We start from the raw sequence: 72,089 nt of genomic DNA, 5'->3' as shown, positions 1-72,089 counted from the left end.
ACCCATTTTTCATTTATTTTATTTTAATTTATTTTATTTTCAAAAATAAATAAATAAATAAAAATATATTTTTTAATAATACTATTTCAATCTCTATTACACAACACCTCCCTTTCTCCATCATGGACTTAAGTGGAGGTGAACAGTCCAAAAGGACTCTGGGGTCATATGCTAACCCCTCGACTGCTTCATATGGGAGTAGTATATGTATACCTCCCATAAGAGCTAGTACCTTTAAGTTGAATCCTCAGCTCATTATCATGGTGCAGCAAAATTGCCAGTATTCCGGTCTTCCATAGGAAGAACCTATTGAGTTTCTGGCGCATTTCTTACAAATTGCTGACATAGTACATGATAAGGAAGTAGATCAGGATGTCTACAGATTGTTACTGTTCCCATTTGCTGTGAGAGATCAAGTTAAGAGGTGGTTAAATAACAAACCCAAGGCCAACATAAGGACATGGAAACAGCTGTCAAAAAAATTCCTGAATCAATATTTCCCTCCAAAAAGGATGACACAGCTGAGGCTGGCTATCCAAGGCTTCAAACAAGGAGATAATGAATCCTTTTATGATGCTTGGGAGAGGTACAGAGAGATGCTAAGGAAATGCCCCTCTGAAATGTTTTTAGAGTAGGTACAGTTAGACATCTTCTACTATGGGCTTACAGAGAAAGCTCAAATGTCTTTAGACCACTCAGGTGGTGGATCTATACGCATGAGAAAGACAATTGAAGAAGCTCAAGAGCTTATTGATGCAGTTGCTAGAAATCAGCATCTGTACTTAAGTAGTGAGTCTTCCAGAAAAGAAGAGGCTAAAACAGTAACTGCTGAACTCAGTCCAGCAAAACAAGTTACTGAATTCAATCAGCAATTAGATTTTCTAACAAAATAGCTAGCCAATTTCAAGGAGATGTTACAAGACACAAGAATTGCTAATGTGAATATGGAAGCACAATTGAATCAAACAAAACAGCAATTATCAAAACAGATAACAGAAGAGTGCCAAGCAGTTTAATTAAGAAGTGGGAGAACATTAAATACCTCACTTCAAAGCAGCAGGAAGCCAAGAAAAGAACAACTGACAAAAGATGAACAAATTGCTTTCCAAAATCCCTCTGAGGACAGTAAGAGACCAGAGAGGAATAATTCTGGCGTTCAAACGCCAGAAAAAGGTGAAATTTGGCGTTAAACGTCCAATGGGAGCTCAGTTCTGGCATTCAAACGCCAGAAACAGGTAGGAATTGGGCGTTAAATGCCAATTCAGCTTCTGATCCTGGCGTTCAAACGCCAGTGAGGGATCAAACACATACAAGTGCTGATAGCAACCCCTCTAAGAAGGCTTTCCCAACCACCTCTGTAGGAAATAAACCTACAGCAACTAAGGTTGAGGAACACAAAGCCAAGATGCCTTATCCTCAGAAACTCTGCCAAGCGGAGCAGGATAAGAAATTTTCCTGCTTTGCAGACTATCTCAGGACTCTTGAAATAAAGATTCTGTTTGCAGAGGCACTTGAGTAAATACCCTCTTATGCTAAGTTCATGAAAGAGATCTTGAGTCATAAGAAGGACTGGAGAGAAACTAAAAAAGTTTTTCTCACTGAAGAATGCAGTGCAGTCATTCTAAAAAGCTTACCATAAAAGCTTAAAGATCCCAGAAGCTTCATGATACCATGCACATTAGAGGGTACTTGTACTAAGAAAGCTCTATGTGATCTTGGAGCAAGTATCAACCTAATACCTGCATCCACTATCAAAAAGCTTGGTTTGACTGAAGAAGTCAAACCAACCCGGATACGTCTCCAACTTGCTGATGGCTCCATTAAATACCCATCAGGCGTGATTGAAGACATGATTGTCAAGGTTGGGCCAGTTGCCTTTCCCATTGACTTTGTGGTGCTGGAAATAGAGGAGCACAAGAGTGGAACTCTCATTCTAGGAAGACCTTTCCTAGCAACTGGACGAACCCTCATTGACATCCAAAAAGGAAAATTAACCCTGAGAGTCAATGAGGACGAGTTTAAGTTGAATGTTGTCAATGCTATGCAGCATCCAGACACCCCAAACGACTGCATGAGCACTGATATTATTGACTCTCTGGTGGAAGAGGTCAATATGACTGAGAGTCTCGAATCAGAGCTATAGGATATCTTTAAAGATGTTCAGCCTGATCTGGAGGAACCAGAGAGAATAATAGAACCTCTAAAAATCCCTCAGGAAGAGGAGAAACCTCCTAAACCCAAGCTCAAACCATTACCACCATCCCTGAAATATGAATTTCTGGGAGAAGGTGACACTTTTCCTGTAATCATAAGCTCTACCTTAGAGCCACAGGAAGAGGAAGCACTAATTCAAGTGCTGAGGACACACAAAATTGTCATTGGGCACAAAATTTTGAACAATGGAATAGAGGTGGATCAAGCTAAGGTAGAGGTAATTGAAAAATTACCACCACCTGCCAATGTTAAGGCAATCAGAAGCTCTCTGGGGCATGCAGGATTCTATAGGAGGTTTATTAAGGATTTTTCAAAAATCACAAAACCTCTGAGCAATCTGTTGGTTGCTGATACACCATTTGTCTTTGACAAAGAGTGTTTGCAGGCCTTTGAGACACTGAAAGCTAAGTTGGTCACAACACCAAGTATTTCTGCACCAAACTGGGCATTACCATTCGAACTAATTTGTGATGCTAGTGACCATGCCATTGGTGTAGTATTGGGACAAAGGCATGATAAGCTTTTGCACGTCATTTATTATGGCAGCCATATTCTAAATAATGCGCAGAAGAACTACACAACCACAGAAAAGGAATTGCTTGCAGTGGTTTATGCCATTGACAAATTCAGATCTTGTTTAGTAGGATCAAAAGTGATTGTATACACTGACCATGCTGCTCTTAAATATGTACTCACAAAGCAGGATTTAAAATCCAGGCTCATAAGATGGGTGTTGCTTCTGCAAGAGTTTGATATAGAAATAAGAGACAGAAAAGGGACAGAAAATCAAGTAGCTGATCACCTGTCCCGGATAGAACCAGTAGCAGGAGCGTCCCTCCCTCCTACTGAGATCTCTGAAACCTTTCTGGATGAGCAATTGTTTACTATTCAGGAGGCTCCGTGGATCGCATACTAGATTAAAAGCTCAGTAATAGTCCAGCTAAAGACAGTAAAGAAGTGCTTGCTGGAAGGGAACCCAGTCATAAGTTTATTTTATTTGTAAATTTAATTCTAAATTAGATAATACATTTCAGTGAATGATACAGAGAAATAAAGGTTCAGGACATAAAGTAGAGGAATCATAGAGAAAAGGACATCACTAGCACAAAAATGCCAGTAAGGAAGGTTTCTGGCGTTTAACGCCAGAAAGAAGCAGCAAGTGGGCGTGAAACGCCCAAAATAAGCAACTACTGGGCATTTAACACCCAAAATAAGCAAGGACTGGGCGTTAAACGCCCAAAGGAAGCATCTCTTGGGCGTTTAACGCCAGGATTATGGGAAGGAGGTAAATTTCGTTTCACTTCAATTTTTTTTTTCAATTTTCATGTTTCAATTCATGATTTCTTGCATGAACATGTTACAAATTCTCATCTTTCAACTTCAAAATGCAAAAAAAAATCTTAGTCCTAAAAATATTTCTTCATTCTTCTTCAATCTCTTTTCAAATCTTTTTCAAAACTCATCTATCTTTTTCAAATCCTTTTTCAAATCTTTTTAATTTCTTTTCAAATCTTTTTCAACTCATCATATCATCTTTTCAAAATTAGATTTATCTTTTTCAAATCCTCATCATATCTTTTGAATTTTAAATTTGCATCTCTTGCATATCATATTTATCTTTTGCAAATCATATCTTTTTCAAAATTTTCGAACTCACCCACCTCTCCTCCACAATTCGAAATCGCCTCTCCTTCTATTCATCTCTCTTCCTTTTTTTGCTTGAGGACAAGCAAACCTATAAGTTTGGTGTGTTCTTCCGTGATCAATGAGCTAAAACTCATCAAGATCATGGCACCTAAGGGAAAACAAACCACTTCAAGAGGCAAGAAAGAGAATATTCTAAAACCACTTTGGAATCAAGAGATGTTCTTAACCAAAGAACATGCAGACCATTACCACAAAATAATGGGTCTGAGATCAGTGAACCCGGAAGTTAAATTCGATCTGAAAGAAGACGAATATCCGGAGATCCAAGAGTAGCAGAATCAAGAAAACATGATTTGCAAACTGCTTAAAGAACAAGAGAAGGAAGGGCGTGAGCTACAGGAGCTGAAGTGCCAGAAGCTGTCTCTTGAAGGACCAGACACCCTACAGGTTGAAGGAGCACCCATCATCTCCCAAACTAAAGGTTGTTGAGTCCTAATCTTAACTTTAAATCTGTGATAACTTTTATTATTAGGAACCTATTTTTTTTAGAGTTACATGACTATTAGTAATTAGGATCTTTATTTTTATTTCCAAATAATCTATAATTTATTTCTCTCATCATCATTAAACATGAATAAAATAGTAGATTTTTTAGAATAAAGGAGGCAATTTTTATTTTTTTGAGTTCTTAATAAGATAAATTCAAATTATTTATATGTGGTGGCAATACTTTTTTGTCTTCTGAATGAATGCTTGAACAGTGCATATTTTTGATAGTGACGTTTATGAATGTTAAAATTGTTGGATCTTGAAAGAATGATGAAAAAGGAGAAATGTTATTGATAATCTAAAAAAAATTTTGAAATTGATTCTTGAAGCAAGAAAAAGCAGTGAATAACAAAGCTTGCCAAAAAAAAGGGCGAAAAGAAAAACAAAAGAAAAAGAAAAAGCAAGCAGAAAAAGCCAATAAACCCTTAAAACCAAAAGGCAAGGGTAAAAAGGGATCCAAGGCTTTGAGCATCAGTGGATAGGAGGGCCAAAGGAATAAAATCCTGGCCTAAGCTGCTAAATCAAGCTGTCCCTAACCATGTGCTTGTAGCATGCAGGTCCAAGTAAAAATCTTGAGACTGAGTGGTTAAAGTCGTGATCCAAAGCAAAAAGAGTGTGCTTAAGAACTCTGGACACCTCTAATCGGGGACTTTAGCAAAGCTGAGTCACAATCTGAAAAGGTTCACCCGGTTATGTGTCTGTGGCATTTATGTATCTGGTGGTAAAACTGGAAAACAAAGTGCTTAGGGCCACGGCCAAGACTCAAAAAAGTAGCTGTGTTAAAGAGTCAACATACTAAACTAGGAGAATCAATAACACTATCCAAATTCTAAGTTTCCATAGATGCCAATCATTCTAAACTTCAAAGAATAAATTGAGATGCCAAAACTGTTCAGAAGCAAAAAGCTATTAGTCCCGCTCATCTAATTAGAATTTATGCTTCATACAGAAACTCTGAGATGATTTTGCCTCTTGATTTTCTTTCTATCCTATTTTATTTATCTAGTTGCTTGAGGACAAACAACAGTTTAAGTTTGGTGTTGTGATGAGCAGATATTTTATATGCCTTTTGGGGGTAATATCGTGTTATTTTTAGTATGTTTTAGTTAGTTTTAGTATATTTCTATTAGTTTTTAGGAAAAATTCATATTTCTAGACTTTACTATGAGTTTGTGTATTTTTTTGTGATTTCAGGTATTTTCTGGCTGAAATTGAAGGATCTGAGCAAAAATCTAATTCAGGCTGAAAAAGGACTGCTGATGTTGTTAGATTCTGACCTCCCTGCACTCAAAATAGATTTTCTGGAGCTACAAGAGTCCAATTGGGGGAACTCTTAATTGCGTTGGAAAGTAGACATCCAGAGCTTTCCAGCAATATATAATAGTCTATACTTTGCTCAAAGATAGATGACGTGAACTGGCATTCAACGCTTGTTTCATGTCCCATTCTGGCGTAAAACGCCAGAAACACGTTACGAGTTGGAGTAAAATGCCAGAAACAGGTTACAACCTGGCGTTTAACTCCAGAAACAGCCTAGGCACGGCAAAAGCTCAAGTCTTAGCCCCAGCACACACCAAGTGGGCCCCGGAAGTGGATTTCTGCACTATCTATCTCAGTTCACTCATTTTCTGTAAACCTAGGTTACTAGTTTAGTATTTAAACAAATTTTAGAGGTTTACTGGGTACCTCATGAAATTTTTAGATCTAAACTTTGTACTCTTTGACGGCATGAGTCTCTAAACTCTATTGTTGGGGGTGAGCAGCTCTGCTGTGTCTCGATGAATTAATGCAATTATTTCTGTTTTTTTATTCAAACACACTTGTTTCTCTCTAAGATATTCATTCGCACTTCAATATGATGAATGTGATGATCCGTGATACTCATCACCATTCTCAACCTATGAACGCGTGCTTGACAGCCACCTCTGTTCTACATTAGATTGAATGAGTATCTCTTGGATTCCTTAATCAGAGTCTTCGTGGTATAAGCTAGAATCCATTGGCAGCATTCTTGAGAATCTGGAAAGTCTAAATCTTGTCTGTGGTATTCCGAGTAGGATTCAGGGATTGAATGACTGTGACGAGCTTCAAACTCACAAGGGTTGGGCGTAGTGACAGACACAAAAGGATCAATGGATCCTACTCCAGCATGAGTGAGAACCGACAAATGATTAGCCATGCGGTGACAGCGCAGCTGGACCATTTTCACTGAGAGGACAGATGGTAGCCATTGACAACATTGATCCACCAACACACAGCTTGCCATAGGAGGAACCTTGCGTGCGTGAAGAAGAAGACAGGGGGAAAGTAAAGATTCAAAAGACAAAGCATCTCCAAAACTCCAACATATTCTCCATTACTGCATAACAAGTATTATTTAATCCATGCTTTTTATTTACTACCAATCAAAACTGAGAATTATTATTATCCTGACTAAGAGTTACAAGATAACCATAGCTTGCTTCAAGCCAACAATCTCCGTGGGATTCGACCCTTACTTACGTAAGGTATTACTTGGACGACCCAATGCACTTGCTGGTTAGTGGTACGAGTTGTGAAAAGCGTGATTTACAATTTTGTGCACCAACAGGCACTCACAAACAAGCATGTTATGCAATATCAAACAGATAACCTAATAGCATCAAAGAAAAGACACACAGAGTATGCAATGGAGCATAATCGGACCATTCCGCATGCTCACGAGGACGAACTGCTCTGATACCACTAAATGTAACACCCTAATTAGCCTAAGCTTTACCTCGCATCGTAAAGCAAAGGTTAATCAAAGGTTACGATAGTTCTAGGCACATACATATAATATATAGAAAGAATTAATATAATCTAAAAGCCCGATGAAGAATATAGCTCAAAATCAGGATTTGAAAAGCGCAAAACATATTAGCAAAGCTACTAACTTAAAGCACAAGAAGCAGATATAATATAACAAAAATAAGTATATAATATCATAAGAAACTAGCCACAGCTCGCGAAGTTTGAGCCGGCTAGCCATATACAGACCATACATGAAACTAGATAGTAAAAACAGCTTATACAAGTTTGGTTTTCTCAAATACAAGCCTCTAGGCAAAACAAAATACAAAACTGAGAGATGTATGAACAAAATAGACGAAAAAGACTCCAAAAGTAATAGGATCCTACACTTTTGTCACCATCTAAGCAACTTACCGAGGTGGATTGTGACCTGCGTCTGAAAAACACAACAGAAATATAGTATGAGAATCAGAGGTTCTCAGTATGGTAACAGCATCAGCAGTCCTTTGTCAGCCTTTGAATAAGATTTTTGTTCAGGTCCCTCAATTTCAGCCAGAAAATACCTGAAATCATAGAAAAACACACAAACTCATAGTAAAGTCCAGAAATGTGAATTTTTCTTAAAAACTAATAAAAATATACTAAAAACTAACTAAATCATACTAAAAACTATGTAAAAACAATGCCAAAAAGCGTATAAATTATCCGCTCATCACAACACCAAACTTAAATTGTTGCTTGTCCCCAAGTAACTAAAAATCAAATAGGATAAAAAGAAGAGAATATACAATGAATCTCACAATATCAATGAACTTAGTCCCAATTAGATGAGCGGGGCTTGTAGCTTTTTGCCTCTGAACAGTTTTTGGCATCTCACTTTATCCTTTGAAATTCAGAATGATTGACATCTATAGGAACTCAGAATTTCAGATAGTGTTATTGATTCTCCTTGTTAAGTATGTTGATTCTTGAACACAGCCACTTTATGAGTCTTGGCCGTGGCCCTAAGCACTTTGTTTTCCAGTATTACCACCGAATACATAAATGCAATAGACACATAACTCGGTGAACCTTTTCAGATTGTGACTCAGCTTTGCTAAAGTTCCCAGTTAGAGGTGTCCAGAGTTCTTAAGCACACTCTTTTTGCTTTGGATCACGACTTTAACCACTCAGTCTCAAGTTTTTCACTTGGACCTTCATGCCACAAGCACATGGTTAGGGACAGCTTAATTTAGCCGCTTAGGCCTGGATTTTATTTCCTTGGGCCCTCCTATCCGTTAATGCTCAAAGCCTTGGATCCTTTTTACCCTTGCCTTTTGGTTTAAAGGGCTATTGGCTTTTTCTGCTTGCTTTTTCTTTTGCTTTTTTTTGCCATATTTTTTTCACTACTTTTTTCTTTTTCACTGCTTTTTCTTACTTCAAGAATCAATTTCATGATTTTTCAGATTATCAATAACATTTCTCTTTGTTCATCATTCTTTCAAGAGCCAACAATTTTAACATCCATAAATTTCACTATAAAAAATATGCACTGTTCAAGCATTTATTCAGAAAACAAAAAGTATTGCCACCACATCAAAATAATTAAACTAATTTCAAGATAAAATTTGAAATCCAAGTACTTCTTGTTCTTTTGTATTTAAGCACATTTTTCATTTAAGAGAGGTGAAGGGTTTATGGAATTATTCATAGCTTTAAGACATAGACACTAGACACTGATGATCATGTAATGAAGACACAAACATAGGCAAACATGAAGCTCAAAAACTAAAAACAGAAAAATAAATAGACAAGGAGATTAAGGAATGAGTCCATCTTAGTGAGGGTGGCGTCTTTCTCTTGAAAATCCTATGGAGTGCTTGAGCTCCTCAATGTCTCTTCCTTGCCTTTGTTGCTCCATCCCTAGTGCTTTTGGTGCTCCTATCCTTAGTTTCTCCCAATAGTTTTGTGGAAGAAAATGTATCCCTTGAGGCATCTCAGGGATTTCTTGATGAGGGAATTCCTCATGCTCTTGTTGAGGTCTATGAGTGGGCTCTCTTATTGTGCAATCAAATGCTCTACTACTGAGCTATGGACCCTTAAGATGAATATCTCCATCTCCCATGACTCGGAGGTGGAAGCTTTTGTCTTCCATTTCCTCTTTCTAGAGGTTTCTCCGGCCTTAGGTGACATAAATGGTTATGGAAAAACAAAAAGCAATGCTTTTACCACACCAAACTTAAAAGGTTTGCTTGTCCTCGAGCAAAAGAAGAAGGAAAGAAGGGGAAGAAGAAGAGAATGGAGGAGATGGAGGGAGAGAGTGAGAGGTGGGGTAGGTGGGGATCATGTGGTGTCCACAGATCCTGAGGGATCAAGGATGTATCATCCCTGCTCTTATTAGGCGTACAAGACACCCTTGCTATGCAATCCTGGCATTTAACGCCAGACTACTGCTTGTTTCTGGCGTTAAACGCCAGCTTTTATTCCTTTCTTGGCGTTAAACGCTAGGCTGCAACCTGTTTCTGGCGTTTAACGCCAGATTGTTGCTTCTTTCTGGCATTTAACGCCAGTCTGGTGCTTGTTTTTGGCGTTTAACACCCAAAATGGTGCCAGACTGGGCGTTAAACACCCATTCTGCTACCCTTACTGGCATTTAAATGCCAGTAAGTTCCTCCTCCAGGGTGTGCTATTTTTAATGCTATTTTTTATTTTTCTTGAATTTTTACAATTTTTTTTGTGACTCCACATGATCATCAACCTAAAAGAAAGAAAATAACTTGGATAAATAAAATTGGGTTGCTTCCCAATAAGCGCTTCTTTAATGTCAATAGCTTGACAGTGAGCTCTTATGGAGCTTCACAGATGTTCAGAGCATTGTTGGGGCCTCCCAACACCAAACTTAGAGTTTGAATGTGGGGGTTCAACACCAAACTTAAAGTTTGGTTGTGGCCTCCCAACACCAAACTTAGAGTTTGACTGTGGGGGCTCTGGTTCACTCTACATTGAGAGAAGCTTTTCTTGCTTCCTCTCTATGGTTACTGATGAGCGGATAATTTATACGCATTTTGGCATTGTTTTTAGTATGTTTTAGTTAGTTTTTAGTATATTTTTATTAGTTTTTAGTTAAAATTCACTTTTCTGGACTTTACTATGAGTTTGTGTGTTTTTCTGTGATTTCAGGTATTTTCTGGCTAAAATTGAGGGACCTGAGCAAAAATCTGATTCAGAGACTAAAAAGGACTGCGGATGCTGTTGGATTCTGACCTCCATGCACTCGAAGTGACCTTTCTGGAGCTACAGAAGCCCAATTGGCGCAATCTCAACGGCGTTGGAAAGTAGACATCCTGGGATTTCCAGCAATATATAATAGTCCATACTTTGCCCGAGATTTGATGGCCCAAATTGGCGTTCCAAATCAGCTCAAAACTGCCCGGCGTTAAACGCCGGAACTGGCACAAGAATGGGAGTTAAACGCCCAAACGGGCACAAAAGCTGGCGTTTAACTCCAAGAGAAGTCTCTACAAGAAAATGCTTCAATGCTCAGCCCAAGCACACACCAAGTGGGCCCGGGAGTGGATTTTTATGTAATTTACTCATTTTTGTAAACCCTAGGCTACTAGTTCTCTATAAATAGGACCTTTTGCTATTGTATTTTCATCTTTGGATCATTTTAGATCTCTAGATCATCTTTGGACGTCTAGTTCTTAGATCATTGGGAGGCTGGCCTCTCGGCCATGCCTAGACCTTGTTCTTATGTATTTTCAACGGTAGAGTTTCTACACACCATAGATTAAGGTGTGGGGCTCTGCTATACCTCGAATATTAATGCAATTACTATTGTTCTTCTATTCAATTCGGCTTATTCTTTGTCTAAGATATTCATTTGCACCCAAGAACATGATGAATGTGATGATTATGTGACACTCATCATCATTCTCACTTATGAATGAGTGTCTGACAACCACTTCTGTTCTACATGCAAACAAGGCTTGAATGTTTATCTCTTGGATCCCTTAATCAGAATCTTCGTGGTATAAGCTAGATGATGGCGGCATTCAAGAGAATCCGGAAGGTCTAAACCTTGTCTGTGGTATTCTGAGTAGGATTCAATGATTGAATAACTGTGACGAGCTTCAAACTCGCGATTGTGGGGCGTTAGTGACAGACGCAAAAGAATCACTGGATTCTATTCCGACATGATCGAGAACCGACAGTTGAATAGCCGTGCCGTGACAGGGTGCGTTGAACATTTTCACTGAGAGGATGGGAGGTAGCCACTGACAACGGTGAAACCCTACATACAGCTTGCCATGGAAAGGAGTAAGAAGGATTGGATGAAGACAGTAGGAAAGTAGAGAGACGGAAGGGACAAAGCATCTCCATACGCTTATCTGAAATTCTCACCAATGAACTACATAAGTATCTCTATCTTTATCTTTATGTTTTATTCATACATCATCCATAACCATTTGAGTTTTCCTGACTAAGATTTACAAGGTGACCATAGCTTGCTTCATACCAACAATCTCTGTTGGATCGACCCTTACTCGCGTAAGGTTTATTACTTGGACGACCCAGTACACTTGCTGGTTAGTTATGCGAAGATGTGATAAGGAGTTGAGATTGCAATTGAGCGTACCATGTTGATGGCGCCATTGATGATCACAATTTCGTGGACCAAATTTTTGGCGCCGTTGCCGGGGATTGTTGAGTTTGGACAACTGACGGTTCATCTTGTTGCTTAGATTGGGTATTTTTTTTTCAGAGTTCTTAAGAATGAATTCTAGTGTTTCAAGGTGATGCTCTTATCATCACAAAGCTGATTGATCTTCATCAATTTAGCTCTTGAATGCAATGTCCTGCTGAAGCTTAGCTAGCCATGTCTAATTCCTTTAGACTGAAGCTTTAGACTAACATTGCATGATTCCTGGAATTCTCATTAAGAATTTTGATATCTTTATTTTCTTTTTCCACTTAATTTTCGAAAAATCCAAAAAAAAAATTACAAAATCATAAAAACCAAAAATATTGTATATTTCTTGTTGAGTCTAGAGTCTCATTTTAAGTTTGGTGTCAATTGCATATTTTTGTTCTTCTTGCATTTTTCATGTGTCTTCAGTGATCTTCAAGTTGTTCTTGATGATTTACTTGCTCTGATCTTTAAATTCTCTTATCTTGAGTGTTTTGTTGTTTATCATATGCACTCTCAACTTTTTAGTGTCAGTAGTATACAAACTGCTAAGTTTGGTGTCTTGCATGCATTGTTATTTGATTTTAGTTGCATCTTGATTATTCTTCATCATTAAAAATCCAAAAATATTTTTTATTTGTGTCTTTTAAAGTCAATAATACAGAGAATTGAAGATTCAGAACATACAGCAGAGGAATTACACAGAAAAAGCTGGGCGTTCAAAACGCCCAGTGAAGAAGACAAACTGGCGTTTGAACGCCAGCCAGCGTACCTGGTTGGGCCTTTAACGCCCAAAAGGGTAGTGCTTTGGGCGTTAAATGCCAGAATGTGCACCATTCTGGGCGTTTAACGCCAGGATGGCACAAGAGGGAAGATTCTGTTTTCAATTCAAATTTTTTTTCAGGTTTTCAAAATTTTTTAAAATCAAATCTTTTTCAAATCATATCTTCCCAATCACATCTTTTTAAAACCATAACTTTTCAAATCATATATTTTAATCACATCTTTTTCAAAATAGTTTTTAATCATATCTTTTTAATTTCTAATTTCAAAATCTTTTTCAAAAATCACTTGATTTCTTTTCCACCCTTGGTTTTCGAAAATCAATTATGTTTTTCAAAATGTTTTTAAATCTTTTACTTAAATTTCGAAAATTTCTTCCCATCTTCTCACATCCTTCTGTTTATGGACTAACACTACTCCCTAATGCACAATTCGAACTCCATCTTTCATTGATAAGTTCGAAATTTTCTACTTCTTCCTTCTATTTTTCTTTTCCTCTGACACCTCAAGGAATCTCTATACTGTGACATAGAGGATTCCATATTTTCTTGTTCTCTTCTCTTTCATATGAGCAGGAGCAAAGACAAAAGCATTCTTGTTGAGGCTGACCCTGAACCTGAAAGGACCTTGAAGCGAAAACTAAGAGAAGCTAAGGCACAACTCTTTGTAGAGGACTTAACAGAAATCTTCAAAGGAGAAGAAGACATGGCAGCCGAAAACAACAACAATGCCAACAATGCAAGGAAGGTGCTGGGTGACTTTACTGCACCTACTCTCGACTTCTATGGGAGAAGCATCTCTATCCCTGCCATTGGAGCAAACAACTTTGAGCTTACGCCTCAATTAGTTTCTCTAATGCAACAGAATTGCAAGTTTCATGGACTTCCATTGGAAGATCCTCATCAGTTTTTAGCTGAATTCTTGCAAATCTGTGACACTATCAAGACCAATGGGGTTGACCCTGAGGTCTACAGACTTATGCTATTCCCTTTTGCTGTAAGAGACAGAGCTAGGACATGGTTGGACTCACAACCTAAAGAAAGCCTGAACTCTTGGGAAAAGCTAGTCAATGCCTTCTTGGCAAAGTTCTTTCCATCTCAAAAATTGAGTAAGTTTAGAGTGGAAGTCCAAACCTTCAGACAGAAGGAAGGAGAATCCCTCTATGAAACTTGGGAAAGATACAAACAATTAATCAGAAAGTGTCCCTCTGATATGCTTTTTGAATGGAGCATCATAGGCATTTTCTATGATGGTCTGTCTGAACTGTCCAAGATGTCATTGGATAGCTCTGCTGGAGGATCTCTTCATCTGAAGAAGACACCTGCAGAAGCTCAAGAACTAATTGAAATGGTTGCAAATAACCAATTCCTGTACACTTCTGAAAGGAATCCTGTGAACAATGGGACAAATCAGAAGAAAGGGGTTCTTGAGATTGATACTCTGAATGCCATATTGGCTCAGAATAAAATATTGACTCAGCAAGTCAATTTGATTTCCCAAGGTCTGTCTAGAGTGCAGGCTGCACCAGGCAGTACTAAGGACGCTTCATCTGAAGAAGAAGCTTATAATCCTGAGAACCCTTCAATGGAAGAGGTGAATTACATGGGAGAACCCTATGGAAACACCTATAATCCTTCATGGAGAAATCATCCAAATCTTTCATGGAAGGATCAACAGAGACCTCAACAAGGTATCAACAATAATAATGGTGGAAGAAACAGGTTTAGCAATGGCAAGTCTTTTCCATCATCTTCTCAGCAACAGACAGAGAATTCTAAGCAGAACCACTCTGACTTAGCAACCATGGTCTTTGATCTAATCAAAACCACTCAAAGTTTCATGATTGAAACACGATCCTCCATTAGAAATTTGGAGGCACAAGTGGGTCAGCTGAGCAAGAAAATTACTGAACTCCCTCCTAGTACTCTTCCAAGCAATACAGAAGAAAATCCAAAAGGAGAATGCAAGGCCATCAACATGGCCGAATTTGGAGAGAAGGGAGAGGCAGTGAACGCCACTGAGAAAGACATCAATGGACGTCCACTGGCCTCCAATGAGTTCCCCAATGAGGAACCATGGGAATATGAGGCTCACACTGAGACCATAGAGATTCCATTGGATTTACTTCTGCCATTCATGAGCTCTGATGAGTATTCTTCCTCTGAAGAGGATGAGTATGTCACTGAAGAGCAAGTTGCTAAATACCTTGGAGCAATCATGAAGCTAAATGACAAGTTATTTGGTAATGAGACTTGAGAGGATGAACCCCCTTTGCTCACAAAAGAACTGGATCACTTGTCTAGGCAGAAACTACCTCAAAAGAGACAAGATACTGGGAAGTTCTCAATACCTTGTGCCATAGGCACCATGACCTTCAAGAAGGCCTTGTGTGACCTAGGGTCAAGCATAAACCTCATGCCTCTCTCTGTAATAGAGAAGCTAGGGATCTTTGAGGTACAAGCTGCAAGAATCTCACTAGAGATGGCAGACAATTCAAGAAAACAAGCTTATGGACTTGTAGAGGATGTTCTGGTAAAAATTGAAGACCATTACATCCCTGCTGATTTCATAGTCCTAGAGACTGGGAAGTGCATGGATGAATCCATCATCCTTGGCAGACCCTTCCTAGCCACAGCAAAGGCGGTGATTGATGTTGATAGAGGAGAATTGATCATTCAAGTGAATGAAGAATCCTTTGTGTTTAAGGCTCAAGGATATCCCTCTGTCACCATGGAGAGGAAGCATGAAGAGCTTCTCTCAAAACAGAGTCAAACAGAGCCCTCACAGTCAAACTCTAAGTTTGGTGTTGGGAGGCCACAACCAAATTCTAAATTTGGTGTTGAACCCCCACATTCAAACTCTAAGTTTGGTGTTGGGAGGTTCCAACATTGCTCTGAGTATCTTTGAGGCTCCATGAGAGCCCACTGTCAAGCTACTGACATTAAAGAAGCGCTTGTTGGGAGGCAACCCAATGTTATATTTTATCTATTTTCTTTTGTTATTTTTATGTTTTATGTAGGTTGATGATCATGAGAAGTCACAAAATCAATTGAAAAAGAAAAAATAGAATGAAAAATAGAAAGAAAAATAGCACACCCTGGAGGAGAACCTGCTGGCGTTTAAACGCCAGTGAAGCTAGCAATTGGGCGTTTAACGCCCAGTCTGGCACCATTCTAGGTGTTTAACGCCAGAAAAGGGCACCAGACTGGCGTTAAACGCCAGGAAAGGGCAAGAAGTTGGCGTTAAACGCCAGAAATGGGCACCAGCCCGGCGTTTAACGCCAGAATTGGCATGAAGAGAAATTTTGCTCACCACTTAGAGTAGGGATGACTTTTCCTTGACACCTTAGGATCTGTGGACCCCACAGGATCCCCACCTACCCCACCACCCTCTCTCTTCTTCTTCACCTATTCACCAATCACCTCAACACCTCTTCCCCAAAACCCCTCACCTATCAAATCCCACTATTCTCTTCACCACTCACATCCATCCTTCATAAAACCTCACCTACCTCACCATTCAAATTCAAACCATTTTCCCTCCCAAACCCACCCTCCCATAGCCGAACCCTACCCCTCTCTCCACTCCTATATAAACCCATCTTCACCCCTTCATTTTCACACAACCTAAACATTACTTCTCCCCCTTTGGCCGAACCACAAAGCCATCTCCATCTCCTTCATTTCTTCTTTTTCTATTCTCTTCTTTCTTCTTTTGCTCGAGGACGAGCAAACCTTTTAAGTTTGGTGTGGTAAAAGCATTGCTTTTTATTTTTCCATAACTATTTATGGCATCCAAGGCCGGAGAAACCTCTAGAAAGAGGAAAGGGAAGGCAAAAGCTTCCACCTCCGAGTCATGGGAGATGGAGAGATTCATCTCAAGGGTGCATCAAGACCACTTCTATGAAGTTGTGGCCTTGAAGAAGGTGATCCCTGAGGTCCCTTTTAAACTCAAAAAGAGTGAATATTCGGAGATCCGACATGAGATTCGAAGAAGAGGTTGGGAAGTTCTTACCAACCCCATTCAACAAGTCAGAATCTTAATGGTTCAAGAGTTCTATGCCAATGCATGGATCACCAAGAACCATGATCAAAGTGTGAACCCGAACCCAAAGAATTGGCTTACAATGGTTCGGGGGAAATACTTAGATTTTAGTCCGGAAAATGTAAGGTTGGCATTCAACTTGCCCATGATGCAAGGAGATGAACACCCTTACACTAGAAGGGTCAACTTTGATCAAAGGTTGGACCAAGTCCTCATAGACATCTGTGAAGAGGGTGCCCAATGGAAGAGAGATTCAAGAGGGAAGCCGGTTCAACTGAGAAGGCATGACCTCAAGCCCGTGGCTAGGGGATGGTTGGAGTTTATCCAACGCTCAATCATTCCCACTAGCAACCGGTCCGAAGTTACTATAGACCGGGCCATCATGATTCATAGCATCATGATTATAAGGTGGCAGACAAGTCCTCTACCTTGGCAAGGTTAGCCTTTCCTCATCTCAGTTGTCATCTCTGTTATTCAGTTGGGATTGACATAGTGGGAGACATCCCCATTGATGAGGACAAGCCCATCACTAAGAAAAGGATGGAGCAAACAAGAGATACCACTCATCATGAAATCCTGAGATGCCTCAAGGGATGCACTTTCCTCTACAAAACTATTGGGAGCAACTGAACACCTCCCTAGGAGAATTGAGTTCCAACATGGGACAACTAAGGGTGGAGCACCAAGAACATTCCATTCTCCTCCATGAAATTAGAGAAGATCAAAGAATCATGAGAGAGGAGCAACAAAGGCAAGGAAGAGACATTGAGGAGCTCAAGCACTCCATAAGATCTTCAAGAGGAAGAACAAGCCGCCATCACTAAGGTGGACCCGTTCTTTAATTTCCTTGTTCTTTACTTTTCTGTTTTTTGAAAAAATCATGCTTATGTTTATCTATGTTTGTGTCTTGTGATCATTAGTGTCTTAGTGTCTATGCCTTAAAGTTATGAATGTCTTATGAATCCATCACCTCTCTTAAATGAAAAATGTTCTTAATTGAAAAAGAGAAGAATTGCATGAATTTTAAATCTTATAACAGATTAATTATTTTGATGTGGTGGCAATACTTTTGTTTTCTGAATGTATGCTTAAACAGTGCATATGTCTTTTGAATTTATTGTTCATGAATGTTGGCTCTTGAAAGAATGATGAAAAAGGTTGACATGTTACTGAGGATCTGAAAAATCATAAAAATGATTCTTGAAGTAAGAAAAAACAGTGAATACAAAAAAAAAGAAAGAAAAAAATAAAGTTGTGATCCAAGGCAAAAAGAATGTGCTTAAGAACCCTGGACACCTCTAATTGGGGACTCTAGCAAAGCTGAGTCACAATCTGAAAAGGTTCACCCAATTATGTGTCTGTGGCATGTATGTATCCGGTGGTAATACTGGAAGACAGAGTGCTTTGGGCCACGGCCAAGACTCATAAAGTGGCTGTGTTCAAGAATCATCATACTTAACTAGGAGAATCAATGATACTATCTGGATTCTGAGTTCCTAAAGAAGCCAATCATTCTGAATTTCAAAGGATAGAGTGAGATGCCAAAACTGTTCAGAGGCAAAAAGCTAAAAGCCCCGCTCATCTAATTAATACTGATCTTCATAGATGTTTTTGGAATTCATTGTATATTTTCTTCTTTTTATCTTATTTGATTTTCAGTTGCTTGAGGACAAGCAACAATTTAAGTTTGGTGTTGTGATGAGCGGATAATTTATACGCTTTTTGGCATTGTTTTTAGTATGTTTTTAGTATGTTTTAGTTAGTTTTTAGTATATTTTATTAGTTTTTAGTTAAAATTCACTTTTCTGGACTTTACTATGAGTTTGTGTGTTTTTCTGTGATTTTAGGTATTTTCTGGCTGAAATTGAGGGACCTGAGCAAAAATCTGATTCAGAGACTAAAAAGGACTGCGGATGCTGTTGGATTCTGACCTCCCTGCACTCGAAGTGGATTTTCTGGAGCTACAGAAGCTCAATTGGCGCGCTCTGAAAAGCGTTGGAAAGTAGACATCCTGAGCTTTCCAGCAATATATAATAGTTTATACTTTGCCCGAGATTTGATGGCCCAAACCGGCGTTCCAAATCAGCTCAAAACTGCCCGGCGTTAAACGCTGGAACTGGCACAAGAATGGGAGTTAAACGCCCAAACGGGCACAAAAGCTGGCGTTTAACTCCAAGAGAAGTCTCTACACGAAAATGCTTCAATGCTCAGCCCAAGCACACACCAAGTGGGCCGGGAGTGGATTTTTATGTAATTTACTCATTTCTGTAAACCCTAGGCTACTAGTTCTCTATAAATAGGACCTTTTGCTATTGTATTTTCATCTTTGGATCATTTTAGATCTCTAGATCATCTTTGGACGTCTAGTTCTTAGATCATTGGGAGGCTGGCCTCTCGGCCATGCCTAGACCTTGTTCTTATGTATTTTCAACGGTGGAGTTTCTACACACCATAGATTAAGGTGTGGGGCTCTGCTGTACCTCGAGTATTAATGCAATTACTATTGTTCTTTTATTCAATTCGGCTTATTCTTTGTCTAAGATATTCATTTGCACCCAAGAACATGATGAATGTGATGATTATGTGACACTCATCATCATTCTCACTTCTGAACGAGTGCCTGACAACCACTTCTGTTCTACAAGCAAACAAGGCTTAAATGTTTATCTCTTGGATCCCTTAATCGGAATCTTCGTGGTATAAGCTAGATGATGGCGGCATTCAAGAGAATCCGGAAGGTCTAAACCTTGTCTGTGGTATTCTGAGTAGGATTCAATGATTGAATGACTGTGACGAGCTTCAAACTCGTGATTGTGGGGCGTTAGTGACAGACGCAAAAGAATCACTGGATTCTATTCCGACATGATCGAGAACCGACAGCTGAATAGCCGTGCCATGACAGGGTGCGTTGAACATTTTCACTGAGAGGATGGGAGGTAGCCACTGACAACGGTGAAACCCTACATACAGCTTGCCATGGAAAGGAGTAAGAAGGATTGGATGAAGACAGTAGGAAAGCAGAGAGACGGAAAGGACAAAGTATCTCCATACGCTTATCTGAAATTCTCACCAATGAACTACATAAGAATCTCTATCTTTATCTTTATGTTTTATTCATACATCATCCATAACCATTTGAGTTTGCCTGACTAAGATTTACAAGGTGACCATAGCTTGTTTCATACCAACAATCTCTGTTGGATCGACCCTTACTCGCATAAGGTTTATTACTTGGACGACCCAGTACACTTGCTGGTTAGTTGTGCGAAGATGTGATAAAAAGTTGAGATTGCAATTGAGCGTACCATGTTGATGGCGCCATTGATGATCACAATTTCGTGCACCAGTTAGAGAGGGAGAGCCTTGAGTTTTAAACACAAGGTAGTCCTCATTCAGTTGAAGGACCAACTCTCCTCTGTTCACATTAATCAAAGCTTTTGCTGTGGCTAGTGATGTGTGGAAAACGATCCAACACAAAACTCACCGGCAAGTGTACCGGGTCGCATCAAGTAGTAATAACTCACAAGAGTGAGGTCAATCCCACAGGGATTGATGGATCAAGCAACTTTAGTGGGTGATTAGCTTAGTCAAGCAAACATTGAAGTGATTTGTGTGAAATTGTAGCCAACAAAAAGTAAATGGCAGTGAATTTAAAGTTACAGAATGTAAATTGGCAAGTAACTTAAAGAGCAAGAAATGTAAGTTGCAGAAATTTAAATGACAAGAAATGTAAATTGCATCAAATGTAAAGGGGGTTGGGTGCTGGAAATTAAAGAGACAATGAAACAAGCAATCAAGGAGATCTTGAGAACAAGTAACAGAAAGCTTAAAGTGCAGGAAAATTTAAATCAAGCTCACAGCAACTCAAATGTAAATTTCAGAAAGGGAAACTTGCAGGAAATTAAAATCACACGAAAGTAAATTGAAAGCAATGACAACAGAAAGCAATGGGAACCAAAGATCAAAAGCAAACTCAATGTAGATTGAATTTTAACTTGCAGCAAAAGGAGATTATAGCAAATCTTAAACAGGAAAGTAAAATTACTTGAAGAATTAAAAACAGAAAATGACTGGTGCTAAATTGCAGCAATTAAAAGAATGTTGAAGATCTCAGGGGTGGAGGAGACTAGAAAACAAGTCTAGATCTCAAGTCCTTCCTTGATCCAACAAGAGAAAAGTTGCAGAGAATTAAAATAGAGATTGCCGAAGAAGTAAAGAGAGCCTTGAGTCAAATCACAATTCACTGGAATTATGCAGACAAGCAAAACAAAGAGAAATCTCAAAGGGAGAATGAAACAGAATTCCTTCAATTCTCCACCCAAGATTCAAAATAGAAAATGAAAACTAAGAGAGAGAGCTTTCTAATGGAGCTGCACTCCAATATTCTCTAATGGGGGCTCCCTACAAAGATGAAAATGATGCCTTTATATAGGCTTTACAAAGTGAAAATGAAATTAAAACAAATTACAATTAAAATGAAAATCCTAATCTAATTGATCCTTGTGCCTTTGAGTGATGATAATGGGCTTAGATGCTTTGGATTTGAGGAAAAGTGGGTCTAGATGGCCTTGGTTCAATTGGTGAATAGTTGAGATCAAAAGGAATTTTAATTAAATTTTGGCCCATGGGTGTTGCTCCCAGGAGGATGCTCAGCTCACAAGTTGAGCTGAGCATTGAGGCCTTGTGCGCACGTCTTGCGCGCGTCTTGCTTCCCTGGACTGTGTCTTGTGTTTGAGTGCTACACCAAGTATAGCGCTCTGCTCACTAAGTGAGCTGAGCATTGGCTCTTCCAAGGGAAGGTCCTTGGTTCGAAACCCATGGGAAACATGCACTACCCATTTCTTTGGTTGCCTTGCTTCCTTGCTTCCTCAAGGTGTGGGGTTCGAACCTTGGGGGATGCATTTGGGGAGCAATTTTTCTTGCATTTTCTTGAAGAGAGCACGACAATGCTCACCAAGTGAGCGCTGTGCTCTCCAAGTGAGCGCTATTAGAAGCGCCTCTTTGCCTTGGAGTGAGGCTCCCTCTTCGAATCTTGGTGGTTGCACTTTGGTCTATTTTTGCTTGTTTTTGGCCCTTAAAGACGCTATTCACTCGTGCCTCAATTTCATGCCAAATATGGATTGCCATACATCGTTGGAAAGCTCTGAATGTCAGCTTTCCAACGCAACTGGAAGCACATCAATCGGACATCTGTAGCTCACGTTATAGCCCTTGGAAGGAGGCTTGGTCATGCTGTAAGCGCCCAGATTTTAACTTTGCCAAAATTTTGCTTCCAAGTTGAAAATGCATCAGGATGATGCTCAGCTCACTAAGTGAGCGCAGCATTGTATGCTGATTGCCTTTTTTTTCTTTAATTTGGTCATGGGCTACGCTTTTAAAAGCGTGGCCTAAGCCTCCAAAGTGTGCTCCAACCTCAAAGTGTTTTCCAAAGCTCTTTTTTTCTCCTTTTTAGCTTAATTTGTGCTTCTTTGCTTCTTTTTCTTCTTATTTCCTACAAGATTTATAAAATTAAAAGATCAAGAAAATATACCATTTAAGCACAAAAGCATTCAATATTTAAGCACAAATCATCTATTTCTTGTATGAAAAAGCATAGAAAAACATGACATGGTGACATGTCATCACAACACCAAACTTAAACCTTGCTTGTCCTCAAGCAAGAAAAGAATCATGCATTAAAGATCGACAATCCAAGGTAAGAAGAATAGCAACTCAATGTTCATGGTTAGCTAGTTTTCTAAGCATGCTACAATCACAAAAGAGATGTAAATGATTGATGCTTCTATCTAGCTCATTTTATGAAATCTTTTTCTTGTATTCCTTCCTTGAAACAAACTTTTGATTTTCTTATTAGCTTCTCCTTTTGGGTGCTTTGCCCCATGAGTTGATAACAAAGCTACGACTTCTAAATGCTTTGTTTTCAAGTATTACCACTTGATACATAAGCACCACAAGCATTTGATTTGAGGACTTCATTAAGCACATTTTTCTTTTCTTTTCTTGACTCTCTAATCATTGATGCTCAGAGCCTTGAGCTTTGAGGGAGTGCTTTTGCACTTGAGCCTAACCTTGACTTCTAAGTGTTTTGTTTTCAAGCATTTGGCTTGATACATAAACACCACAAGTACTTAACATATTGTCATTGGTACTCAGAGCCTTCAGCTTTCTCATTCTTTCCCTTTTTCTTTTCTTGCTTTAATTGTATTTGCTTTTTCAAGGTTTTCATGATTTTCAAAAGATTTCACAAAATGTCCTAGATGAAAACTTCAATTAAATAAAATCCAATGCAATTGAGCAATAATTAATCATACTAGCATTCCAATACTTGTATGCACATGCTAAACTCTTCTTTAATTCCTTGTTTGTTTATGATCATGATACTTTACTGCATTTAAGCTTTACAAAACTCAAGTTGGTAGTCATAATGCATGGTAACATGTTACAAATCAATATTCAAGCTATGCTTATTCATACTACACATGCATACAGAGAATATAAAGACAATCATGCAAAGTAAAGTGTTGGAAACAAAGGAGAGGAAAAGGAACTTTACAACCTTGTAGTCCATGTTCTCTATTGTTGTCATTTTCCTCTTACTCTTCCCTTTCCCTTGCTAAACTCAGAATGTTTGCTCATCCTCAAGCAACAATCAGAACAATGGCTATGGGGCTAAGATGGATCATGAATGTCTTATACAATGAAATGTTAGTAGCACATGTGTTTTAAGCAAGCAAAATTAAAGATAACAATCAAGGCATAAGAGACAGAGACATTTTAATTGCATATATAAGGAGGTGTGCACAATACATTGCATAAAAGATAAGTGGCACACCAAACTTAGTGTGACACTTTCACTTGGAATCAATGCAAGTGTCTAGTAAAGATTGGAAGCAAATTTTGTTGCATAGCAACACCAAACTTAGAATGCAATCATATGTCAATTTTATTTAAAACAGAACTAAATGAAACTGTTGTATGTTAAAGACAATCACCAAACCAAGAATCTTGTCATGAATAAAGCTCTCTTGGTGATGTATTAACAAATACAGTTAATAAAAGAAAGCATTAAAAACACGTAAATGAATAAAGAGGAAACTAAATTGTTAAACTAAAAGAGAAAAATAAAATTGCAGAGGCATTATGATTATGCAGACAAGTAGTGTTGCTTAAATGAATTTCCTAGAAAATAAGTGGCACACCAAACTTAGAATCTTAGTGTGACACTTTCATTTTTGAATTGATGCAATCATCCAAAAAGATTAAAAACAATTTGTTGCAAGGCAACACCAAACTTAGAATGTAACCACATGCCTATTTATTGAATTTAAACAAAGCAAAGGGAGGAGATATTACCTACGGTTGGGTTACCTCCGAACAAGGGCTCTTTTAGTGTCATTAGCTTGACATGTTGTTCTTTACTTTCTTCCTCTTCTTCCAGTTTGTTAAGAGGAATGACCTCAAGGGAGAAGAGGTTTCAACTATTGTCCCCTTTCTTGGTTTCCTCTCAGCAAGCTTCCTTGTGAAATTGGCTTGATTGATCTTGCTTGCTGGATCAGGGGGAGGATTGTTTGCAGTTGACATTCTCTTGAATGTTGTCCTTGGTATCTTGGTCACAATCCTCTTCTTGGTGCTTCTGTTAATTGCCTTCACTTCTTAGATGTCAAGACATGGTTGCTGTGTGATTATTGGAGTGATTTCTTCATTAAGAGCCTCTTGAATTGGTGGTTCCATGAGCTCTTCCTTCATGTGCCTCTCTGTTTCCCTTGAGTTTGGACGTTCTTGATTGTCCTCCTCACTAGTTTGTTCTTCCACTTCCTCTTTTACACTCAACATTTGCTTTAATAGCTCTTTCATGGAGGAGGTTTGTTGATCTTCCCAAGCTTTCTTCATCTCCTCTTCATATCTTTCAATTAGTGTTGAGCATCTTTGGTCCAGGGGATTTTGAGGAGGTTGTAAGTGTTCAGGTTCTCTTGTCATCTCAAGTGCAGTTTCAGGTTCAAATATTTCCACCATCTCTTTTTTCATTGAAATTTCACTTGACACAGAGGCTTCCTCATCTTGCTTTTCCACTTCCTCACCCACAAATTTGTCTTCATCCTCACTGTTTGATGGTTCTAAGATTCCCTTTGTTTGCTCTAAGGGCCCATTCATCTTCTTGAGGATGATTTCTTTCCAGGATTGGGGTTGTGTGTATTTTTCCACGAGTTTTCTATGTATTTCAATGGCTTGAAGGTAATCCTCATCTGTTGGTTCAAGAGATGAAGGTTGAGAGAGATTTTGGTGACATGGATGTGTTGTGGTAAAGTTGTATTGAGGGGTGTAGAATGAGTTGTGTGATTGATGGGGTGACTTGTATGAATTTTGGAGGAAACTTTGTGTTGAGGCATAATCAAGTGATGAAGAGCTTTCAAATGAGAAACTGGGAAGTGAGGGTGGATGCTCTTTCATTCTTTGGTGATACTCCCAGCCATCATTAGAATAATAACTTGAGTCATTTTGTGGTGGTGGGAAGTATCCCATATGATTCTCTTGCTCATCTTGTGTCTATGAAGCAAATCTCCATGAATTAGAGTGCTCAGAATTGGTATTTTCTTGGTGATATTCCCAGCCATCATTAGAGATTGGTGATGGTGGGTAATATCCCATTAAAATTTGTTTAATCATAAGATGAGTTGAACTCCATTTGAATTTTGGAAAACACAACACCAAGGAAAATTGAAATTACTCATATCAGAGATGAGAATTTCTTAGTGAGGCAAAAACACAAACACTTTGGTTTCAACTTTAAAACAGAGAACAAAAAAAGAAAATGCTTGATCTAGACTTCTCACTCACTTAATCATTGTTGATCTAATCAATCCCCGGCAACGGCGCCAAAAACTTGATGTGTGGAAAACGATCCAACACAAAACTCACCGGAAAGTGTACCGGGTCGCATCAAGTAGTAATAACTCACAAGAGTGAGGTCGATCCCACAGGGATTGATGGATCAAGCAACTTTAGTGGGTGATTAGCTTAGTCAAGCAAACATTGAAGTGATTTGTGTGAAATTGTAGCCAACAGAAAGTAAATGGCAGTGAATTTAAAGTTGCAGAATGTAATTTGGCAAGTAACTTAAAGAGCAAGAAATGTAAGTTGCAGAAACTTAAATGACAAGAAATGTAAATTGCATCAAATGTAAAGGGGGTTGGGTGCTGGAAATTAAAGAGACAATGAAACAAGCAATCAAGGAGATCTTGAGAACAAGTAACAGGAAGCTTAAAGTGCAGGAAAATTTAAATCAAGCTCACAGCAACTCAAATGTAAATTTCAGAAAGGGAAACTTGCAGGAAATTAAAATCACACGAAAGTAAATTGAAAGCAATGACAACAGAAAGCAATGGGAACCAAAGATCAAAAGCAAACTCAATGTAGATTGAATTTTAACTTGCAGCAAAAGGAAATTATAGCAAATCTCAAACAGGAAAGTAAAATTACTTGAAGAATTAAAAACAAAAAATGACTGGTGCTAAATTGCAACAATTAAAAGAATGTTGAAGATCTCAGGGGTGGAGGAGACTAGAAAACAAGTCTAGATCTCAAGTCCTTCCTTGATCCAACAAGAGAAAAGTTGCAGAGAATTAAAATAGAGATTGCCGAAGAAGTAAAGAGAGCCTTGAGTCAAATCACAATTCACTGGAATTATGCAAACAAGCAGAACAAAGAGAAATCTCAAAGGGAGAATGAAACAGAATTCCTTCAATTCTCCACCCAAGATTCAAAATAGAAAATGAAAACTAAGAGAGAGAGCTTTCTAATGGAGCTGCCCTCCAATATTCTCTAATGGGGGCTCCCTACAAAGATGAAAATGATGCATTTATATAGGCTTTACAAAGTGAAAATGAAATTAAAACAAATTACAATTAAAATGAAAATCCTAATCTAATTGATCCTTGTGCCTTTGAGTGATGATAATGGGCTTAGCTTGCTTTGGATTTGAGGAAGAGTGGTCTAGATGGCCTTGGTTCAATTGGTGAAGAGTTGAGATCAAAAGGAATTTTAATTAAATTTTGGCCCATGGGTGTTGCTCCCAAGAGGATGCTCAGCTCACAAATTGAGCTGAGCATTGAGGCCTTGTGCGCACGTCTTGCGCGCGTCTTGCTTCCCTGGACCGTGTCTTGTGTTTGAGTGCTACACCAAGTATAGCGCTCTGCTCACTAAGTGAGCTGAGCATTGGCTCTTCCAAGGGAAGGTCCTTGGTTCGAAACCCATGGGAAACATGCACTACCCATTTCTTTGGTTGCCTTGCTTCCTTGCTTCCTCAAGGTGTGGGGTTCGAACCTTGGGGGATGCATTTGGGGAGCAATTTTTCTTGCATTTTCTTGAAGAGAGCACAACAATGCTCACCAAGTGAGCGCTGTGCTCTCCAAGTGAGCGCTATTAGAAGCGCCTCTTTGCCTTGGAGTGAGGCTCCCTCTTCGAATCTTGGTGGTTGCACTTTGGTCTATTTTTTCTTGTTTTTGGCCCATAAAGATGCATTTCACTCGTGCCTCAATTTCATGCCAAATATGGATTGCCATACATCGTTGGAAAGCTCTGAATGTCAGCTTTCCAACGCAACTGGAAGCACATCAATCGGACATCTGTAGCTCAAGTTATAGCCCTTGGAAGGAGGCATGGTCATGTTGTAAGCGCCTAGATTTTAACTTAGCCAAAATTTTGCTTCCAAGTTGAAAATGCATCAGGATGATGCTCAGCTCACTAAGTGAGCGCAGCATTGTATGCTGATTGCCTTTTTTTTCTTTAATTTGGTCATGGGCTACGCTTTTAAAAGCGTGGCCTAAGCCTCCAAAGTGTGCTCCAACTTCAAAGTGTTTTCCAAAGCTCTTTTTTTCTCCTTTTTAGCTTAATTTGTGCTTCTTTGCTTCTTTTTCTTCTTATTTCCTACAAGATTTATAAAATTAAAAGATCAAAAAAATATACCATTTAAGCACAAAAGCATTCAATATTTAAGCACAAATCATCTATTTCTTGTATGAAAAAGCATAGAAAAACATGACATGGTGACATGTCATCAGCTAGGAAGGGTCTTCCAAGGATGATGGATTCATCCTTATCCTTCCCAGTGTCTAGGATTATGAAATCAGCAGGGATGTAAAGGCCTTTGACCTTTACTAGCACGTCCTCTGCCTGTCCATAAGCCTTTTTCATAGATTTATCTACCATCTCTAACGAGAATTTGGCAGCCTGTACTTCAAAGATTCCCAATTTCTCCATTACAGAGAGTGACATTAAGTTTATGCCTGATCCCAGGTCACATAGAGCCTTCTCAAAGGTCATGGTGCCTATGTTACAGGGAATTAGGAATTTACGAGGATCCTATTTCTTTTGAGATAATGTCTGTCTAACCAAGTGATTCAGTTCATTAGTGAGCAAGGGGGTTCATCCATCCAAGTCTCATTACCAAATAACTTGGCATTCAGCTTCATGATTGCTCCAAGGTACTTAGAAACTTGCTCTTCAGTAATATCTTCATCCTCTTCAGAGGAGGAATATTCATTAGAGCTCATGAATGGCAGAAGTAGGTTCATTGGAATCTCTATGGTCTCTAGACGAGCCTCAGATTCCTTAGGTTCCTCAAATGGGAACTTCTTTTTGTCTAGAGGATGTCCCAGGAGGTCTTCCTCACTGGGATTCACATCCTCCTTCCCATCTCTAGGTTCGGCCACACCAAGCAAGGTTATGGCCTTTCACTCTCTTTTTGGATTCTCTTCTGTATTGCTTGGGAGAGTACTAGGAGGAGTTTCAGTGACTCTTTTACTCAGCTGGCCCACTTGATCCTCCAAATTTCTAATGGAGGACCTTGTTTCATTCATGAAACTGAGAGTGGCCTTAGATAGATCAGAGACTATATTTGCTAAGCTAGAAGGGCTCTGCTCAGAATTCTCTGTCTATTGCTGAGAGGATGATGGAAAAGGCTTGCTATTGTTGAACCTATTTCCTCCACCATTATTAAAGCCTTGTGGCTTTTGTTAATCCTTCCATGAGAAATTTGGATGATTTCTCCATGAGGGATTATAGGTGTTTCCATAGGCTTCACCCATGTAATTCACCTTTGCCATTGCAGGGTTCTCAGGATCATAAGCTTCTTCCTCAAAAGATGCTTCTTTAGTACTGTTGGATGCATTTTACAAACCATTCAGACTCTAAGAAATCAAATTGACTTGTTGAGTCAATATTTTGTTCTGAGCCAATATGGCATTCAGAGCATCAATTTCAAGAACCCCCTTCCTCTGAGGCGTCTCATTACTCATAGGATTCCTTTCAGAAGTGTACATGAAATGGTTATTTGCAACCTTGTCAATGAGTTCCTGAGCTTCTGTAGGTATTTTCTTTAGGTGAATGGATTCACCTGCAAAATGGTCCAATGACATCTTAGACAATTCAGATAGACCATCATAGAATATATCCAGGATGGTCCATTCTGAAAGCATGTCAGAAGGACACTTTTTGGTTAGTTGCTTGTATCTCTCCCAAGCTTCATAGAAGGATTCACCTTCTTTCTATCTGAAGGTTTGAACATCCACTCTAAGCTTGCTAAGCTTTTGAGGAGGAAAAAACTTGGCTAAGAAGGCCGTGACCAGCTTATCCCAAGAGTTCAGGCTATCTCTAGGTTGAGAGTACAACCATACTCTAACTTTGTCTCTTACAGCAAAAGGGAAAAGCATAAGCCTGTAGACCTCGAGATCAAATCCATTGGTCTTAACAGTATCACAGATCTGCAAGAATTTAGTTAAGAACTGAAAAGGATCTTCTGATGGAAGTCCATGAAACTTGCAATTTTGTTGCATTAGAGAAACTAATTGAGGCTTTAGCTGAAAGTTGTTTGCTCCAATGGTAGGAATTGAGATACTTCTTCCATGGAAGTTGGAATTTGGTGCAGTAAAGTCACCAAGCATATTCCTTGCACCTCCACCATTGTTATTGGGTTCGCCCATCTCTACTTCTTTTTCAAAAATTTCAGTAAAGTCCTCTTCAGAGTGTTGTGTTTTAGCTTCTCTTAGCTTCTTCTTCAGAGTTTTTTCAGGTTCAGGATATGCTTCAACAAGAATGTCATTGTCCTTGCTCCTGCTCATATGAAAAAGAAGAGAACAGAAAAGAAAAGGAATCCTCGATGTCATAGTATATAGATTCATTTATGTAAGTAGAAGAAGAAAAGAATAGAAGAAGGAGAAGAGAAAAATTCGAACACAGAGAGGAAGAGAGGGTTCGAATTTTAATATGAAGAAAAGTGTTAGTAAATGAATAAATAAATAGAAGGAGATGAGAGAGAGAGAGAGAGAGAGAGAGAGAGAGAGAGAAAATTCAAATTTTAATTAAGAGAAAAGAAAAATATTTTTGTTTTTATTTTAATTATTAGTTAAAATTCGAAAATTAAGAGAAGAGGTAAAATAAAATTAAAATTTGAAACAATTAGTTAATTAAAAAAAGAATTTTTGAAAAAGAGGAAGGTGATTTCCGAAAATTAGAGAGAGAAAAATAGTTAGGTGGTTTTGAAAAAGATAGGAAATAGTAAAACAAACAAAAAGTCAATTAGTTAGTTGAAAAAGATTTGAAATTCAATTTTGAAAAGATTTTTGAAATCAATTTTGAAAAAGATATGATTTGAAAAATATATGTTTAAAAAGATATGATTGAGAAGATATGGTTGAAAAATATTTGAAAAGGAAATTAAAAAGATTTGATTTTTAAAATTAAAATTGATTACTTGACTAACAAGAAACTAAAAAATATGATTCTAGGATTTAAAGATTGAACCTTTCTTAACAAGAAAATAACAAACTTCAAATTTTTGAATCAATCACATTAATTGTTAGTAAAATTTTCGAAAATTATGAAGTAAAATTAAGAAAAAGATTTTGAAAATCAATTTTTAAAATTTTTGAAAATAATAAAAAAATGAAAAAGATTTGATTTTTCAAAAAGATTTTGAAAAGATAAATTTTTAAAATTGAAATCTTGACTTGACTAATAAGAAACAACTTATTTTAAAAAAATTTTACTAAGTCATCCTAAAGATTTCAAAATTTATGAGTAAAATAAGGAAAATATATTTTTTTATTTTTGAATTTTAATGAGGAAAGAGAAAAACAACTAAATGACTCAAGACATAAAAATTTTGGATTAAAACAATTGATACATGCAAGAACACTATGAATGCCAAGATGAACACCAAGAACACTTTGAAGATCATGATGAACATCAAGAACTTATTTTTGAAAGATTTTTAAGAAAAGAAAACACGCAAGACACCAAATTTAGAGATTTTTCATGTTTAGACACTATGAATTAAAAAATGCATATGAAAGACAACAAAAGACATAAAACAAGAAAATATGAAGATCAAACAAGAAGACTTATCAAGAATAACTTAAAGATCATGAAGAACACATGCATGAATTTTTTTCGAAATTCTTTTTTGAAAATTAAAAAGATGCAATTGACACCAAACTTAAAAATTGACACTAGACTCAAACAAGAAACACAAATTATTTTTTATTTTATGAATTTTTTTATTTTTTTTGGATTATTATTTTTAGAAAAACAAAAAAGAAGAAAAATTTTTTTGAAATATTTTTGAAAACTTTTTTGAAAATAAAATAGAGATTGAAACAAAAAGAAAATTACCTAATCTGAGCAACAAGATGAACCGTCAGTTGTCCAAACTCGAACAATCCCCGGCAACGGCGCTAAAAACTTGGTGCACGAAATTGTGATACACAATGGCGCCAACTACTTGGTACGCACAATTGTAATCTCAACTCTTTTTCACAACTTCGCACAACTAACCAGCAAGTGCACTGGGTCGTCCAAGTAATAAACCTTACGTTAGTTAGGGTCGATCCCACGAAGATTGTCGGCTTGAAGCAAGCTATGGTCACTGGTGCACAAAATTGCAATCACACTTTTGCAATCCCGCACAACTAACCAGCAAGTGCACTGGGTCATCCAAGTAATACCTTACGTGAGTAAGGGTCGATCCCACGGAGATTGTCGGCTTGAAGCAAGCTATGGTTATCTTGTAACTCTTAGTCATGATATCAATAATTCTCAGGTTTAATTGTGAAAAGTGGAACAACATGAAATAAGTACTTGTTTTGCAGTAATGGAGTACAGGTTGAGGTTTTGGAGATGCTCTATCTTCTGGATCTCTGCTTTCCTACTGTCTTCTTCTTCAAGTACGCAGGGCTCCTTCCATGGCAAGCTGTATGTAGGGTTTCACCGTTGTCAATGGCTACCTCCCATCCTCTCAGTGAAAATGTTCAACGCGCTCTGTCACAGCACCGCTAATCATCTGTCGGTCCTTAATCAGGTCGGAATAGAATCCAGTGATTCTTTTGCGTCTATCACTAACGCCCAGCCTTCAGGAGTTTGAAGCTCGTCACAGTCATTCAATCCTTGAATCCTACTCAAAATACCACAGACAAGGTTTAGACTTTCCGGATTCTCTTGAATGCTGCCATCCATTCTAGCTTATACCACGAAGATTCTGATTAAGGAATCCAAGAGATATCTACTCAATCTAAGGTAGAACGGAGGTGGTTGTCAGGCACACATTCATAGGTGAGAATGATGATGAGTGTCACAGATCATCACATTCATCATGTTTAGGAACAAGTGATATCTTAGAATAAAAGCAAGCGTGATTGAGTGAAAAATAGTAGTAATTGCATTAATCCATCAACACACAGCAGAGCTCCTCACCCCCAACCATGGGGTTTAGAGACTCATGCTGTAGAAGATACAATGAAAAACGTGTAATGTGTCATGAGGTGTAGATACAATGTCAAAAGATCCTATTAATAGTGAACTAGTAAGCTAGGGTATACATAAATGAGTAAATGACGTAAAAATCCACTTCCGGGGTCCACTTAGTGTGTGCTTGGGCTGAGCATTGAAACTTTCATGTGTAGAGACTTTTTCTGGAGTTAAACGCCAGCTTTTATGCCAGTTTGGGCGTTTAACTCCAGTTTTTATGCCAGTTCTGGCGTTAAACGCTGGGAATTCTGAAGCTGATTTGCAATGCCGGTTTGAGCCATCAAATCTCGGGCAAAGTATGGATTATTATACGTTTCTAGAAAGCCCAGGATGTCTACTTTCCAACGCCGTTGAGAGCACTCCAATTGGACTTCTGTAGCTCCAGAAAATCCACTTCGAGTGCAGGGAGGTCAGAATCCAACAGCATCTGTAGTCCTTTTCAGCCTCTGAATCAGATTTTTGCTCAGGACCCTCAATTTCAGTCAGAAAATACCTGAAATCTCAGAAAAAAACACAAACTCATAGTAAAGTCCAGAAAAGTGAATTTTAACTAAAAACTAATAAAAATATAATAAAAACTAACTAAAAGTGAAATTTCTCCCATCTTTGCCTTATCCACCTCTATTCCCTTGCTTGAAATTTTGTGCCCAAGGACAATTCCTTCAATTACCATAAAGTGACATTTCTCCCAGTTTAAAACCAGGTTAGTCTCTTGGCACTTTTTCAGGACAAGTGCTAGGTGGTTAAGGCAGGAGCTGAATGAGTCTCCATATACTGAGAAGTCATCCATGAAGACTTCCAAGAATTTCTCCACCATATCGGAGAAGATGGATAGCATGCATCTCTAAAAGGTTGCAGGAGCATTACACAGACCAAAAGGTATCCTCCTGTAGGCAAACACGCCAGAAGGGCAAGTAAATGCTATTTTCTCTTGGTCTTGAGGATCTACTGCAATTTGGTTGTAACCTGAATAGCCATCCAAAAAGCAGTAATAATCATGACCAGCTAGTCTTTCTAGCATTTGGTCTATGAATGGTAAAGGAAAATGATCCTTTCTGGTGGCTGTATTAAGCCTTTTGTAGTCAATACACATACGCCACCCTATGACTGTTCTTGTAGGAACCAGTTCATTTTTTTCATTATGCACTACTGGTGGCTGAACATCTTTAAAGATGTCCTCTAGCTCTGATTCGAGACTCTCAGTCATATTGATCTCTTCCACCAAAGAGTCAATAATGTCAGCGCCCATGCAGTCATTTGATGTGTCTGGATGCTGCATAGCTTTTACAGCATTCAACTTGAACTCATCCTCATTGACTCTCAGGGTTACTTCCCCTTTTTGTACATCAATGAGAGTTCGTCCAGTTGCTAGGAAAGGTCTTCCTAGAATGAGAGTTGCACTCTTGTGCTCCTCCATTTCCAGTACTACAAAGTCAGTTGGAAAGGCGAATGGCCCAACCTTGACAATCATGTCCTCAATTATGCCTGATGGATATTTAATGGAGCCATCAGCAAGTTGGAGGCATATCCGGGTTGGTTTGACTTCTTCAGTTAACCCAAGCTTTCTGATAGTGGATGCAGGTATTAGATTGATGCTTGCTCCAAGGTCAAACAGGGCTGTCTTGGTGCAAGCACCTTCTAATGTGCATGGTATCATAAAGCTTCCTGGATCTTGAAGCTTTTCTGGTAAGCTTTTCAGAATGACTGCACTGCATTCTTCAGTGAGAAATACTTTTTCAGTTTCTCTCCAATCCTTCTTATGACTTAAGATCTCTTTCATGAACTTAGCATAAGAAGGTATTTGCTCAAGTTCCTCTGCAAATGGAATCTTTATTTCAAGCTGTATGTAGGGTTTCACTGTTGTCAATGGCTACCTCCCATCCTCTCAGTGAAAATGTTCAACGCGCTCTGTCACAGCACGGCTAATCATCTGTCGGTCCTTAATCAGGTCGGAATAGAATCCAGTGATTCTTTTGCGTCTGTCACTAACGCCCAGGCTTCAGGAGTTTGAAGCTCGTCACAGTCATTCAATCCTTGAATCCTACTCAAAATACCACAGACAAGGTTTAGACTTTCCGGATTCTCTTGAATGCTGCCATCCATTTTAGCTTATACCACGAAGATTCTGATTAAGGAATCCAAGCGATATCTACTCAATCTAAGGTAGAACGGAGGTGGTTGTCAGGCACACGTTCATAGGTGAGAATGATGATGAGTGTCACAGATCATCACATTCATCAGGTTTAGGAACAAGTGATATCTTAGAATAAAAACAAGCGTGATTGAGTGAAAAACAGTAGTAATTGCATTAATCCATCAAGACACAGTAGAGCTCCTCACCCCCAACCATGGGGTTTAGAGACTCATGCTGTAGAAGTTACAATGAGAAACGTGTAATGTGTCATGAGGTGTAGATACAATGTCAAAAGATCCTATTAATAGTGAACTAGTAACCTAGGGTATACATAAATGAGTAAATGACGTAAAAATCCACTTCCGGAGTCCACTTCGTGTGTGCTTGGGCTGAGCATTGAAGCTTTCATGTGTAGAGACTTTTTCTGGAGTTAAACGCCAGCTTTTATGCCAGTTTGGGCGTTTAACTCCAGTTTTTATGCCAGTTCCGGCGTTAAACGCTGGGAATTCTGAAGCTGATTTGCAACGCCAGTTTGGGCCATCAAATCTCGGGTAAAGTATGAACTATTATATATTGCTGGAAAGCCCAGGATGTCTACTTTCCAACGCCGTTGAGAGCGAGCCAATTGGGCTTCTCTAACTCCAGAAAATATACTTCGAGTGCAGGGAGGTCACAATCCAACAGCATCTGCAGTCCTTTTTAGCCTCTAAATCAGATTTTTGCTCAGGACCCTCAATTTCAGTCAGAAAATACCTGAAATCTCAGAAAAATACACAAACTCATAGTAAAGTTCAGAAAAGTGAATTTTAACTAAAAACTAATAAAAATATAATAAAAACTAACTAAAATATACTAAAAACATACTAAAAACAATGCCAAAAAGCGTATAAATTATCCGCTCATCAGTCACCTTGTAAATCTCAGTCAAGTGGATTAAAATGGTTATGGAGTTTTGATAATTAAAATATAAATAAACAGAAAATAAAGATAGAGATACTTATGTAATTCATTGGTAGGAATTTCAGATAAGCATATGGAGATGCGTTGTTCCTTCTGAATCTCTGCTTTCCTACTGCCTTCATCCAATCCTTCATACTCCTTTCTATGGCAAGCTGTATGTTGGGTGTCACTATTGTCAATGGCTACTTCCCATCCTCTCAGTGAAAATGGTCCTCTACGATTTCTGTACGGCTAATCAACTGTCAGATTACTCGTCTCGGATGAAAAATACCATGCACAGATATCGGATGGCTAATCAGCTGTTGGTTCTCGATCGTGTATGAATAGGATTTACTATCCTTTTGCGTTTGTCACCATGCCATACAGTCGCGAGTTTGAAGCTCGTCACACTCATCCCTTCCCAGATCCTACTCGGAATACCACAGACAAATTTTAGATTTTCCGGATCTCAAGAATGCTGCCAATGGATTCTAGTCTATACCACGAAGACTATAATCTCGGATTGAAATGCCCCATTGTCAGAGGGGAGTCGATGTGAATTGTTGATTAGAAATCCAAGAGATATATATTCTAGCTTGTCTTCATGTAGAACGTAAGTGGTTGTCAATCACGCATTCATAAGTGAGAATGGTGATGAGTGTCACATAATCATCACATTCATCATGTTCTTGTGTGCGAATGAATATCTTAGAATAAGAATAAGCATGAATTGAATAGAAAACAGTAGTACTTTGCATTAATACTCAAGGAATAGCAGAGCTCCACACCTTAATCTATGGTGTGTAGAAACTCCACCGTTGAAAATACATAAGTGATAATGGTCCAGGCATGGCCGAGAGGCCAGCCTCCAAAATGTGATCAAAGGATCAAAAGGCAATACAAAGATGATCCAGAGATATCTAATACACTAGTAAAACGTTTTATTTATACTAAACTAGTTACTTGGGTTACAAAAATGAGTAAATGATGCAGAAATCCACTTCCGGGCCCACTTGGTGTGTGCTTGGGCTAAGCATTGAAGCTTTCATGTGTAGAGGTCTCCCTTGGAGTTAAACACCAGTTTATAACTTGTTTTTGGCGTTTAATTCTGCTTTGCAACTTGTTTCTGGCGTTTAACGCAAGAATAGGGCAAAAAGCTGGCGTTAAATGCCAGTTTGCATCATCTAAACTCGGGCAAAGTATGGACTATTATATATTTCTGGAAAGTCCTGCATGTCTACTTTCCAACGCCGTTAAGAGCGCGCCATTTGAACTTCTATAGCTCCAAAAATTCCATTTCGAGTGCAGGGAGGTCAGAATCCAACAGCATCAGCAGTCCTTTGTCAGCCTCTGAATCAGATTTTTGCTCAGGTCCCTCAATTTCAGCCAGAAAATAACTGAAATCACAGAAAAACACACAAACTCATAGTAAAGTCCAGAAATGTGAATTTTGCTTAAAAAATGATAAATCACTATTTTATGGTTTATCTTATGCTCAATTGAATGGTTTTTATCAACTCTTTACTCACTTATTCATACACTTCGCATGTTTTACATTTTCCTTCCTGATTTTGTGCTATGATTGAAAACATGCTTCTTTGATCTTATATTTGATTATTATTAATCGTCTCTTATTTCCATTAGATGCCTTGATATGTGTGTTAAGTGTTTTCAGATATTATAGGGCAGGAATGGCTTGGAGGATGGAAAGGAAGCATGCAAAAGTGGAAGGAATACAAGAAGTTGAAGAAGTTGTTAAGCTGTCCAGCCTGACCTCTTCGCACTCAAATGGCTATAACTTTAGCTATAGAGGTCCAAACGACGCGGTTTCAGTTGCGTTGGAAAGCTAACGTCCGGCGCTTCGATTTGATATATATTTTATCATAGTTTCCCTAACGCTAGGCAACGCGAATGCGTGATCTACGTGGCTGCATCGTATCTGGGAATTTCAATCCGCGCGGCCGCATGGGTGACGCCTCCGCGTCACTTGCCCACGACCTGAACGTACCAGAATACGCAGGGGGCAATTTCTGGGCTATTTTTGACCCAGTTTTCGGCCCGAAAAACACAGATTAGAGGCTATAAAGTGGGGGAATGCATCCATTCATCATCATGCTTTGATAATTCATAATTTTAGGATTAGAACCTCTCTCTCTCTTAGGATTTAGGATTAGGATTTCAACTTCTTCATCATAGGTTCAATGTTCCTTTAATTTATTTTCTACTTTTATTTATCACTTTAGTTGATTATTTGATGTTTCCCAATTGGCTTATGAACTTTTCATGTTAGGATTATACATTATTGAGATATTTTCAGATCTATGATTTGTTTCTCTTACTTATGATATAAATAATTTAGATTTTTCTACCTTTTGGCTTTGGTTGATTAATTGGTGACTCTTGAGTTATCAAACTCATTATTGATTGAAAATTGGAATTCTTCAAGAATTGATTCGAGATCCAATAACTCTAACTTTTCCCAAGGAAAGACTGGGACTTGAGGATTCGAATTAATTCATTCACTTGACTTACCTTCATAGTTAGAGGTTGACAAAGTGGGAGGAAAAGGGGGAAGTGATCCTGACAAAGCTATGCAGTATCCAGACACACCAAAAGACTGCATGAAAGTGGATCTTATTGACACTCTGGTAGAAGAAGTCAATATGACTGAAAGTCTCGAATCAGAGCTAGAGGACATATTTAAAGATGTTCATCCTGATCTGGAAGGGCCAGAGGAACTAGAAGAACCTCTGAAAACTCCTCAATTAGAAGAAAAGTCCCCCAAACCAGAGCTCAAACCACTGCCACCATCCCTGAAATATGCATTTTTGGGAGAAGACAACACTTTTCCTATGATCATAAGCTCCACCTTAAAGCCACAGGAAGAGGAAGCGCTGATTCAAGTGCTAAGGACACACAAGATAGCTCTTAGATGGTCCATAAGTGATCTTAAGGGCATTAGCTCAGCCAGATGCATGCACAAGATTCCAAGAAGGGAGGTATGACAGTGGTTTATAATGAGAAAAATGAACTGGTTCCCACAAGAACAATTACAGGGTGGCGCATGTATATTGACTACAGAAGATTCAATACAGCCACCAGAAAAGATCATTTTCCTTTACCATTCATAGACCAGATGCTAGAAAGATTAGCAGGTCATGATTATTATTGCTTTTTGGAAGGCTATTCAGGCTACAACCAAATTGTAGTAGATCCCCAGGATCAAGAGAAAACAGCATTCACATACCCATCTGGAGTATTTGCCTACAGAAGGAAGCCATTTGGGCTGTGTAATGCACCTGCAACCTTTCAGAGATGCATGCTCTCTATTTTCTCTGATATGATAGAGAAATTTCTAGAAGTCTTCATGGATGACTTCTCAATATATGGAGACTCATTCAGCTCCTGTCTTGATCACCTGACACTTGTTCTAAAAAGGTGCCAAGAGACTAACCTGGTTTTGATCTGGGAAAAATGTCACTTTATGGTGACTGAAGGGATCGTCCTTGGGCACAAGATCTCAAACAGAGGAATAGAGGTGGATCAAGCTAAGGTAGAGGTAATTGAAAAATTACTACCACCTGCCAATGTTAAGGCAATCAGAAGCTTTCTGGGGCATGCAGGATTCTATAGGAGGTTTATAAAGGATTTTTCAAAAATCGCAAAACCTCTAAGTAATCTGCTAGCTGTTGACATGCCATTTATATTTGACACAGAGTGTCTGCAGGCGTTTAAGACCCTGAAAGCCAATCTGGTTACAGCACCAGTCATTTCTTTACCAAACTGGACATTACCATTCGAACTGATGTGTGATGCCAGTGATCATGCCATTGGTGCAGTATTGGGACAGAGGCATGACAAACTTCTGCATGTCATTTACTCTGCCAGCCGTGTCCTAAGTGATGCACAGAAGAATTACACAACCACAGAAAAGGAATTGCTTGTAGTGATTTATGCCATTGACAAGTTCAGATCCTATTTGGTAGGATCAAAGGTGATTGTGTACACTGACCATGCTGCTCTTAAATATCTACTCACAAAGCAGGATTCAAAACCCAGGCTCATAAGGTGTGTGCTGCTTCTGCAAGAGTTTGATATAGAAATAAGAGATAGAAAAGGGACAGAAAACCAAGTGGCAGATCACCTGTCCCGGATAGAACCAGTAGAAGGGGTGTCTCTCCCCATCACTGAGATCTCTGAAACCTTTCTGGATGAGCAACTCTTTGCCATTCAGGAAGTACCATGGTTTGCAGACATTGAAAACTATAAGGCTGCCAAATTCTCATTAGAGATGGCAGATAAATCTATGAAAAAGGCTTATGGACTAGTAGAGGACGTGCTAGTGAAGGTGGAAGGCCTTTACTTCCCTGCTGATTTCATAATCCTAGACACTAGGAGGGATGAAGATGAATCCATCATCCTTGGAAGGCCCTTCCTAGCCACAGCAAGAGCTGTGATTGATGTTGACAGAGGAGAGTTGATCCTTCATGTGAATGAAGAATGCCTTGTAGTAAAGACTCAAGGTTCTCCATCTGTAACCATGGAGAGTAAGAATGAAGAGCTTCTCCCAATACAGAGTCAAACAGAGCCCCTACATTCAAACTCTAAGTTTGGTGTTGGGAGGCCACAACCAAACTTTAAGTTTGGAGTTGAGAGATCTCAACCATACTCTAATTATCTGTAAGGCTCCATGAGAGCTCACTGTCAAGCTATTGACATTAAAGAAGTGCTTATTGGGAGGCAACCCAATTTTATTTTAATTTTATCTATATTATTTTGTTTTCTTTTAGGTTGATGATCATGTGAAGTCATAAAAATAATTACAAAAATAAAGAAGAAAATCCAAAACAGCATTGAAAACAGCACACCTTGGAGGAAGGACTTACTGGCATTTAAACGCTAGTAAGGGTAGCAAAATGGGCGTTTAAACGCCCAATCTGGCACCTTTTTGGGCGTTTAAACGCCAGAATAGGGCACCACACTGATGTTTAAACGCCAGAACAGGGCAACAAACTGGCGTTTAGATGCCAGAACAGGAAGGAAAGCTGGCGTTTAAACGCTAGAACAGGGCAGCAAACTGGCATTTAAACGCCAGAATTGCACTCTAAGGCGTTGTGAACGCCCAATTGGAGAAGGGATAAAGAATTCCTTGACCCTTCAGAATCTGTGGACCCCACAGGATCCCCACCAACCTCAACTCACTCACTCTCTTCTTCACACCTTTCTACAACACTCTTCCCCAAATACCCTTCACCAATCACCTCCATATATCCTCCCCAAATACCCTCCATCTCCTCCATTTTCTTCTTCCCCTTCTTTCTTTCTTCTTTTGCTCGAGGATGAGCAAACCTTTTAAGTTTGGTGTGGTAAAAGCATTGCTTTTTTTTTGTTTTTCCATAACCATTTATGGCACTTAAGGCCGGAGAAACCTCTAGAAAGAGGAAAGGGAAGACAAAAGCTTCCACCTCCGAGTCATGGGAGATGGAGAGATTCATCTCAAGGGCCCATAGCTCAGTAGTATAGCATTTGACTGCACAACAAGAGAGCCCACTCATGGACCTCAACAAGAGCATGAGGAATTCCCTTATCAAGAAATCCCTGAGATACCTCAAGAGATACATTTTCCTCCACACAACTATTGGAACCAATTAAGGGTGGAACACCAAGAGCACTCCATCATTCTCCATGAGATTAGAGAATATCAAAGAGCTGTGAGGGAGGAGCAACATAGGCAAGGAAGAGACATAAAGGAGCTCAAAATCACCATCGGTTCTTCAAGAGGAGGAAGACGCCACCCTCACTAAGGTGGACTCATTCCTTAATCTCTTTGTCTAATTATTTTTCTATTTTTCGGCTTTATGTTGTATGTTCTATCTATGTTTGTGTCTTCACTACATGATCATTAGTGTCTAGTGTCTGTGTCTTAAAGCTATGAATAATTCCAGGAATCTTTCACCTTTCTTAAATGAAAAATGTGCATAATTAAAAAAGAACAAGAAGTACTTGGATTTCAAAACTTATCTTGAAACTAGTTTAATTATTTTGATGTGGTCGCAATACTTTTTGCTCTCTGAATGAATGCTTGAACAGTGCATATTTTTTTATCTTGTTGTTTATGAATGTTAAAATTGTTGGCTCTTGAAAGAATGATGAACAAAGAGAAAAGTAAAAGTAACATTCAACTGGCTGAAGAAGAATTCATAGGCATAGAAGAAGGGACGTTCCCTCTCAATGGAAGTCGGAAAACAAACTCTCTCATCAGAATCAGGGGCAACAAGCTCGTAATCCTCCTCACGAGCATTGTTACCACAAATCCTATGGCGTTTCCTCAGCTCTGTGCAAAATTCAACATCCACGACAGAAACACATAACAAAACAAGGGAGTCCAGCCAATCGGACATCCCCTCAGGAACTCTGGAAGACATCTCTACAATGTTATTGCGAGAAGACATGAGGCCAACTAATCCTACAAGGAAGAAAAAAAGATAGGGGTTACTACAAACATCTCAGACAAAGGGAGAAAACAACTCGGTCAATACTTCTCAAACGAGGAAACAACGAAAAGGAAAACCCCAAGACTCAAACCAAAGTCCTGGGGCATCCTTTGGAGGCAGTAACAAAGCAAGGTTTCAAGAAATATTCTACAGCTTGCATCCCAACATTTCTCAAAAAGAATTCAAAAACAACAAACGCTTTTCATCAAAGGAAAACACAGCAAATCATCACAAGCCTACCAAGCAAAAAGCATTCTCAAACATCAAACACGCCAAGCAGAGACCATTAAAGATGCAACCTTTTTTAAGAGCAGATAAAAGCAACCTTCAAATAAACGAGGAACAGAGACGGACAAGCAGTATCAAGAATAGAAACAACAAAAACATGCAAAACCCTAAAGGCACCCCGCAAAAGCAAAAAGGATCATGCAGAAGATAGAGAAACTCTCAGAAAGCACATTTTAACAAATCTAGGGCTCAAGGAAAATAGAAAGATCCAAACTTTTTCAAAAAGAGAGGATCAAAACCAAAACCTCATCACAAAACTAAAATCAAAGAGAAAGCATGAAAGGGGACTAACCTGGAGACGGAAGAAACTTCGAAAATGGGCAGAAACGAAAGTTGCCTAGGAAACCGCCGAGCGACACCACTAACGCCAGGAAGCAGAAGCGCAAGCGAAAGACAGAGAGCGAAGAGAGAAGAGGAAAAAGTTACGAAGAGGTTACAAGGAAAATAAAAGGAGAGAAACCGTTTTCTGGGTTTTTCAAAATCAAAAGTAAAGAGCCCAGGGGAAACGGGGCAATTAATGTTCAAATTAAAGAAGGCATTAAACCCTCGCACGTTCCCAAAAAAGCGCCGATAGAAAAGCGCGCACTTTTTAGAGGAAACGTTCTACATTCAAAAGCTGCTACAAAGGAATCGACAAAATGCTCGAGTTCAGCTTCACCAAAAAAGGACCGAAGTCAAGGACTCGACCTCAAAAAGAAGACCGAGCTCAAGCTGGGGCACTGTTCATACCCTGGGTCGACCTGTCCGACCCGGGATGTTTGACAGACAAAGCGACCGACCTCTTCAGGTCAGGACAACCCAACCTCTTCCCAAAGAGCTCGGTCAAGTCCCCAGAAAGCCCAAAGAAGGGCCCAGATAGAGGAACACGCCCCAAATTCTAAGGCGGCCCAAGCCTACAGAGAGAAGGGCGGTTCCCTTAAAGATAAAGATGACCTCACTTAGAGATAAGATAAAGATAAGATAAGATAACTAACTTATCTTATCCACAGAAGGCCACATCTCACTATTATAAATACACTGGAGCGCCCAGGTATAACTCATACTCTGATTCTACTCAATACCTGCTTAATACCCTTGCTAACTTAAGCATCGGAGTCCCTTGCAGGTACCCCCACCCTCCGGGGATGAAGGATCAGTAGCACTTTCAGTTCCACAAGTCGGACACACCAGCTCCGGCGGCTATATACCTGCCAGACGCATCGGCTCTGACCAACACAAAAGATCTCGACCGAGATCGATCTATAGTTTCAGGTGACCCTCGGAACAACTACCAAATTAGATAAAGATTGAAAGCTTTCTAGTAAAATCAAGAGAAAAGATAGAAGAAGAAGAATGAAAACTAATATTGATCCATCAAATTGTAGCAGAGCTCCCTAACCCAATGAAATGGGTTTAGTTGTTCATAGCCCTGGAAAATGAAGACAAAGATGGAGAATACAACATGAAAGTAAAACTAGAAGTTGCAGAGAAAGTAAAATACAGAGAGTAGTTCTATGCCCAAGGCTCCTAAAGTTTCCAACCCCAAAACTAATTCAAAGCTACTCCTATATATACTACTCTTTTGATCTTCTAGTTGGCTCTTCAAATCTTGGGTGTGGGCCTCTGAATCTTGAGTTTGAAGCAGGTATCCTCTTTATTGGGCTTAGCTTTGCTTGCAGAGAGAAAATGTGAAGTAGGCAGGGACTTTGGCTCAGGACGTTAGTGGTGTCAACGTTAAGTGAAAGTGTGGGTTCGAGAACGTTAGTGACAATCACCTTTTTCACTAACGTTCCTAACCCAAATATGATCACGTTGACTTCAATGTTAGTGGCACTAAAGTGACCACTAACGTTGCCTCTTGGTCCTTCGCATATGTTATTGGGACTTACCTTTCCCAATAACGTGGTGAGTCACCCCTTCTCCTTACGTTAGAGTCCACGTTATCTAGGTTAACGTGGCTTCTAACGTAGCAATGCCAATTCTTCGAGAACATTAGTGACACTTACCTTTGTCACTAACGTTCCAAACTTCCCCGGTTAGAGTCCACGTTAACTAAGTGAACGTGGCTTCTAACGTAGTCATGCTGGCCATCTCCAACGTTAGTGACAAAGGTGAGTGTCACTAACGTTGGCTCATCATCTCTTTATCCACGTTAGCTTCCACGTTAACAAAGTTAACGTGAAAGTTAACGTTGCTCATGGTGGCTCTTGGTGGTTCACCCCAACGTTAGTGACAAAGGTAAGTGTCACTAACGTTGGAGATCAATTGCTCTCTCCATGTTAGCTTCCACATTAACTAAGTTAACGTGGGAGTTAACGTGGCTCATGGAGGCTTGGCCAACGTTAGTGACAAAGGTGAATGTCACTAACGTTGGCTTCTCTTTTATACCTTTAACGTTAGAGTCCATGTTAACTAAGTTAACGTGGCAACTAACGTGGCCAATTATGAGCTTGGTCCAATGTTAGTGACAAAGGAGAGTGTCACTAACGTTGGCCTTGTTGTCTTCTTCCACGTTAGAGTTCACGTTAACTTAGTTAACGTGACTCTGAACGTGGGCTGTGATGGCTTCGAGGGCGTTATTGGCGATTACCTTTCTTACTAACTTTGCAAGCTAGGTCCCATTCCACGTTAGAGGTCACGTTAGTTGAACTAACGTGAATGCTAACGTGGTTGTTTTTTGCTTCCTTTGTCCTGAAATCAAGCAGCAAAGTGCATCAAAGTTCTAATCCAAGTCATGAGACATGCATCATCCAATTTGTCATATAATTCATGCAAAATTCTCATGAAATCATGTAAAGTGCACAATGTATGCTTGAAACAATATGTAAGTGAATATCTACCCAAAACTAGCTTATTTCTGAAGAAAATGCATGAAACTACCCTAAAACAGTAAAGAAAGGTCAGTGAAACTGGCCAAAATGCCCTGGCATCAGTGATCAAGGTCCAGGCAAGGCCGAATGGCCAGCCCCCAAAGTCTAAGAACTAAATGTCCGAAGATACATACCAAGATGTGGTCAAAAGACTAGATAACTAGTACAATAGTAAAAAGTTCTATTTATACTAAACTAGCTACTAGGGTTTACAGAAATAAGGCTTAGTGCAGAAATCCACTTACGGGGCCCACTTTGGTGTGAGCTTGGGCTGAGCTTGAGCTTTACACCTTCAGAGGCTTCTCTTGGGATTAAACGCCAATTTGTAACGTGTTTTGGTGTTTAACTCTGGTTTGTGACGTGTTTCTGGCGTTTTACTCCAGAATACAGCATGGAACTGGTTTTGAATGCTAGTTTGCGTCGTCTAAGCTCGAACAAAGTATAGACCATTATATATTGATGGAAAGCCCTGAATGTCTACTTTCCAACGCAGTTAAGAGTGCGCCATTTGGAGTTCTGTAGCTATAGAAAATCCATTTCGAGTGTAGGGAGGTCAGAATCCAATAACATTTGTAATCCTTTTTCAGCCTGAATCAGATTTTTGCTCAGGTCCCTCAATTTTAGCCAAAAAATACCTGAAATCACAGAAAAACACACAAACTCATAGTAAAGTCCAGAAATGTGAATTTTGCATAAAAACTAATAAAAACATCCCTAAAAGTAGCTAGAAACTACTAAAAACTACCTAAAAACAATGCCAAAAAGCGTATAAATTATCCGCTCATCACAACACCAAACTTAAATTGTTGCTTGTCCCCAAGCAACTGAAAATCAAATAGGATAAAAAGAAGAGCATATACTATGAATCCCAAAATATCAATGAATATTAGTTCTAATTAGATGAGCGGGACTTGTAGCTTTTTGCTTCTGGCATCTCACTTTATCCTTTGAAGTTTAGAATGATTGGCATCCATAGGAACTCAGAGTTTAGATAGTGTTATTGATTCTCTTAGTTAAGTATATTAATTCTTGAACACAGCTACTTTTATGAGTCTTGGCCGTGGCCCTAAGCACTTTGTCTTCCAATATTACCACCGGATACATAAATGCCACAGACACATGACTGGGTGAACCTTTTCAGATTGTGACTCAACTTTGCTAAAGTCCCCAGTTAGAGGTGTCCAGAGCTCTTAAGCACACTCTTTTTGCTTTGGATCACGACTTTAACCACTCAGACTCAAGCTTTTCACTTGGACCTGCATGCCACAAGCACATGGTTAGGGACAACTTGATTTAGCCGCTTAGGCCTGAATTTATTTCCTTCGGCCCTCCTATCCATTGATGCTCAAAACCTTGGATCCTTTTTACCCTTGCCTTTTGGTTTTAAGGGCTATTGGCTTTTTCTGCTTGCTTTTTCTTTCTCTTTCTCTTTTTTTCACCACTTTTTTTTCAAGCTTTTGTTATTCACTGCTTTTTCTTGCTTCAAGAATTAATTTTATGATTTTTCAGATTATCAATAACATTTCTCTTTTTCATCATTCTTTCAAGAGCCAACAATTTTAACATTCATAAACATCAAGATAAAAAATATGCACTGTTCAAGCATTCATTCAGAAAACAAAAAGTATTGTCACCACATCAATATAATTAAACCAATTTTAGGGATGAATTCGAAACTCATGTACTTCTTGTTCTTTTATATTAAAAACATGTTTCATTTAAGAAAGGTGAAGGATTCCTGGAATTATTCATAGCCTTAAGACATACTTACTAAATACTAATGATCATGTAGTAAAGACACAAACATAGACAAACATGAAGCTCATAAATTGAAAAACAGAGAAATAAGAACAAGGAAGTTAAGGAATGAGTCCACCTTAGTGATGGTGGCACCTTCTCCTTAAAGGACCAATGGTGTTCTTGAGCTCATCTATGTCTTTTCCTTGCCTTTGTTGCTCCTCCCTCATAGCTCTTTGATCTTCTCTAATCTCATTGAGAATGATGGAGTGTTCTTGGTGGTCCACCCTTAATTGGTTTATGTCATGACTCAATCCTTCTAGAGAAGTGTTGAGTTGTTCTCAATAGTTGTTTGGAGGAAAGTGCATCCCTTGAGGCATCTCAGAGATTTCTTGATGATGAGCTTCCTCATGCGTCTCTTGAGATCCATGAATGGGCTCTCTTGTTTGCTCCATCCTTTTCTTGGTGATGGGCTTGTCCTCTTCAATGAGGATGTCTCATTCTATGACAACTCCAGCTGAGTAGCATAGATGGCAAATGAGATGAGGAAAAGCTAGCCTTGCCAAGGTGGAGGGCTTTTCGGCTATTTTGTAGAGTTCTAGAGAGATGACTTCATGAAGTTCTACTTTCTCTCCAATTATGATGCTATGGATCATGATGGCCCGATCCATAGTTACTTCGGGTCGGTTGCTAGTGGGGATTTTGGAGCGTTGGATGAACTCCAACCATCCTCTAGCCACAGGCTTAAGGTCCAGTCTTCTCAATTGAACCGACTTGCCTTTAGAGTCTCTTTTCCATTGAGCTCCTTCCACACATATGTCCATGAGGACTTGGTCCAACCTTTGATCAAAGTTGACCCTTCTAGTGTAGGGGCGTGCGTCTTCTTGCATCATAGGCAAGTTGAATGCCAACCTCACATTTTCTGAACTGAAATCTAAGCATTTTCCCCGAACCATTGTAAGATAATTCTTTGGATTCGGGTTCATACTTTGATCATGGTTCCTAGTGATCCATGCATTGGCATAGAACTCTTGAACCATTAAGATTCTGACTTGTTGAATGGGGTTGGTAAGACTTCCTAACCTCTTCTTTGGATCTCATGTCGGATCTTGATAAACCCCAAATTGACAGTTTATCTTGTATTGAATTTAGAGTATTTTGAAGACCTTTTCTCACATTTACCCAATGAATTAGCATGGTTTTGTATATTCTCCTTTAATTGTGCTTAAGAGTGAAAACATGCTTTTTAGGACTTAAAATAGCTAAATCTAATTCTCCTTGATTCCATTAGATGCCTTGATATGTTTGTTAAGTGATTTAAGGTTTATGAGGCAAAGATTGGATCAAGGGAATGAAGAAAGAAAGCATGAAAAGTTGGAGAACTCATGAAGAAATGAAAGAACCAGAAGCTGTCAAGCCGACCTCTTCGCACTTAAACGATCATAACTTGAGCTACAGAGGTCCAAATGATGCGGTTCTAGTTGGGTTAGAAAGCTAACATCTGGGGCTTCGAAACGATATAAGATTTGCTATGGTTGAACTGCACATGGTGACGCGTACGTGCATAGTACGCGCACGCGTCGTTGCTGCCACCTGGTTCACTTAAAGCAAAACGTGGCCAGCGATTTTAGAAGCGTTGTGGGCTCAATCCAACTCATTTCTGATGCTATTTAAGCCAAGGATTGAAGGGGGAATGAACATACTCTCAAACTTTTAACCATTAGTCATAGTTTAGTTTTAGAAGTAGTTTCTAGAGAGAAAAGCTCTCACTTCTCTCTAGGATTAGGATTAGGATTAGGTTTAATTCTTAGATCTAGATTTTAATTCATCTTCTTCTACTTCTATCTTCTCAATTCCATGTTGTTACATTCATTCTTCTTCCATTCTTTTATTGTAATTTCCTTTATGTTGTTCTTATATTTTGTTGTAGATCTACTATTGTTCCTTCCATTTTCTTTCAATTCAATAAGCGGTAATTCATAATAATTGTTCTTCTTTTCTTTTCTATTGTTGATCTCTTGCCTTTGTAGTTAGATCTCTCTTTAATTCTTGTAATTTATGTTGTTTACTTTTATTTCCTTTTATGTGTTTGTTGAAATGCCTCTTCTAGATATAGTATAGATTTTGTTCCTCTTGGCCTAGGTAGAGTAATTAGTGACACTTGAGTTATCTAATTCCTTTGTTGATTGGTAATTGGAGAGATTGCTAATTGGTTTGGAGTGCACTAAAGCTAGTCTTTCCTTGGGAGTTGGCTAGGACTTGTGGCTCAAGTCAATTCATCCACTTGACTTTCCTTTATTTAGTAAGGGTTAACTAAGTGGTAGCAATGAACAATTCTCATCACAACTGAGAAGGATAACTAGGATAGGACTTCTAATTTTCATACCTTGCTAAGAGCCTTTTATAGTTGTTAGTTTATTTTCATTGCCATTTACTTTTCATGCTTCTTATCCAAAACCCCAAACACATTTCTAACCAATAACAAGGCACTTTATTGTAATTCCTAGGGAGAACGACCCGAGGTTTGAATACTTCAGTTTATAAAATTAGGGGTTTGTTACTTGTGACAAACAATCTTTTGTATGAAAGGATTTTTGATTGGTTTGGAAACTATACTTGCAACGAGAATTCATTTGTGAAATTCTATACCGTCAAAAATCCAATCATCAGATCTCCCGATACTCATTTTTCTTGAGCATGAAAGGGACCTCAGGGATCACCTTCTTCTTGGCTACAACTTTATAGAAGTGGTCTTGATGGGCTTTTGAGATGAATCTCTCCATCTCCCATGACTCGGAGGTGGAAGCTTTTGTCTTTCCTTTTCTCTTTCTAGAGGTTTCTCCGGCCTTAGGTGCCCTAAATGGTTATGGAAAAATAAAAAAGCTATACTTTTACCACACCAAACTTAGAATGTTGCTCGTCCTCGAGCAAAAGAAGAAAGAATAGATGAAGAAGAAGAAGATATGGAGGAGAGGGAGAGAGATGTGTATTCGGCCAAGGGAGATAAGAGAGGGTAGTGATGTGATAAACCCCATTTGTAAGGTTTATCTTGCATTGATTTTTGGGGATTTTATCACCTTTTATCCATATTTATTCAATGAAATAGCATGGTTTTGTATATTCTCCTTTAATTGTGCTTAAGAGTGAAAACATGCTTTTTAGGTCTTAAAATAGCTAAATGTATTATACCTTGATTCCATTAGATGCCTTGATATGTTTATTAAGTAATTTCAGATTTAGGAGGCAAAGATTGGATCAAGGGAATGAAAGAAAAGCATGTAGAAATGGAGAACTCATGAAGAAATGAAGGAATCGCAAAAGTTGTCAAGCCGACCTCTTCGCGCTTAATTGACCATAACTTGAGCTACAGAGATCCAAATGATGCGATTTTAGTTGCGTTAGAAAGCTAATATCTAGGGCTTCGAAACAATATAAGATTTGCCATAGTTACATCGTGCATAGGGGCACGCACGTGCATAGTACGTGGACGCGCCGATGGTGGCACATGATCCACTTAATGCAACTTCTGGCCAGCGATTTTAGAAGCCTTGTGGGACCAATCCAACTCATTTCTGATGCTGTTTAAGCCAAGGATTAAAGGGGAATTAACATACTTTTGATCATTAGTTTAGTTTAGCTTAGTTTAATAGTTAGAGTTAGTTTTAGAGTGAAGCTCTCACTTCTCTCTAGGATTAGGAATTAGGGTTAGATTAGAATCTCATACTTCTAAGTTTAATTCAAGTCTCCTTCTACTTCTACCTTCAATTGGTGATTGCTACACTTTGGTTCTTCTTTCTATCCCTATTCTCTTGTTGTAATTTCTCTAATTTTGTTTCTAGGTTTTGTAATTGAGATACTCTTGTTCTCTTTGTTTTCTTTTAATAATGCAATTTGAGGTAATTCATGATAATTGTGATTTTCTTGATTGTTGTTGTTGATTCTTTGCATTCAATTGTAGTTAGAATTCATTCTTGTTGTGATTTACTATACTTTCCTTTTGTGCCTTCCAAGTGTTTGATGAAATGCTTGGAAGGATGTTAGAGTAGAATTTTGTGTTTTGGCTTGAGAAGGTAACTTAGGATTTCTTGAATTACTAATGTCCAAGTGATTGATAGTTGATAGCCATTGACTCTAGCCTTCATTAATCCAATTAGTGGAAAGCTAGGATTTATGGACTTGGATTGTTATAACTCACTTGACTTTCCTTTGCTATTTGACTAAATGATGACTAAGTGGGATTAATCCTTGCAACTACCATACTTGTGGCTAGTGATAATGATGAAGACCCTTAACAACCAAACCTTGCCAAGACCATTTTGTTAATAAAATTTCATTACCATTTACTATTCATGTTTCTCATTCAAAACCCAAAAATAAATAAATCCATAACCAATAACAAGAACACTATCCTGCAAGTCCTTTGAGAGACGACCCGAGGTTTAAATGCTTCGGTTTATAGATTTTAGGGGTTTGTACTTGTGACAAACAAATTTTTGTATGAAAGGATTATTGCTTGGTTTAGAAACTATACTTTACAACGAGATTTCATTAGTGAAATTCTAAACCGTCAAAAAGTCTAATCATCATGATGTGGGAAAATGAAGAAGGATAGAGGGGTTTATATAGTGGAGGGAGAGGGGTTAGGGTTCGGTTATTTAGGGTGGGTTTGGATGGGAAAGAGATTTTGAATTTGAAGGTAGATGGGGTTTATGGGGAAGAGTGGATGGATGTGAGTGGTGAAGAGATGATGGGGAAGAGTGATTGAGGTGATTGGTGAATGATGTTTGGGGAAGAGTGTTATGAAAAGGTGTGAGAGAGGGAGAAGGTAGGTGGGGATCCTGTGGGGTCCACAGATCCTGAGGTGATCCTGTAAGGTCCACAGATCCTGAGGTGTCAAGAATTTCTCATCCCTGCACCCTTTAGGCGTGTAAAATTCCCTTTGTATGCAATCCTGGCGTTTAATGCCAGACTGTAGCATGTTTCTGGCGTTAAACACCACCTCCATGCTTGTTTTGGGCGTTCAACGCCAATCTGCAGCATGTTTCTGGCGTTGAACGCCACTTTCATGCTTGTTTCTGGCGTTTAACTCCAGATCTCCTCATGGTGTAATCCTGGCATTTAAACACCAGACTGCTACTTGTTTCTGGCATTCAACGCCAGCTTCATGCTCTGTTCTGGTGTTAAACACCAGCCAGATGCTCCTTATTGGCGTTTAAACGCCAATAAGCTCTTCTTCCAGGATGTGCTATTTCTTCTGCTATTTTTTATTCTATTTTTAATTTTTGTAATTGTTTTATGACTCAACATGATCATAAACCTAACAAAACATAAAAGAACGATAGAAATATAGATAAATAAAAATTGGGTTGCCTCCCAATAAGCGCTTCTCTAATGTCAATAGCTTGACAGTGAGCTCTCATGGAGCTTCACAGATGTTCTGAGCATGATGAGGGCCTCCCAACACCAAACTTAGAGTTTGAATGTGGGGGCTTCTCAATACCAAACCTAAAGTTTGGTTGTGGGCTCCCAACACCAAACTTAGAATTTGATTGTGGGGGCTCTGTTTGACTCTGTATTGAGAGAAGCTTATCATCCCTCTTTTCCATGTTTACAAAAGGATAACCTTGAGCCTTAAACACAAGGTAGTCCCCATTCAATTGAAGGACTAGTTCTCCTCTGTTAACATCACTCACAGCTTTTGCTGTGGCTAGAAAGGGTCTTCTAAGGATGATACATTCATCATCATCCTTCCTAGTGTCTAAGATTATGAAATCAGCAGGGATGTAAAGGCCTTTAACCTTCACTAACATGTCCTCTACCAATCCATAAGCTTGTTTTATTGACTTGTCTGCCATCTCTAATAAGATTCTTACAGCTTATACCTCAAAGATCCCTAGTTTCTCCATTACAGAGAGTGGCAGAAGATTTATACCTGACCCCAGGTCACATAGAGCCTTCTCAAAGGTCATGGTGCCTATGGTACATGATATTAAGAATTTATCAGGATATTGTTTCTTTTGAGGTAGAGTTTGCTGAACCCATGCATCTACTTCACTAATGAGCAAGGGAGGTTCACCTTCCCAAGTCTCATTACCAAACAACTTGGCATTCAGCTTCATGATGGCTTCTAGATATTGAGCAACTTGCTCTTTAGTTACATCTTCATCCTCTTCAGAGGAAGAATAGTTCTCAGAGCTCATGAATGGTAAAAGGAGGTTCAATAGAATCTCTATGGTCTCTAGGTGAGCCTCAGATTCCTTAGGTTCTTCAGTTTGGAACTCCTTTTTGTTCAGAGGACATCCCAGGAGGTCTTCCACATTAGGATTCACGTCCTTCTCTTCCTCTTTGTATTCGGCCATTTTGATTATATCAATGGCCTTGCACTCTCTTTTTGGATTCTCTTCTGTATTGCTTGGGAGAGTACTAGGAGGAGTTTCAATGATTTTCTTACTTAGCTGACCCACTTGTGCCTCTAAATTTCTAATTGAGGACCTTGTTTCATTCATGAAACTTATAGTGGCCTTAGATAGATCAGAGACTATGTTTGCTAAGTTAGAGGGGCTCTGCTCAGAATTCTTTGTTTGTTGCTGAGAAGATGATGGAAAAGGCTTGCTATTGCTAAGCCTGTTTCTTCCACCATTATTAAAGCCTTGTTGAGGCTTTTGTTGATCCTTCCATAAGAAATTTGGATGATTTCTCCATGAGAAATTATAGGTGTTCCCATAGGGTTCACCCATATAATTCACCTCTGCTATTGCAGGGTTCTCAGGATCATAAGCTTCTTCTTCAAAAGATGCCTCTTTAGTACTGTTGGATGCATTTTGCCATCCATTTAGACTCTGAGAAATCATGTTAACATGCTGAGTCAACATTTTGTTCTGAGCCAATATGACATTCAGAGCATCAATTTCAAGAACTCGCTTCCTCTGAGGCGTCCCATTATTCACAGGATTTCTCTCAGAGGTGTACATGAATTGGTTATTTGCAACCTTGTCAATGAGTTCTTGAGCTTCTTCAGGCGTTTTCTTTAGGTGAATAGATCCACCTGCAGAATGGTCCAGTGACATCTTAGAGAATTCAGATAGACCATCATAGAATATATCCAAAATGGTCCACTCTGAAAGCATTTCAGAAGGACACTTTTTGGTAAACTGCTTATATCTTTCCCAAACTTCATAGAGGGATTCACCATCTTTTTGCTTGAAGGTCTGAATATCCACTCTAAGCTTGCTCAACTTTTGAGGAGGAAAGAACTTAGCCAAGAAGGCCGTGACCAGCTTATCCCAAGAGTCCAGGCTATCTTTAGGTTGTGAGTCCAACCATGTTCTAGCTTTGTCTCTTACAGCAAAAGGGAAAAGCATGAGTCTGTAGACTTAAGGATCTACTCCATTAGTCTTAAAAGTATTACAGATCTACAAGAACTTAGTTAAAAACTGATAGGGATCTTCTGATGGAAGTCCATGGAACATGCAGTTCTGTTGCATTAGAGCAACTAGTTGAGGCTTCAGCTCAAAATTGTTTGCTCCAATGGCAGGGCTTGAGATGCTTCTTCCATAAAAATTGCAAGTACGTGTAGTATAATCACCAAGCATCCTCCTTGCGCCTCCACCATTGTTATTGGGTTCAGCCATGTCTCTTTCTTTTTCGAGATTCTCTGTAAGGTTTTCTCTGGATTGTTGTGCTTTAGCTTCTCTTAGCTTCTTCTTCAGAGTCCTTTCAGGTTCAGGATCTAATTCAACAAGAATGTCCTTGTCCTTGCTCCTGATCATATGAAAAAGAAGAGAACAGAAAAGAAGAGGAATCCTCTATGTCACAGTATAGAGATTCCTTTATGTTAGTAGAAGAAAAGAAGAATAAGAATGAAGAAGATAAAAATTTGAACACAGAAGAGAAGATAGGGTTCGAATTTTAAGATGAAGAGAAGAGTTTTAGTAATTAAATAAATAAATAGAAGAAGATGAGAAAGAGAGAAATTCGAAAATTGTTTTTGAAAATAGTTAGTGATTTTCGAAAATTGAGAGAAGAAATACAATTAAAATTAAAATTTGAAACAATTAGTTAATTAAAAGAATTTTGAAAAAGAGTGAGGAATTTTTGAAAATTAGAGAGAAAAAAGTAGTTAGGTGGTTTTGAAAAAGCTAAGAAACAAACAAAAAGTTAATTAGTTAGTTGAAAAAGATTTGAAAATCAATTTTGAAAAGATAAGAAGTTAGAAAAGATTTTTGAAATTGATTTTGAAAAAGATATAATTTGAAAAAAAATTTTGAAAAAAATTTTATTTTTAAAATTAAAATTAATTACTTGACTAACAAAAACTAAAAGATATGACTCTAGAATTTAAAGATTGAACCTTTCTTAACAAGAAAGTAACAAACTTCAAATTTTTGAATCAATCACATTAATTGTTAGTAAAGTTTTCAAAAATTATGAAATAAAGATAAGAAAAAGATTTTGAAAATAAATTTTAAAAATTTTCGAAAAATAATAAGAAAAATGAAAAAGATTTGATTTTTGAAAAAGATTTTGAAAAGATAAGATTTTTAAAAATGAAATCTTGACTTGACTAACAAGAAACAACTTATTTTAAAAATTTTTGATTAAGTCAACCCAAAGATTTCAAAAATTATGAGTAAAACAGGAAAAAGATATTTTTTGATTTTTTTGAATTTTTAATGATGAGAGAGAAAAACACAAATATGACTCACAACATGAAAATTATGAATCAAAACACATGATGCATGCAAGAACACTATGAATGTCAAGATGAACACCAAGAACATTATGAAGATCAAGATGAACATCAAGACTTATTTTTGAAAATTTTCAAGAAAAGAAAAACATGCAAGGCACCAAACTTAGAAAATTTTCATGTTTAGACACTATGAATGCAAAAATGCATATGAAAAACAACAAAAGACACAAAACAAGAAAATTTAAAGATCAAACAAGAAGACTTGTCAAGAACAACTTGAAGATCATGAAGAACACATGCATGAATTTTCGAAAAATGCAAAAGTTTTTAAAACATGCAATTGACACCAAACTTAAAAATTGACACTAGACTCAAACAAGAAACACAAAATATTTTTGGTTTTTTATGATTTTATTAATTTTTTTGGTTTTTTTCGAAAATTAATTTTTTTGAAAAACGAAAACAAATAAAAAATTTTTGAAAGATTTTTGAAAACTTTTTGAAAAGAAAATTACCTAATCTGAGCAACAAGATGAACCGTCAGTTGTCCAAACTCGAACAATCCCCGGCAACGGCGCCAAAAACTTGGTGCACGAAATTGTGATCATCAACAATGGCGCCAATAGACTTGGAGCTCTCAAACGTGAACCACACTTTGTCACAACTTCGCACAACTAACCAGCAAGTGCACTGGGTCGTCCAAGTAATACCTTACGTGAATAAGGGTTGATCCCACGAAGATTGTTGGTATGAAGCAAGCTATGGTCATCTTGTAAATCTCAGTCAGGAGGATTCAAATGGTTGTAATGGTTTTCAAAAATAAAGATAAATAAAGCATAAAATAAAGATAGAGATACTTATGTAATTCATTGGTAGGAATTTCAGATAAATGTATGGAGATGCTGTGTTCCTTCTGAATCTCTGCTTTCCTACTGCTTTCATCCAATCATTCTTACTCCTTTCTATGGCAAGCTGTATGTTGGGTTTCACCATTGTCAATGGCTACCTCCCGTCCTCTCAGTGAAAATGGTCCAAATGCTCTATCACCACACGGCTAATCATCTGTCGGTTCTCAATCATGTCAGAATAGAATCCAGTGATTCTATTGCGTCTGTCACTACGTCCAACACTCGCGAGTTTGAAGCTCGTCACAGTCATTCAATCCTTGAATCCTACTTGGAATACCACAGACAAGGTTTAGACTTTCCAGATTCTCAAGAATGCTACCAATGGATTCTAGATTATACCACGAAGATTCTGATTAAGGAATCCAAGAGATACACGCTCGATCTACGGTAAAACGAAAGTGGTTGCCAGTCAGGCGTTCATAGGTGAGAATGATGATGAGTGTCACGGATCATCACATTCATCATTTTGAAGTGTAGCAAATATCTTAGAATAAGAATAAGCTGAATTGAACAGAAAATAGTAGTAATTGCATTAATACTCGAGGTACAGCAGAGTTCCACATCTTAATATATGGTGTGTAGAAACTCCACCGTTGAAAATACATAAGTGATCAAGGTCCAAGCATGGCCGAATGGCCAGCCCCTAAAGTCTAAGAACTAAACGTCCGAAGATAGATACCAAGATGTGGTCAAAAGACTAGATAACTAGTACAATAGTAAAAAGTTCTATTCATACTAAACTAGTTACTAGGGTTTACAGAAATAAGCTTAGTGCAGAAATCCACTTTTGGGGCCCACTTTGGTGTGTGCTTAGGCTGAGCTTGAGCTTTACACGTGCAAAGGCTTCTCTTGGGGTTAAACGCCAATTTGTAACGTGTTTTTGGCGTTTAACTCTGGTTTGTGACGTGTTTCTGGCGTTTTACTCCAGAATGCAGCATGGAACTGGCATTGAACGCCAGTTTGTGTCGTCTAACCTCGAACAAAGTATGAACCATTATATATTGCTGGAAAGCCATAGATGTCTAATCTCTAACGCAATTGAGAGCGTGCCATTTGGAGTTCTGTAGCTCTGGAAAATCTATTCCGAGTGCAGGGAGGTCAGAATCCAACAGCATCTGTAGTCCTATTTCAGCTTGAATCAGATTTTTGATCAGGTCCCTCAATTTCAGCCAGAAAATACCTAAAATCACAAAAAAACACACAAACTCATAGTAAAGTCTAGAAATATGAATTTTGCATAAAAACTAATAAAAAAATCCCTAAAAGTAGCTAGATCCTACTAAAAACTACCTAAAATCAATGCCAAAAAGCGTATAAATTATCCGCTCATCAATCCTCTCAGGCGGTTGTAGTCTTGTCGCAGCTGATGAATCTCCTGTCACTGAAATTCCTGAGCATCCCACATCTTATCAAGGGTGGTGCAGAGGTGTGCCCAACGGCTATCCTGTACCGCTTTCATCTTCTCCACAAACGCGGTGTGCTGCTGCCAACGACTGTCGTTCGCGACTGTCTTATGCTCGATGGAGGTGGTGAGCTGCTGCCAATATTCCTGAGGAGGGTCATGCTGTCCCTGCAGCGGTGGCTGATCCTGTTGGGCTTCCTCCTCAACTTGCTCTTCCAAGCGGACTCTGTGCTGTTCTCTGTGGGTCTCCATTCTCTTCTTTGTGATTGTTTTTTCAACAGAGATGGGGACATCATTCTCCATCTTTACCCCTGCTGCTTCACACAGGCGCTAAATCAGATGTGGGAATCCGATACTAGCTCTCTTATAGGGGCTGAAGGCAATCTGGTATATCTGCTCTGGAATAATATCCTCCACCTCTACCACTTCTCCCTGTATGATGCTGTAAATCATGACAGCCCGGTCCACAGTGCATTCGGACCGGTTGCTAGTAGGCATGATGGACCTTCGGACGAAATCCAACCATCCTTTAGCTAAAGGTTTTAGATCAGGACTGATGTGTTTGAAATCAGATTCCAACACAAAACTCACCGGCAAGTGTACCGGGTCCCATCAAGAAGTAATAACTCACAAGAGTGAGGTCGATCCCATAGAGATTGATGGATCAAGCAACTTTAGTGGGTGATTAGTTTAGTCAAGCTAACTTTGGTGATTTGGGTGAAGAGTGACCAACAGAATGTAAATGAAAATAAATTTAAAGTTGCAGAAAGTAAATGAGCAGATTCTTAAAGAATAAGAAATGTAAATTGACAGAATCTTAAATGACAAGAAATGTAAATTGCATTAAATATAAAAGGGGACTGGGTGTTGGAAATTAAAGGAAGCAATAGATAAGAACTCAGAACACTTACAGAAAGATTTAAATTACTAGAAAGTAAATTCAAGGTAAATGGAACAGAAGATTTAAATTCAGGCTCAATGTAAACTGAAGTGTATAATTGTAGAAAAGTAAAAGTAGCAGAAGAGGAAATCAGCAAGAAAACTTAGATCAATTTTGAAATCTCAAGAGAAATTAACAATTTTAATGAAATAGTAAAAATAGAAAGAAAGCCAAAAGCTCACTTGCTCTCTCGATCAAAACAGGAAGGAAATTACAGAGGAAGGAGAATGAAACAGAAAGGAAAAGAAAACCCAGATATGATTTCCACTTCTCAAGTTCACAAAGGAAAATTTAAACAAAGAGTTCTATATCCTACTCCTAATGCTCTCTAGCAGAGCCAGCCTTCTTTCTAAAATAGAACAGATGCCTTTTTATAGGCTTTTACAAAATTAAAATGAAATTGAAATTAAAAATAAATTACAATTAAAATGAAATTCTTAATCTATTTATTTTTTGTGCCTTTGAGTCATGTCAATGGGCTTTGCTTGCTTTGGGGCTTCAATGAAATGGGTTGATTTGGATTTTGGCCCTGGATAGGTGAGTCAGGGTTGCTTGGTGAGGCTCTAGTGGAGCGCTCCGTTGGGTAAATAAACGTAGTGTTCACTCCTTGTGCATGCTTCCCTTGCTTGGCCTCTCCCAGCGTTCACATTTTGAACGCCACACTCCTTTAATGAGCGCTGGCCCTTTGGTGCGTGCTTCACGTGGGTGGCCTTCCTTGTGCCAAGCCTTTTGGTCATAGCGCTCAGTTGAGTAATGCAATGTAGCGCTACTTTTATGCCTTGGTTTACCTCTTCGAACCTTAGCTGTTTCACTTTTGGAGTGCCGCTGATGAGCGGATAATTTATACGCTTTTTGGCACTCTTTTTAGTATGTTTTTAGTACATTTTAGTTAGTTTTTAGTATGTTTTTATTAGTTTTTATTTAAAATTCACTTTTCTGGGCTTTACTAAGAGTTTGTGTGTTTTTCTGTGATTTCAGGTAATTTTTGGCTGAAATTGAGGGACCTGAGAAAAAATCTGATTCAGAGGCTGAAAAGGATTGCAGATGTTGTTGGATTCTGACCTCCCTGCACTCAAAGTAAATTTTCTGGAGCTATAGAAGCCCAATTGGCGCGCTCTCAATTGCGTTGGAAAGTAGACATCCTGGGCCTTCCAGCAATATATAATAGTTCATACTTTGCCCGAGATTTGATGGCCCAAACTGGCGTTCCAAATCAGCTTTAGAATTCCCAGCGTTTAACGCCGGAACTGGCACAAAAATTGGAGTTAAACGCCCAAACTGGCATCAAAACTGGCGTTTAACTCCAGAAAAGGTCTCTACACATGAAAGCTTCAATGCTCAGCCCAAGCACACACCAAGTGGACCCCAGAAGTGGACTTTTATGTCATTTACTCATTTCTGTATACCCTAGGTTACTAGTTCACTATTAATAGGACCTTTTGATATTGTATCTCTACCTCATGACACTTTACACGTTTCATATTGTACCTTCTACGGCATGAGTCTCTAAACCCCATGGTTGGGGGTGAGGAGCTCTGCTGTGTCTTCATGGATTAATGCAATTACTACTGTTTTTCATTCAAACACGCTTGTTTCCATTATAAGATATCACTTACTCCTCAACTTGATGAATGTGATGATCCGTGACACTCATCATCATTCTTACCTATGAACGTGTGCCTGACAACCACCTCCGTTCTACTTTAGATTGAGTGGATATCTCTTGGATTCTTTTGCCAGAATCTTCGTGGTATAAGCTAGAACATATTGGCGGCCATTCTTGAGGATCCGGAAGGTCTAAACCTTGTCTGTGGTATTCTGAGTAGGATTCAGGGATTGAATGACTGTGATGAGCTTCAAACTCGCGATTGTGGGGCGTCAGTGACAAACGCAAAAGAATCACTGGATTCTATTCCGACATGATCGAGAATCGACAGATGAATAGCCGTGCTGTGACAGAGCGCGTTGAACATTTTCACTGAGAGGATGGGAGGTAGCCATTGACAACGGTGAAACCCTACATACAGCTTGCCATGGAAGGAGCCTTGCGTGCTTAAAGAAGAAGACAATAGGAAAGCAGAGATTCAGAAGATAGAGCATCTCCAAAACCTCAGCCTGTTCTCCATTACTGCAAAACAAGTATTTATTTCATGTTCTTTTACTCATCACAATTAAACCTGAGAATTATTGATATCCTGACTAAGAGTTACAAGATAACCATAGCTTGCTTCAAGCCGACAATCTCCGTGGGATCGACCCTTACTCACGTAAGGTATTACTTGGACGACCCAGTGCACTTGCTGGTTAGTTGTGCGGAATTGCAAAAGTGTGATTGCAATTTCGTGCACCAAGTTTTTGGCGCCGTTGCCGGGGATTGTTCGAGTTTGGACAACTGACGATTTATCTTGTTGCTTAGATTAGGAATATTTTATTTTTGTTGGTTTAGAGTCTTTTATTTGAGTTTAGTTTCATATTTTAAGTTTGGTGTCTTCTTTGTGTTTTCTTTTAAATTTTCGAAAATTTGTGTTTGATTTTCTAAAAGTTTTAAGTTTGGTGTCTTTTGTGCTTTTATTCACTTAAAAAAATAAAAAAAATTGTTCTTGGTGTTCATCTTGACATTCAAAGTTTTCTTGTTTGTTCTCTTTGTTTTGATCTAAAATTTCTAAGTTTAGTGTCTTTTTGTTGTTTTTCTCTTTCCTCATTAAAATTTAAAAATCAAAAAAATATCCTTTCCTTATTTTATTCATAATTTTCGAAATTTTGCATTAAATTAGTCAAAGATTTTCAAAATCATATCTTTTTTTAGTCAAGTCAAAATTCTAATTTCAAAAATTGATCTTTTCAAATCTTTTTCAAAAATCAAATCTTTTTAATTTCTTCAATCATATCTTTTCAATCATTTTTTTATTTGTAATCATATCTTCTCAATCATATCTTTTTCAAAATAATTTTCAATCATATCTTTTTAATTGCTAATTCCAAAATCTTTTTAATTGATTAATTAATTTAGTTTTCAATTTGCTTTGATTTTATTTTCTTTTAGTTTTCAAAATTTTATTTTATTTTCTTTTCCATTTATTTTATTTTATTATTTTCGGTCATTTTTAAATAAATAAAAAAAATTTTACTTCACCTGTGAATTCATATCATTTCCCTTTCTCCATCATGGACCTAAGTGGAATTGAGCAGTCCAGAAGGACTTTGGGGTCATATGCTAACCCCATTACAGCTGCATATGGGAGTAGCATCTGTATACCTCCCATTAAAGCAAACAGCTTTGAGCTAAATCCTCAACTCATTATCATGGTGCAGCAAAATTGCCAGTATTCCGGTCTTTCACAGGAAGAACCTACTGAGTTTCTGGCACAGTTTTTACAAATTGCTGACACAGTACGTGATAAAGAGGTGGATCAGGATGTCTACAGATTATTACTGTTTCCATTTGCTGTAAAAGATCAAGCTAAGAAGTGGTTGAATAACCAACCCACAGCAAGCATAAAAGCATGGAGACAGTTATCAGACAAATTCCTGAATCAATTTTACCCTCCAAGAAGGATGACATAGCTAAGGCTGGACATCCAAGGCTTTAAACAAGAGGATAATGAATCCCTTTATAATGCCTGGGAGAGGTATAGAGGTATGCTAATGAAATGCCCTTCTGAAATGTTTTCAGAGTGGGTACAGTTAGACATCTTCTACTATGGGCTTACAGAAAAAGCTCAGATGTCTTTAGACCACTCAGCTGGTGGATCTATACACATGAGGAAAACGATTGAAGAGGCTCAAGAACTCATAGATACTGTTGCTAGAAATCAACATTTGTACTCTAGCAATGAGTCCTCTACAAAAGAAGAAGCTATGGCAGTAGCCACTGATCCTAATCCTCAAGAACAAATTGTTGAGCTTAATCAGCAATTACACCTGATGACAAAATAATTAGCAGAATTTAAAGAGATGCTCGAAGAAACTAAAATTGCTAACAAGAACATAGAATCACAGTTGAATCAGACAAAACAGCAGTTATCTAAACAGATAACAGAAGAATGCCAAGAAGTTCAACTGAGGAGTGGAAAGACATTGAATAACACTGCTCAAAGTGGCAAAAAGCCAAGAAAGGAACAACTGACAGAGGATAACCAGACCACTGTCCAAAATTCCTCTGAGGACAGTAAGAGCCCAGAGAGGAACACTCCTGGCGTTCAAACGCCAGAAAGGGGGAAAAGTTATCGTTAAACGCCCATTCCTCACCCAATCCTGGCGTTCAAACGCCAATGAGGAATCAGACACCTGAGAGTGCTTATAGTAACCCCTCTAAAAAGGCTTCTTCAACCACCTCTGTAGGGAATAAACCTACAGCAACTAAGGTTGAAGAATATAAAGCCAAGATGCCTTATCCTCAGAAACTCTGCCAAGCGGAACAAGATAAACAATTTGTCCGCTTTGTAGACTATCTAAGGACTCTTGAAATAAAGATTCTGTTTGTAGAGGCACTTGAGCAAATACCTTCTTATGCTAAGTTCATGAAAGCGATCTTAAGTCATAAGAAGGATTGGAGAGAAACTGAAAAAGTGTTTCTCACTGAAGAATGTAGTGCAGTCATTCTGAAAAGCATACCAAAGAAGCTTAAAGACCCTGGAAGCCTTATGATACCATGCACATTAGAGGGTACTTGTACCAAGAAAGCTCTATGTGATCTTGGGGAAAGAATTAACCTAATACCTGCATCCACTATCAGAAAGCTTGGCTTGACTGAAGAAGTCAAACCAACCCGAATATGCCTCCAACTTGTTGATGGCTCCATTAAATATCCATCAGGCATAATTGAGGACACGATTGTCAAGGTTGGGCCATTTGCCTTTCCCACTGACTTTGTAGTGCTGGAAATGGAGGAGCACAAGAGTGCAACTCTCATTCTAGGAAGACCTTTCCTAGCAACTAGACGAACCCTCATTGACGTCCAAAAAGGGGAATTAACCCTGAGAGTCAATGAGGATGAGTTCAAGTTGAATGTTGTCAAAGATATGCAGCATCCATATACATCAAATGACTGCATGAGCACTGATATTATTGACTCTTTGGTGGAGGAGGTCAATATGACTGAAAGTCTCGAATAAGAGCTAGAGGACATCTTTAAAGATGTTCAGCCTGATCTGGAAGAACTAAAGGAAATAAAAGAAATTCTGAAAATTCCTCAAGAAGAAGATAAGCCTCCTAAACCCGAGCTCAAGCCACTACCACCATCCCTGAAATATGCATTTCTGGGAGAAGGTGACACTTTTCCAGTGATCATAAGCTCTGCTTTAAATCCACAGGAAGAGGAAGCACTAATTCAAGTGCGAAGGACACACAAGACAGCTCTTGGGTGGTCCATAAATGATCTTAAGGGCATTAGCCCAGCAAGATACATGCACAAGATCCTATTGGAGGATGATGCTAAGCCAGTGGTTCAACCACAAAGGCGGCTAAATCCAGCCATGAAGGAGGTGGTGCAGAAAGAGGTCACTAAGTTACTAGAGGCTGGGATTATTTATCCTATTTCTGATAGCCCTTGGGTGAGCCCTGTCCACGTTGTCCCCAAGAAGGGAGGCATGACAGTGGTTCATAATGAAAAGAATGAACTGGTTCCTACAAGAACAGTTACAGGGTGGCGTATGTGTATTGACTACAGAAAGGCTCAATACAGCCACCAGAAAGGATCATTTTCCTTTACCATTCATAGACCAGATGCTAGAGAGACTAGCAGGTCATGAATATTATTGCTTTTTGGATGGCTATTCAGGTTACAACCAAATTGCAGTAGATCCTCAGGACCAAGAGAAAACAGCATTTACATGTCCTTCTGGAGTATTTGCCTACAGAAGGATGCCTTTTGGTCTGTGCAATGCACCTGCAACCTTTCAGAGGTGCATGCTCTCTATTTTCTCATATATGGTAGAGAAATTTCTGGATGTCTTCATGGATGACTTTTCAGTATTTGGAGACTCATTCAGCTCCTGCCTTAACCATCTAGCACTTGTTTTGAAAAGGTGCCAAGAGACCAACCTAGTTTTAAACTGGAAAAAATGTCACTTTATGGTGACTGAGGGGATTGTCCTTGGGCATAAAATTTCAAACAAAGGAATAGAGGTGGATCAAGCTAAAGTTGAAGTAATTAAAAAATTACCACCACCTACCAATGTTAAGGCAATCAGAAGCTTTCTGGGGCATGCAGGATTCTACAGAAGGTTTATAAAGGATTTTTCAAAAATTGCAAAACCTCTGAGTAATCTGCTAGCTGCAGACATGTCATTTATCTTTGATAAGGAGTGTTTGCAGGCGTTTGACCTTCTGAAAGCTAAGCTGGTCACGACACTAGTTATCTCTGCACCAAATTGGACACTGCCATTCGAACTAATGTGTGATGCCAGTGACCATGCCATTGGTGCAGTATTAGGACAGAGGCACAACAAGCAACTACATGTCATTTATTATGGCAGCCGTATTCTAAATGATGCACAGAAGAACTACACAACCACAGAAAAGGAGTTACTTGCAGTGGTTTATGCCATTGACAAGTTCAGATCTTATTTAGTAGGATCAAAAGTGATTGTGTACACTGACCATGCTGCTCTTAAATATCTACTCACAAAGCAAGATTCAAAATCCAGGCTCACAAGATGGGTGTTGCTTTTGCAGGAGTTTGATATAGAAATAAGAGATAGAAAAGGGACAGAGAATCAAGTAGCTGATCACCTGTCCCGGATAGAACCAGTAGCAGGAGCATCCCTCCCTCCTACTGAGATCTCTGAAACCTTTCTGGATGAGCAATTGTTTGATATTCAGGAAGCTCCATGGCTTACAGACAGTGCAAACTGTAAGACTCAAGGTTCTCCTTCTGTAGCCATGGAGAGGAAGCATGAAAAGCTTCTCTCAATACAGAGTCAAACAAAATCACCACATTCAAACTCTAAGTTTGGTGTTGGGGGGAACAACCAAACTCTAAGTTTGGTGTTGGGAGGTTCCAACATTGCTCTGAACATCTGTGAGGCTCCATGAGAGCCCACTGTCAAGTTACTGACATTAAAGAAGCGCTTGTTGGGAGGCAACCCAATGTTATATTCATTATTTTCCTTTGTTATTTTATGTTTTCTATAGGTTGATGATCATGGGAAGTCACAAAATCAATTGAAAAAGTAGAAACAGGATGAAAAACAGAAAGAAAAATAGCACACCCTGGAGGAAAACTTGCTGGCGTTTAAACGCCAGTAAGGGCAGCAAATGGGCGTTTAACGCCCAGTCTGGCACCATTCTGGGCATTTAATGCCAGAAAGGGGCACCAGACTGGCGTTAAACGCCAGGAATGGGCACCAAGCTGACGCTAAACGCCAGAAATGGGCACCAGCCCGGCGTTTAACGCTAGGATTGGCAGAAGGAGCATTTTTTGCTCGCCACTTGGTGCAGGGATGAATTATCCTTGACACCTCAGGATCTGTGGACCCCACAGAATCCCCACCTACCCCACCACTCTCTCTCTTCTTTATTCTTTTGCTCGAGGATGAGCAAACCTTCTAAGTTTGGTGTGGTAAAAGCGTTGCTTTTTGTTTCTCCATAACCATTTATGGCACCTAAGGCCGGAGAAACCTCTAGAAAGAGGAAAGGGAAGGCAAAAGCTTCCACCTCCGAGCCATGGGAGATGGAGAGATTCATCTCAAGGGATGCACTTTCCTCCACAAAACTATTTGGAGAAAATCAACACCTCCCTAGGAGAATTGAGTTCCAACATGGGACAACTAAGGGTGGAGCACCAAGAACATTCCATCCTCCTCCATGAAATTAAAGAAGATCAAAGAATCATGAGAGAGGAGCAACAAAGACAAGGAAGAGACATTGAGGAGCTCAAGCACTCCATAAGATCTTCAAGAGGAAGAACAAGCCGCCATCACTAAGGTGGACCCGTTCTTTAATCTCCTTGTTCTTTATTTTCTGTTTTTCAAATTTTTATGCTTATGTTTATCTATGTTTGTGTCTTATTACATGATCATTAGTATCTTAGTGTCTATGCCTTAAAGCTATAAATGTCCTATGAATCCATCACCTTTCTTAAATGAAAAATGTTTTTATTACAAAAGAACAAGAAGTACAGGATTTCAAATTTATCTCTGAAACTAGTTGAATTAGTTTGATGTGGTGACAATACTTTTTGTTTTCTGAATGAATGCTTGAACAGTTCATATGTCTTTTGAATTTGTTGTCTAAAGAATATTAAATTTTTTGGCTCTTGAAAGAATGATGGAAAAGGAGAAATGTTATTGAGGATCTAAAAAATTATCAAATTGATTCTTGAAGCAAGAAAAAGCAAAAAAAAAAAAAAGAAGAAGAAAAAAAGCAAGCAGAAAAAGCCAATAGCCCTTTAAACCAAAAGGCAAGGGTAGAAATAAAAAGTGATCCAAGGCAAAAAGAGTGTGCTTAAGAACCCTGGATACCTCTAATTGGGGACTCTAGCAAAGCTGAGTCACAATCTAAAAAGGTTCACCCAGTTATGTGTCTGTGGCATGTATGTATCCAGTGGTAATACTGGAATACAGAGTGCTTTGGGCCACAGCCAAGACTCATAAAGTAGCTATGTTCAAGAATCATCATACTTAACTAGGAGAATCAATAACACTATCTGAATTCTGAGTTCCTATACATGCCAATCATTCTAAACTTCAAAGGATAAAGTGAGATGCCAAAACTGTTTAGAAGCAAAAAGCTACTAGTCCCGCTCATCTAATTGGAGCTAAGTTTCATTGATATTTTGGAGTCTATAGTATGTTCTCTTCTTTCTATCCTATTTGATTTTCAGTTGCTTGGGGACAAGCAACAATTTAAGTTTGGTGTTGTGATGAGCGGATAATTTATACGCTTTTTGGCACTATTTTTAGTTAGTTTTTAGTATGTTTTTATTAGTTTTTATTTAAAATTCACTTTTCTGGGCTTTACAATGAGTTTGTGTGTTTTTCTATGATTTCAGGTAATTTCTGGCTGAAATTGAGGGACCCGAGCAAAAATCTGATTCAAAGGCTGAAAAGGACTGCACATGTTGTTGGATTCTGACCTCTCTGCACTCGAAGTGAATTTTCTGGAGATACAGAAGCCCAATTGGCGCGCTCTCAATCGCGTTGAAAAGTAGACATCCTGGGCTTTCCAGAAATGTATATAGTCCCTACTTTGCCCGAGATTTAATGGCCCAAACTGGCGTTGCAAATCAGCTTTAGAATTCCCGGTGTTTAACGCCGGAACTGGCACAAAAATTGGAGTTAAACGCCCAAACTGGCATCAAAACTGGCGTTTAACTCCAGAAAAAGTCTCTACACATGAAAGCTTCAATGCTCAGCCCAAGCACACACCAAGTGGACCCCAGAAGTGGACTTTTATGTCATTTACTCATTTCTGTATACCCTAGGTTACTAGTTCACTATTAATAGGACCTTTTGATATTGTATCTCTACCTCATGACACTTTACACGTTTCATATTGTACCTTCTACGGCATGAGTCTCTAAACCCCATGGTTGGGGGTGAGGAGCTCTGCTGTGTCTTGATGGATTAATGCAATTACTACCGTTTTTCATTCAAACACGCTTGTTTCCATTCTAAGATATCACTTGCTCCTCAACTAGATGAATGTGATGATCCGTGACACTCATCATCATTCTCACCTATGAACGTGTGCCTGACAACAACCTCCATTCTACTTTAGATTGAGCGGATATCTCTTGGATTCTTTAGCCAGAATCTTCGTGGTATAAGCTAGAACATATTGGCAGCCATTATTGAGGATCCGGAAGGTCTAAACCTTGTCTGTGGTATTCTGAGTAGGATTCAGGGATTGAATGACTGTGACGAGCTTCAAACTTGCGATTGTGGGGCGTTAGTGACAGACACAAAAGAATCACTGGATTCTATTCCGACATGATCGAGAACCGACAGATGAATAGTCGTGCTGTGACAGAGCGCGTTGAACATTTTCACTGAGAGGATGGGAGGTAGCCATTGACAACGGTGAAACCCTACATACAGCTTGCTGGTGGACGAAATTGTGATCCTCTTTGTATTTGCATGAGATTTATTTAATGGCTAGTGACTATATGTGGACACAACTCCGTTCAAATTAACCAGCAAGTGTACTGGGTCATCCAAGTAATACCATACTTGAGTAAGGGTCGATCCCACAGAGATTGTTGGTATGAAGCAAGCTATGGTCACCTTGTAAATCTCAGTTAGGCAGATTAAATGGTTTATGATAAGTTTGAAAATAAATAATAAACAGAAAATAAAATAGTAAATAGTTACTCATATAATTCCATGGTGGGAATTTCAGATAGGCATACAGAGATGCTGTGCTCCTATTGAATCTCTACTTTCTTATTACATTCATCCAATCCTTCTTACTCCTTTCCATGGCAAGCTGTATGTAGGGCATCACCGTTATCAATGGCTACATCCCATCCTCTCAGTGAAAATGGTCCTATGCTCTGTCACAGCACGGCCAATCATCTGTCGGTTCTCAATCAGGTTGGAATAGAATCCCTTGATTCTTTTGCGTCTGTCACTAACGCCCAGCCTTCAGGAGTTTGAAGCTCGTCACAGTCATTCAATACTGGAATATTACTCGGAATACGACAGACAATGTTAGACTTTCCAGATTCCCGGAATCCTACTCGAAATACCACAGACAAGGTTAGACTTTCCTGATTCCCATGAATGCCGCCATCTATCTAGCTTATACCACGAAGATTCTGTTGGGGAATCTAAGAGATATGTGCCCGGCCTAAGGTAGAATGGACGTGGTTGTCAGTCACGCGCGTTCATAGGTGAGAATGATGATGAGTGTCACGGATCATCACATTCATCAAGTTGTTGTGCAACGTATATCTTGGAATAAGAATAAAAGAGAATTGAATAGAAAATAATAGTAATTGTATTGAAACTTGAGGTACAACAGAGCTCCACACCCTTAATCTATGGTGTACAGAAACTCCACTGTTGAAAATACATAAGTGAGAGGTCCAGGCATGGCCGAATGGCCAGTCCCCAAAATGTGATCGATAGTCTCCTAAGATGAAGAATAAAACAAAACCGAGACCAAAGATGTCTAATACAATAGTAAATTATCCTATTTATACTAGACTAGCTACCAGGGTTTACAAGAGTAAGTATTTGATGCATAAATCCACTTCCGGGGCCCACTTGGTGTATGCTTGGGCTGAGCTTGATCTATCCACGAGCTGAGGCTTTTCTTGGAGTTGAACTCCAAGTTATAACGTGTTTTGGGCGTTCAGCTCCGGATCATGACGTGTTTCTGGTGTTTAACACCAGACAGCAGCATGTACTTGGCGTTCAACGCCAATTTACGTCATCAATTTCCAAATAAAGTATGAACTATTATATATGTTTGGAAAGCTCTGGATGTCTACTTTCCAACGCCGTTGAGAGCGCACCAATTGGATTTCTGTAGCTCCAGAAAATCCATTTTGAGTGCAGGGAAGTCAGATTCCAACAGCATCAGCAGTCCTTTGTCAGCCTCCTTATCAGAGTTTTGCTCAGGTCCCTCAATTTCAGCCAGAAATTACCTGAAATTACAGAAAAATACACAAACTCATAGTAAAGTCCAGAAATGTGAATTTAACATAAAAAACTAATGAAAAAATCCCTAAAAGTAGCTTGAACTTACTAAAAACTACCTAAAAACAATGCCAAAAAACGTATAAATTATCTGCTCATCACAACACCAAACTTAAATTGTTGCTTGTCCCCAAGCAACTGAAAATCAAATAGGATAAAAAGAAGAGAATATACTATAAATCTCAAAATATCAATGAATATTCATTCTAATTAGATTGAGCGGGACTTGTAGCTTTTTGCTTCTGAACAGTTTTGGCATCTCACTTTTTCCTTTGAAGTTTAGAATGATTGGCTTCTCTAGGAACTTAGAATTTCGGATAGTGTTATTGGCTTTCCTAGTTAAGTATGTTGATTCTTGAACACAGCTACTTATGAGTCTTGGCCGTGGCCTTAAGCACTTTGTTTTCAAGTATTACCACCGGATACATAAATGCCACAGACACATGACTGGGTAAACCTTTTCAGATTGTGACTCAGCTTTGCTAGAGTCCCCAGTTAGAGGTGTCCAAAGCTCTTAAGCACACTCTTTTTGCTTTGGATCACGACTTTAACCACTCAGTCTCAAGCTTTTCACTTGGACCTTCATGACACAAGCACATGGTTAGGGACAACTTGATTTAGCCGCTTAGGCCTGGATTTAATTTTCTTGGGCCCTCCTATCCATTGATGCTCAAAGCCTTGGATCCTTTTTACCTTGCCTTTTGATTTTAAGGGCCATTGGCTTTTTCTGCTTGCTTTTTCTTTTTCTTTCTATTTTTTTTGCCACGTTTTTTTTTCACAAGCTTTTTCTTTTTCACTGCTTTTTCATGCTTCAAGAATCAATTTTATGATTTTTCAGATCATCAATAACATTTCTCTTTGTTCATCATTCTTTCAAGAGCCAATAGTTTTAACATTCATAAACAACAAGATCAAAAATATGCACTGTTTAAGCATTCATTCAGAAAACAAAAAGTATTGTCACCACATCAATATAATTAAACTAAATTCAAGGATAAATTCGAAATTCATGTACTTCTTGTTCTTTTGAATTAAAACATTTTTCATTTAAGAGAGGTGAAGGATTAATGGAATTATTCATAACTTTAAGACATAGTTACTAAACACTAATGATCATGAAGTAGAGACACAAAACATAAATAAACATGAAGCATAAAAAATCAAAAAACAGAGAAATAAGAACAAGGAATGAGTCCACCTTAGTGAGGGTGGCGCCTTCTTGAAGTACCAATGGTGCTCTTTGAGCTCCTCTATGTCTTTTCCTTGCTTCTGTTGAATGTTCCCTAGTGATTTTGGTGCTCCTATCCTTAGTTGCTCTCAATAATTGTGTGGAGGACAATTTATCCCATGGGGTATCTCAGGGATCTCTTGATTTGCAGTCAAATGTTCCACCACTGAGCTATAAACCCTTTAGATGAGTCTTTCCATCTCCCATGACTTAGAGGTGGAAGCTTTTTGTCTTCCCTTTTCTCTTTTTTTTCTTTTTTTTTGAGGTTTCTCTGAATTGTTGATTTTTAGTCTCTCTTGACTTCCTCTTCAGAGTCCTTTCAGGTTCAGGATCAGCTTCATCAAGAGTGCCTTTTTC

The 72,089-nt window shown here is 38.7% G+C and overlaps 2 non-coding genes across 2 annotated transcripts; both read left to right on the top strand.

Annotated features, from left to right (window-relative positions):
* The first annotated feature begins 29,145 nt into the window (after positions 1-29,145).
* On the top strand, positions 29,146-29,253 carry LOC112719347 (small nucleolar RNA R71). Its single transcript, XR_003161651.1, has one exon. It is a non-coding gene; the product is annotated as a small nucleolar RNA R71 (small nucleolar RNA).
* A 24,785-nt stretch (positions 29,254-54,038) lies between these two features.
* LOC112718531 (small nucleolar RNA R71) lies at positions 54,039-54,146 on the top strand. Its single transcript, XR_003160867.1, has one exon. It is a non-coding gene; the product is annotated as a small nucleolar RNA R71 (small nucleolar RNA).
* The last annotated feature ends 17,943 nt before the right edge of the window (positions 54,147-72,089 follow it).

The sequence above is a fragment of the Arachis hypogaea genome, chromosome 10 (genome assembly GCF_003086295.3).
Source record: "Arachis hypogaea cultivar Tifrunner chromosome 10, arahy.Tifrunner.gnm2.J5K5, whole genome shotgun sequence".
Classification (NCBI taxonomy): domain Eukaryota; kingdom Viridiplantae; phylum Streptophyta; class Magnoliopsida; order Fabales; family Fabaceae; genus Arachis; species Arachis hypogaea.
Note: the sequence above shows the minus strand (reverse complement) of the source record. Positions and strands in the feature narration are given on the sequence as shown.